Below are 72,089 nucleotides of genomic sequence, written 5' to 3'. Positions count from 1 at the left end.
TTAAGAGCAGGAATCTTAAATGAAATGCTTGCTGAGCTGAATATTGTCGGCAGTAAACCACTTGCTTCAGGTGCAGAGAACATCATGGGCCAAAATGTGTGTGTATGTGTGTAAAAGCAGGATTCGTCAAAACCACCACACGAAACAGAGATGCAAGAGAAAAGACACCCTAGAAAATAAACAAAGTGAGTTCCTAATGTAACCTCTGGCTGACTTGCATAAGTTAGAACGCTGTACTTTTAGTGCTTTATTGCTGTATTAAGCTTCTTGGCCCCGATCCAACTGTGTGTACATACACAGTGGTCAGAGCCATGCATTAATCACTCTGTCAAATAAACATCATGCTGATCAGATGGACTGATCATTCATACATGTGGAAGATCAGGGTTCTAGATTGCATGGGGAGCCCAACCTCGCCCCCGACGCAGAAGTGTAGTTTTTATAACACTAAGTGCCAGGGAAATTCACATGAAATTAGGGGTGAGGCTAAGTGCATGCTCCTTGCAGGCCAGTTCTACCTATGCGTAGAAGAGCACATGAATATGGGTTTAGAGTTTAAAAATTCTCCACCTAGGAATTTGTTTTGAATACCAGGGGGGAAACTGAAGCTGTGTGCATATTACCATTTACTCCAGTTCCAGCACACTCCCACCACCAGTGTTTGAAGCCAAGTACACAGGACGTTAGCCTCCATCAATATGTATCCTGTAGTCTCTTGGGAAATAAGAATAAGAGAAGAACCATGTAATCCAGCATTCAGTTCTCACAGTGGCCAACCAGATGCCTGTGGGAAGCAGGCAAGCAGGACATGAGCACAAGAGGGAGCTGTTCCTGGAGGAAGAACTGTGAGGGGAGAGACTTCATCAGGTAAGGTCTCCTTCCACCTGCCTTGCCCCACCCTCTGACCCTAGGAGTCCTCATAAGGGAGCTGTTCCTGGAGGAAGAACTGTGAGGGGAGAGACTCCATTAGGCAAGGCCTCCTTCCACCTGCCTTGCCCCACCCTCCGACCCTAGGAGTCCTCATAAGGGAGCTGCTCCTGGAGGAAGAACTGTGAGGGGAGAGACTCCATCAGGCAAGGCCTCCTTCCACCTGCCTTGCCCCACCCTCTGACCCTAGGAGTCCTCATAAGGGAGCTGTTCCTGGAGGAAGAACTGTGAGGGGAGAGACTCCATTAGGCAAGGCCTCCTTCCACCTGCCTTGCCCCACCCTCCGACCCTAGGAGTCCTCATAAGGGAGCTGTTCCTGGAGGAAGAACTGTGAGGGGAGAGACTCCATCAGGCAAAGCCTCCTTCCACCTGCCTTGCTCTACCCTCTGCTTCTCAGTGCGTATTGTATTGTTTTATGTACTGTGGCTTGCCATTATTTTATTGATTATAGTTTAGATATTGTTTATTGTAACTGTTGAGTGGATTTCTGTTTAATGTTTATATGCTGATATTATTATTTTATACTATTCTAATGATTGTTAACTGTTTTTTTTATGTAGGCTGCCTATTTTAAAGTTATTTTTATTATCACATTTTTGTATTGTATTAGATTGTTATAAGATGTACCATTTTTTTATTTCTTCAGCTTGTAAACCACCTTGAGTATTGTAAGATAGAAAGACGGTATACAAATTAAAAATGATGATGAAAAAATGATGATGAGCACTCTGTCCACCTGCAATTCCCCGCAATTGGTATGATGCTCCTGACAGTGGAGGGAGAACGTAGCCATTGTGACTAGTAGCTATTGATCTCCATGAATTTGTCCAATCCTCTTTCAAAGCCATCCAAGTTGGTGGCCATCACTGCCTCCTGTGGGACTGAATGTCATAATATAATTATGCACTGCATGGAGAAGCACTTTCTTTTATCCGTCCCGGATCTTCTAAGTTGCAACTTCATTGGTTCAAAATGAAGGGAGGAAAAGTTTTTTCTATCCACTTTTTCCATGCTGTGCATAATTTTGTAAGCTTCTGTCTTACTCACCTTTGCTGCAACCTTTCTCTATTGGGGAGTTTCCCCATCCCTTGATCATTGTGGTTGCATGCAGGGGCTTCATGCATTTCCCCTCAAACCAGCTTCCATCAGCTTTGAAAAAGTCAGCCATGGTTAAGCGGAAGTGGGTGCATTTCAGACCTCTGTTCAGGGGAGACTTTAGCATATGTGTCGCTGGGGTGCAAAGATCCACCCAGCGCCCCCAAGTCTGACAAGTGCCGCCACTGTGAATGACAAGCGCCACTGCTGGCATGGCACGTCTTTGGTAAATGAGCTCACAAAGTCAGAAGTCCTTTAGTGAAACAGTAGGTATACATTTCAGTAATACCTAGGTATATATGTATTTTGTTTTTCTAGCTTGATCAATATTATTTATTATTTCAAAACAGGTAGATAGATAAAGAGCTCAGGCGGCTTCAGCAGCAGGCACCTGGCACCCCCTAGAATTCAGCGCCTGGGTGCCCTGCATCCCTTGCATCCCCAGGTAAAGATGGCGCTGCCTCTGTTGCATGTGCATAGATGACAGTGTGTGCACAGGTAAAGGTAAAGGGACCCCTGACCATTAGGTCCAGTCGTGGCCGACTCTGGGGTTGCAGCACTCACCTCGCTTTATTGGCCGAGGGAGCTGGCATACAGCTTCCGGGTCATGTGGCCAGCATGACTAAGCCGCTTCTGGCGAACCAGAGCAGCACACGGAAACACAATTTACCTTCCTGCCGGAGCGATATCTATTTATCTACTTGCACTTTGACGTGCTTTCAAACTGCTAGGTTGGCAGGAGCAGGGACCGAGCAACGGGAGCTCACCCTGTTGCGGGGATTTGAACCACCAACCTTCTGATCGGCAAGTCCTAGGCTCTGTGGCTTAACCCACAACGCCACCTGCGTCCCTTGTGCACAGGTAGGTGGTGGCTTAAAGGAAGAGAAGTGTGGAGGGTTGCAGGCATGGGGCAACAAATCAGGTAGTGCACATCAGGTGAGGCCAGGGTTCAAATCCCCCACTTGTCCATGAAGCTCACCGTGTGACCATAGGCTGCTCACTGCCTCTAAGCCAAACCTACCTTGCAGGGTTGTGAGTGTTAAATAAGGGAGGGGAAAGGGTGCGATATAAATGCAAATCAATGAATTATATTTCTCATATCACCCAGAGACCTAACAGTAAACCCTGGTCTTCCTCCTGCTCACCTGTGATTTCAATCCTTTTTAATCACTAATGAGTTCAAGATACAAACCATCCAATATAGGACTTGATTCGGTGCTACAGTGTTAGCTGTCAGTGCTCAACCCAATTACCAGCAAGGCATTTTTCAAAACCAGCTGTCAGTCTTAATGAAATAAAAATTCTTACTCAGCGATATAGAAGATACCATCTGTGATTATGGTGGCTGCTCACATCTTTAAATTTTGGTATGTTTCAGTTGCCAGCTCATTACTCCTCTAGAGTTCCTCAGCACACACAGCATAGCCTAGAACAGGCCAGGCGGAAGGGGTGATTAGCAACAATTTTTATATATAAAGCGCTAAATGGTTTAGTTTGCAACAGCCCAGAATCCGCAGGGGGTGGCTCTATATAAATGCGGAGTGCTTTCCGTTCATAGCAGCCTGGAGCAAATGGAAACATAATCAGAAGCAGCTACACAGAGGGTAGCAAATAATTTAATTCATAACAGGCAGTGACGAAACCATTGCTATCAGCAACTTTTTACAATGTGCTAAGAGGCTGTACGTGACTTTAAAAAATGATTATTTGCTGGCATGTGAATACACAAACACAGCAATGCCCACTTCTCTCAGTCACATCTAATCTCAGAGAACATAGGAAGCTGCCTTAGTCCTCTGGTCAAATTATTTGTCCATCTACCCCAGTATTGTCTATCTGGATTAGCAGCCACTTTCTGATTGAGGTATTTCCCTTCCCCATGGTATCTGGTTCTTTTAACTGGAGACATCTGGGATTTAATTTGAGACCCGGGATCATCATCAGAGGTTCTACTATTTGATTCGCCTCTAAGAACAATCATATATCAGCAAGTACTAAAGACAGGACCTTTTCAATGGTGGCCCCACATTTTGGAATTCCCTTCCCTGGTGGTGTGTATAACAGCCCTTTCATTGATGGATATTAGATCATTTTAAATTCAGCTCAGCTTCTTATCGATGGCTTTATTTGGCTTCAAGCTTGAGCTGTGACTGTTTTGATTTTTAAATTGACCAATTTTGTCTTTAAAGTTTTATTTGTTTGATATATTGTATTTATTCATTGCTGTGAGTCACATTGTGAGAGTTTTACCCTAAAAGGTGGGGGGAAATAAGGCACTGTAGAAAATTAAAAAAATTAAAAGCAACCACATATTGCAAATGTAAGGTTAAAGGGTGGGAACGAGGGTCTCGGGACATTTGCATCTTGCAGGTTGTGCAACTAACAACAACCTTTTAAAAAATATAGAAAGAAATAGTATCTTCTGGAAAGAATCTCTATCTCTCCTCCCTCCCCATTTTTGACTCATTGTCAGATCATTATGCAATCTTGCCCATCTCCTTCTGCCAAATATTACTGGAAAAAGTGTCTAGCATCGAGGATGAACTTGTTTAGGAGAGTGGCAAGACTCCTGGAAAACAGAGCCATGAGCTTTGGTGCATCAAAACACAGCTTCGTTCTGCTGTGTGGTGTAATATTACATCACCGTTGTGTAACTGTTCCTTATGTACAAATACACACACACACATACAGAATACCAAAGTTAAGAAGCCACCCAGGCACTGCTGGCTCAATAAACCTCTGTTTACTTAGACATAAACAGCACACAAGGCTTGCTTAGGTGCCTAGAGAGACTGTTTCAGCTCTGATTGCTCAAAGTATGGACTGTTTGAGACCCTGAGCTTCAAGCACATATATTTAGAGGGACTGTTAAGATGATGGAGCCTCATTTCATTAAAAGCAGCCACATATGCTTTGGTCCTAAAAAGAGGAAATGCATTCCCCAAAAAGGAGGACAAAAGAGGACACTAATTTGCATAGAGGGGCTGATTTAGAATGCCTGTCATTTAAATATACAGTGGTACCTTGGGTTAAGTATACTTAATTCGTTCTGAAGGTCTGTTCTTAACCTGAAACTGTTCTTAACCTGAACCACCACTTTAGCTAATGGGGCCTCCTGCTGCTGCTGCCGTGCCGCCAGAGCACGATTTCTGTTCTCATCCTGAAGCAAAGTTCTTAACCCGAAGTACTATTTCTGGGTTAGCGGAGTCTGTAACCTGAAGCATCTGTAACCTGAAGCGTCTGTAACCTGAAGTAACCACTGTAAATTCAATAAACTCATCCTGGGGAAGCCAGTGGTATAGGTGACTTGTAAGATTACTCCATCTGCTGTCCAGATCCTACTTGTTAATAATAATAGACTCTATGTAAATACACATTAGTTTAATGTCTGTAATATAAAAACATTAAACTAATGTGTATTTACATAGTGTCTATTGGTGTCAGCAGTCATGAAATTAAAAGACACCTGCTTCTTGGGAGAAAAGCAATGACAAACCTAGACAGCATCTTAAAAAGCAGAGACATCACCTTGCCAACAAAGGTCCATATAGTTAATGTATGGAAGTGAGAGCTGGACCATAAAGAAGGCTGATCACCGAAGAATTGAATCTTTTGAATTATGGTGCTGGAGGAGACTCTTGAGAGTCCCATGGGCTGCAAGATCAAACCCATCCATTCTGAAGGAAATTAGCCCTGAGTGCTCACTGGAAGGACAGATCGGGAAGCTGAGGCTCCAATACTTTGGCCACCTCATGAGAAGAGAAGACTCCTTGGAAAAGACCCTGATGTTCGGAAAGATTGAGGGCACAAGGAGAAGGGGACGACAAAGGACGAGATGGTTGGACAGTGTTCTGGAAGCTACCAACATGAGTTTGACCAAACTGCTGGAGGCAGTGGAAGACAGGAGTGCCTGGTGTGCTCTGGTCCATGAGGTCACGAAGAGTTGGACACGACGAAACAACAACAATATAAAAACAACAACACAGAAGCCACATTGGCTCCAGAGACAGCAGCAGAAATACTCACAGCAGCCCAACTGCAAGGGCTGGCCTATGCATGAGGCAGGGTGAGGTGACTGCCTCAGGTGGCAGGATCCATGGGGCAGCAGATCCCAATGGTCTTTCTTCCCACCCATCCCCCTTGTTCCTGATGTAGATATTCCCTCACCCCTTCTTCACTGGCAGAGAGTATCTCTATTTTCCAGGGACATCCCTGATTTAAAGAAGCCGTCCCAGTTTCTGAGTTGATCCTGGAATGCACCACTTTTCCTTACGATGTCACTATTTTCACTGGAGAAATGGTGAAGGGTATGGAGTTATCCAACCCCTGAGCCATCTGAAGGCAATGCTGTATAGGGAAGGTTTTTTTAAAAAAAGTTTGATTTTTTGTTGTGTTTTTATATATATTGGAAGCTGTCCAGAGTAGCTCAGGCAACCCAGTAAGATGTGTGGGGCATGAATAGTAAAATTATCATTATGGAATGGGAACGTCCCTATTTTCATCGGATAAATGTTGGAGGGTATGCCAAGGGTCTTAGCACCCAGGCAGTTTTGTATAGGGATATGCAGTCTTTCAGATAGCCTTGGTCCAACCATGATTCTAGTCAAAAATCACCAGGAAAGGAAATGAAGCTGCCCTTGGATTCACAAAATGTTTAGGGGTATGTGCACCCCTGCATACCACCAGAAAAAAAGCATTGGTCAAAGCCATTTCAAATTCTTTAAAAATCTGAAAAGTACCGTATTTTTCCATGGATAAGACAAGTTTTTTTACCCCAAAAATTATGTTTAAGATTGGGGCTCGTCTTATACATGGATAGTGCATTTGGTGGACAGGTGAGTGGTTGTCACTGCAAGCAGGAGATTGCAAGTGGCGATTGGGTGGGTGTTAGGTTACCGTGGCAAGTGCTGCTTGCGATTGGCTCCCACTGTGGCAACTGGGAGGGCAATTTGTGGCTGCTGGCTGTGATAATACGTCATTTCGGGGACGTCTTATACAAGGGGGCGTGTTATACACAGAAAAACACGGTAATATAACTGAGTGTCATATGTGAACTTCATCTCAGAACCAGCTTGAGCACTTGGCATCTGGTGCAAAAGAGGGAAATACTCTCCCCCTCTTCTCCATCCCCACCCCAAAAGACACAGTGGAAGAGGCTGAAGGTCTGTCCTCTTGAACCTGCTGCCAAGAGCACCGGCTCCTTGCCACTTCAAGGTTAGGCCAGCCCTCCTTCTTTGGAGTTATTATGAGCGTGGAATATGAATTCTCTTGGCACAGAAAAGGGCTCCTTTTGGCAGACCTGTGAATGGCAGTGAGCTCGGTGTGGTCTTCAGGCATTCTTGTACAGCAGATAATAATAATTATACCATCTGTCATTTGAGATTGCTTTTACATGACAGATCTCTCCCTCTCTGGGCGTCAGTGGCTTGGCAAAAGACCTTGCTGAAGACATTCTTGTACACAACTGTGTTCCCACTGGAGCGACTCCTAATTTTAGCAGATGGACAGAATGTACCAGTTTGCAGTCCAATTCAATATTTTGGGATCTACCCTGTTCCCTGTTTTACTCAGAATTGTCCTGGCGGAATCCATTCTTCATTTTACTACACCTCTTCTTACTTGCTCACCTCCTCATCCTCCTCCTCCATTCCCTTTTCCACTTAGGAATGTAAGAAGCTGCCTTATAGTGAGGCAAGCCACAAGTCCATATGCTACAGCTTTGTATACAATGCAGCAGTTTAAGACGAGGGGCAGAGGAGGCTGGCACATTAGGGCAAAGGGGATGCACCTCCACCAGCCTCAGCCAGCCAGCCAGCCACCTTCCTACTTAGAACCAATCCAGAGGGGAGCAATGGACAAATCGACCCATTTTTTGTTCTCCCAGGTTCTCATTTTTCCCATCTTAAATTCACTTCTTCACATTTCTCCAGAAATTTGTGTGTGTAGTTAAAAAAGAAATCTTAGCATTTTAGTGTTAATTTCTCCTAATAATCACATTAATTAACTTATGTATTTTCACAAACAATTTTCCTTAATATAATGCCTTTTGTATGCTATTTTCACTAATATATGCACACTCTCCCCTAATATATACATTTTGGTATGCATTGCTTGGCTGCAAAATTTGGCAAAGCGTGAATTTCAAAAGGTGACTATGTTTTGTCTCGCATGTTATTTCACACAGTGCAAATACGAAAAGCTCACCTTTAAATGTGAACTGAGTTGAATTCCCACCACCATTCCTACCAGAGGACTGCACTGGCTGTCAGCTTCCTCCTTTTCTTTGGTCTCAAAGTTGTATTTGTTGCACTTAATATGGGGGACAACAAGAACAAAACTAAAATTAGTTTGCTCTGCCTGCCATTGACTGGCCACATTCCCACCATACATTAAAAGCACTGTGATACCACTTTAAGCAGTCATGGCTTCCCCCAAAGATTTATAGGAGCTGTAGTTTGTTGTGGGTGCTGAGAGCTGTTAGGAGACACCCCCTTCCCCTCACAGAGCTGCAATTCCCAGAGATTCCTGGGAAGAGGTATTGGTTGTAGCTCTGTGAAGCACCTGCAGCCCGTGGAGGGGAATAGGGACTTCCTAACAAATCTTAGCATCCTTAACAAACTGCAGCTCCCAGAATTCTTTGGGGACTTCATAGCGGAATTACAGTGCTTTAAATGTATGGGGAGAATGTGGCCTCTGGCTTCACCTACTGTTGGCCTCCCTGTCTTCTGCCCTATCAGTCTCAATGGGTTCCAGCCTCCCTGAGTCATTTCTGCTTGGTCCTTATTGGAGACTGCTTACTCTTGGTTAAATAAAACACACACTCACACACCCCAAACCACCAAGTCTGTTAGGACCATAGAATCATAGTTGTCAGAGATCTTGAGGACTATAAAGGTAAAAAGGTCAAAAGAAGCAGCAGCAGTTCAGCACTCGCTTGTGTAATATGCTCTTGAGGTTTGACACTTCCACTGACCTTTCGCAAAATCTCTCCTCCTGCAAAACGTCATATCGCAAAAATATGAAGCTTCATGTTGCTCCAGGGCTAATAATCCAATAAACCCAAATCTCCATCTTGCTTCCTGGTTGGCATCTGATTTTTCTGAACGGAAAGCAGAAGGGTTTAGAGAAAGCATGAAGCATGTGGGATCTCTTTTTAAATTTAAGTACCAAAAAAGAGAATTATTACTAAGCATTTCTTCGCTTTCAGAATTAATCAAATAACTTTGAAAATAAGCAGTAAGCATTTGACCAGGCTTCCTCAACCTCGGCCCTCCAGATGTTTTTGGTCTACAACTCCCATGATCCCTAGCTAGCAGGACCAGTGGTCAGGGATGATGGGAATTGTAGTCTCAAAACATCTGGAGGGCTGAGGTTGAGGAAGCCTGAATTTGACAATACTCATAATAGTAATATTGCACACTGTTTAATGTTCTTATTCTTAAAGTTGCACAAAAATCACTCTAAGTCAAGAGCATTGCAAATAAACAGCCTAGATTTTCTAGAGGATGTACACTACTGTGCAAAATAATAATAATAAAGGCTTTCCAGTTCTCTGTGAAACTATTTTCACTTTTGTCTACCTTCTCTTACTCCAAGAGGCACCCTCCAGGTGCATCATAGTAGGAGAAATTGCTTGAAAAACACTTTCCTACCTAGGCAAAAAATCATACAAAAATGAGAAGTGTATTCTAAAATGCTGGCAAATTTTGTGGTTACTTTTAAAGAAAAATTAACAAACTGATGCAGAAATGGGACAAAATCAGCTTAAGATGGGAAAATAAAAATAAGAACTCAGAGAAATTAAAAATTGTAGGTCTAGCAGATTTGTAGGTTACCTGTGGCCCACCAGATGTTGCTAGACTACCATTCCTACCTCCCTGGCCATTGGTCATGTTGGCTGGGACTGATGGGAGTTGGAGTCCAACAACATCTGGAGGGCCTGTCTTCACCTCTATCTAACTCTTATGTAACTAGGATTTTCTGCCAGAATGGCACATTCATACAACTTTGATTCCCATTCGATTATTATCGGAATGTGACTGTCTCCAATATTTTGCATAAAGAAGTCTGGCAGCAAGAATTGTAGAAGATAATTGAATAAAGTACGCTTACAAGGAAGTAATGCCTAGTGAGTTCAACTGCATGTAGACTGCAATCCTGGCCCCACTTACCTGGGTGAAAGCCCCATGGACTTCAATAGGGCTTCTGAGTAGATGTGGTTAGGATTGTGCTGTGGCTTCTTGGTAACCATGCTGAGGGATGCAAAGTAACTGTCTTAATTATACAAATACTTTTTTGTATAAGTCAATCAAAGCAAGACTGGATCTAGTTCTATTTGCACTTCTACTTGTCTTTTTATTGCATCTCTTATTTGGTTCCAGAATTGCTTTGCCTTCTTGCACACCCACCAAATGTGAAAAATGTGACTGCATTATAATTCTTATGATTATTACTATGGTTACATATCAGAACTTTGCAACCAAAAAACTGGACTTTGTGAGGTCACTGCCAGCCAAAATAGATAGCACTGGACCAATGATCTGATCCTACAGAAGGCGGCTCCATATATTCAGATGATTGCCACAGTCCCCATATCAACAGGAGTTATCAGGCAAGTTGATTCAAGTGCATATCAGTGGCTACTAACTTACCACTATGCCTATGTTTACCTCAGTATCTGTGTTCCAGATCCAATGTCAGAGTTTTTTCCCAGAAGATACCCAAGAGTACATAGTACCAGTACCTCTTTTTTGTTGTTAAAAAGTGTGGCACTTACTATAACAACTTCATTATGAGTGCCAGTACCTCTTTTTCTAGGAAAAAAAGTGCTGATCAGAAGCAATATGCTTCTGGAATTCCAGGTCCTGCTTCCAGGCTTCCCACAGACACCTGCTTGACCACCATGAGGATTGAATGCTGGATTAGAGGAGCCACTGGCTCGATCCAGTGTGCTCTTAATGTTATTCAACGTACCCAGGATCAGGATACATATTGGCTGGGGTTGGCATTCTACCTACTGGTGTGCGCTCTCCACATTGCACATTGCACACTATAAAAGGACCTGTGAGCCACACAACTCCACAACCCCCTGCGAATGCCCAAGCCACCATTCTTACAAGTGATATCATGGATGGTTTATGGGTAGTTGCCGTTGTACTAATTCCCCATTATCATCTGGGCTTGTTTTCCATGCCTATATTAAGCAGGAGGCAACATGTCCTTGGATCTTGTTTTTGTTGCTTGGGTTGTTCCATCAATAAATGTTTCCAGATTATGAAATTTGGTCGCATTTCAGAACTCCCCACATGAATTTACTTCTTATTGGGGTTTATACTTTCCTTACTAGTGGTCAGCCTCAAAAGGCACATTTAAAACAAAGCCCTCTGTTGTGTGTTATGCCTCTTTCTTTTCCTTGATGCTGGGGGGTGAATTGGGCCCTCAAAAACCTTGTATCTGGCCTGTGGAACTCTTCCTAGGCCAAATACCTTACCTGCCCTGATTGCACCCTCCTTGAATGTTTTGTTCCAGCTGGTATGTTTCCTTGGAACTCTAATACTGCTTCTTACTTGTCTGGGTGGAGTTTAGAGAAGGGCGTGTGCAGAAACTAGCCTATTGTGCAAAAGAAAAATCCATACTAATTGCCTCTGGCCCTGCCCAACACTGGCCTACGGCCGCCAGAATATTGCCCAGATGGGAAAGCGGCCCTCAGGTTGAAAAGGGTTCCTTAACCTTGCTTTAAGTATCTTTATGAAATGCATTGATGGCATTCATTCGTTCCTTCATTTAGAAGTCCATTAACACAAGAAAGTCACCATCATGCAAAAAGTCAGTCTTCAGCATTATGGTAGCTATACGATTGATACCAGTGTGTTTTATCTTCTTTGGCAGTTCCTAAAATGTTAAATGAAGGGAAACATTGATGTGCTTCCTTCTTTGTTCAAGCACAACTTTGACCTGGGAGTAAATCATAATCTTCTTTTGCTTTGAGATATCCAAGAAACTGAGAAAGTGGGTGGAGAACGGAGGGGTGTCTCCTTTTCTCCTAACACTAGAACTCACAGACCTCCAGTGAAGCTGAATGTTGGAGGATTCAGCACAGATTTTTAAAAATGTACTTCTTCACTCATGGTTAATCTATGGAACTCGCTCCCACAAGAAGCAGTGATGGCCACCAACTTAGATGACTTTAAAAAAGGATTGGACATATTCAGGGAGCAGAAGGCTGTCATTGACTAGTAGCTGTGATGGCCATACTCTACCTCCATGATTGGCGGTATTAATGCTTCTGAATATCAGTTGCTGGAAAGTGCAGGAGGGGAGAGGGCTCTTGTGCTCAAATCCTGCTTCTTGGCTTCTCATAGGCATCTCTTTGACCACTGTGAGAACAAGATGCTGGACTAGGTGGGTCCCTGGCCTGATTCAGGAGGCTTTTCTTATGCTCTTAAGCTTAAGAAGAGTATCTGGAAGACCAGCTCCTGGATTTAAAAATGGGACAAAAATATGAGGGAAAGAGAAAAATCCAATGCATGGTTAAACTGTGTTTAGATCCCAAGGAATCAAAGCCATCTTGAACTCAACACAGCCCTGACACTGAACCAAGGCTGCCTTGGGGATCCAGTAAGATGAAAGATGGAACATAAACTTAAACTATAAATAAAGAATAAATTTTGCTTATTGAGCACAAATAACCATGAGCTCTGTTGCATCTTGACAGGGTCTTATGACAGACAAAGGACTACTCTGATATGGCACATCAAAGGATGCAAGATCATGTCTCCTTTGAGCACAGGAAAGCATACTGTAGCTTGATATGTACTTTTTATTGTATTGTTTCAGTGTAAGTTTTGAACCCTGTTCTGGGATTGCCTGTGACTATGGAGAGCAAGTAACAATTAAAAAAAGAAACACCAATAAATGAAATGAAATGAAATATGTGCCTGAAATATGTCAGGCTGCAAGCAATGCTTTTGACCCCTGGAGACCAGAACACCTGTTTGTCCAGCTTAATTTAATCCCAGTTTGATGATATGAATCCTCTAACTGCCTTGGGGTGTGTTGGTCAGAGCAAGAATGGTCCCAGTCTCAGATGAGCAATGCAGCAAAAGCCAACAGGTGCTACAAGAAGTTGCTTAGAAAAGCAGGTCTTCTGAACTATTGCAAAGGAAATCCCTAAATCTTACAGTTCCACTGGCATCTGCAAAAGAGCACAAAACAACTTAAGGAATACAGGGCTCTGGAAAGATAGCTTGCATAAGGAAGACAGAGCAGCCTCCGAGAATGAGACTTCGCCAAGAATGTCAATGCAGACCATTTCTCATTTCTCCAATTTTTATTTTAGTTTGCTACATCTCTTCATTGGGGTGGAGGGAGAATAAAGACCTTATAAAATGCATCACATTTTTCCTATATCTTTTGCAAACTATCTCCCTTAATATAATGCATTTGTTTTCACCATTATATGCATTTTTATGCACACTTTCCCATCGTGTTCTTTTGGGTCAAAGAACTGCACCACAAAATTCAGGGAAGTGCCACTTTCAAAGGATAGCTGCATTTTGGCTTGCTTTTTGTTTCAGGAAATGCAAATTAGGTCAGAAAATGCAAACCAAATTTCTCCCCATCCCTATCTCAAAGCATACTAAAGGGCTGATTTGTGCCAAAGTTGACATGTACCATTGCAAGATAAGATTTCGATGGGATTACATAGGCCTAACAGCATGAAATCAAACCAGGCAGGCAAGGACATAGGGCTTTGGAGGCGGCAGTAATCACTTGATGAGTGGTGCTTGCAAACCCTGTTTTTGGCAAAGAGCCCCTTTTTAAAGATACAAAACTGCTTCATGGATTGGAGAAGGTTTCTTCATGACATCATTGCAAAAGAGGCAATCGCCTAGCATCACACCTGCCCCCTCACCGCAATGCATTTGCTTCAAACTTGCAAAAGTTTGTTTTCTTTTGCTGTTGTTTTCCCAGACCTGAGCTCCAGAGAAGAAAGAGATGATTGGGATTGCACTGCTGCTGGAAAATATTACAATTCTTTTCATCCATACAATGTCAATTGCACCCTCTTACACTCTACCCCACTAAATACAGCTGGGTCATTCAGGATTGCAGAGTGGCTGTGATTGAAATAGTCTTGCTGAATTCTTTACTGCCAAAAACAATCCCACAAAACAGTTAACAGGCCCTCCAAAATAAACCTGTAGTCAGGATGCCACCTTTTTGACTGAGGTAAGCAACCAAGCTTGACATGACTCATTCAGGAGAGGCTTTCCCCCTAGTTTAATCGGGTAAGGGGAGAACTAGGGAGAGATAAATTTCAAATTTTTTCCAAAAGCAAGTAAAAGACTGCCAAAGAGTCTGTAACCTTGCATGCCATTTCATGCTTTGTCAAGTGTGCAAAAAATATTTTGTGGGTATATTTCTAGAGGACAACAAGGACCAGGCAGAACAAAAAAAACACACCTCTCCCTCTCTTTAATTAATGAAGCTTTAAAAAGTGCAATGGTCCTCTACTCCTGTACTATTTGAAACAAGGTGATATTTGTTGAAATAGCACTTAATCCAATTTTGGAAGCATGCAAACATGAAAAAATGTCATTTATGAGAGGGTAGTGTTAGAAAAATAATGTATGCAAACAAGAAATATATATATATAGCAATTTAGAATCAGTCATGGATTGCATCCAGCTAAATTTTATTCAGTATAGACCCATTGAAATTAATGGATATAACTAACATAGATTAATTAATTTCAATAGATATATCGTGAGTACAACTTAATTGGATACTAGCCTATTTTTCAAATTATTTTTAATCCAACTTTGTGCAATTCACATTGCAATCCTATACAAATCTATCCAGAATTAAGTCCCATTGAGTTCAATGGGATTCACTCCTAGCTATGAGTGTATTTCACTATTGCCCTAGGATGATTATCACTTGGGGTGGGACCATAGCTCAGTGCTAGAGCATCTGCTTTGCATGCAGAAGGTTCCAGATTCACTCATTGGCAGATAGCGCTGGAAGAGAATCCTGCCTGAAATCCTGGACAGCCACTGCCAATCAGTGTCAAAAATACTGAGCAAGATGGAACAGTGGTATGACTCGGTTAAGGCAGATTCCTATATTTCTATGCAAGCTCCAAATGACTTGAGAACTGTTATTTCCCAGCATGCTTACATGAATGGGTGCTCCTTTAAAAAAAATATGACTTGGCAAAATCCCTCCTCCTTCCCTCAGAGGCCTAAACTTTGGTTCTAGAGCAGCTTGTTGGCATGGCAAACACAAGGGCAAATTTGTACACATGTCAAAAGCAAAACACCCTTCTCCCCCCCCCACTCCACCCCTGTTCTGAAAGTGTTGATTGGGTGCCAAGCTGCAGAATGAAATTAGGACTGTGTTGCCTTTTCTAAAGCAATATGTGAACCAAGACATAGCTATCCTTTGAAATTTGCACTTCTCCGAATTTTGCAACCCCACAAAATGTGGTTGGATTATTGGAGGGAAATGTGCATGGAAATGCAGGCTTTAGGGAAAATAACGTACAAACTTGAATTATTTTAGGGGAAGCGGATTATACAAATGTATATACAGTGGTACTTCGGGTTAAGTACTTAATTTGTTCTGGAGGTCCGTTCTTAACCTGAAGCTGTTCTTAACCTGAAGCACCACTTTAGCTAATGGGGCCTCCTGCTGCCACCACGCCACCAGAGCACAAATTCTGTTCTCATCCTGAAGCAAAGTTCTTAACCTGAAGCACTATTTCTGGGTTAGCGGAGTGTGTAACCTGAAGCGTATGTAACCCGAGGTACCACTGTATAGACAAAACTACACACCAAAATGCATTTATTAGGGAAGAGGTTTTAGCAATTCTTCTAACTCTATTTGAGGTTATTCTGACTAAGGTTTTTGATCCTTTACCCCCTGCTTGCTTGGTTTCCTTGATGTACTTCTGCTCCTCCTGTGCCATTTGATTAAATTATTATTCTTAGGATCCCCAGAAAATTGGGAATCTCCCATGTGGGGAGATGTAGTCATTCCCTCAACCTCCACAGACCAAGTTTGACAAGTGGGCAGCACTGCCTACTAGACAATCACCTGACACCACAATAATGTCAGGTGGCCCATTTTTGCCCACATGTTTGACACCAACAGACAAAGGCACAGTTTGCAAAGCACCAATGATCCACTGGCCAAGTTTTGCAAAGCCTGCTGCGCAGAACCCCAAAAACACTGTAGATGAAGCTCGTCTCTCCCACCACTGCATAGTGCTTTGCAAAGCCTGATAGCTGATCATCAGGTATTGGGCAAGTTGACCATGGCCGAAATTGGCCTTGCAGGCTGGAGGTTCCCCATCACTGCAATAAAGTGAAAGAACTGCTCTTCAAACTATTTTGAACTGCTAGAATAGGCGAGGTATTTGAGAGGACAGAGTCTGTGTTGGCAGCATTACCTGGTTCATATTTCAGGGGGGAAATTGAAAGCACACATTGAGGTAGGGCTGCCAATCAGCACTGGAAGGAGGTTCTTCGTAATGCAAACCATATTCTCCTCTTCCTCTTCTGAAGCTGCTCTATGACTTCACTTCTGCCCCATAGGTGACTCAGAAGGGATAGGAATCAAGAAGAGAATTTTAAGCATGCACTGGCAAAATCTGGAATTAAACAACTTGAAAAGGAACAGATCTCCTGCCCCCACAAGTCCAAAATCTAAGGCATTTTGCTGTATCTTTTCAGGAATATTACAGGCCATAAGTAAAGTTCCTGAAGAAGAGGTGTAGAGAAATGGCTCAAGGCAGAATCATACACAGAATGTATGAAGGGCCATGCTGGATCAGGCCAAAGGTCCATCTAGGTCAGCAGTCTGTTCTCACAGTGGCCAATCAGATGCCCACAAGCAGAACTTCACCACTTGTGCAACCAGGCAACTGACAGTAGAAGCAGAGCATAGCCATTATGGCTAATAGTTAGGTAGCCTAATTCACCATGAATTTGTCTAATCCTCTTTTAGAGACATCCAAGTTGCTGGCCACCATTACCTTTCGTGGGAGCAAGTTCCATAGTTTATGTGCTATGTGAAAAAGTCCTGAATCTTCCAATATTCAGCTTCGTTGGAAGGTCCTATTGGGTTCTAGTATTATGAAAGAGGGAGCAATAACCTCAGTCACATATAGCCTGAGACAACTACATACTCACTTTCTCAATTGCAGGGGGAGGCTGGAGACAATTTTGAAGGTGGCACTGTTGAGGCTTCACGGTCTCTGATGTAGGAAATAGTCATTTTTAACTAACTACATACATACATACATACATACATTCATACATGATTAGGTTTTGCAGGTATTTGGTGCAACTTTCCTAAACTGTTAAACTGCACATAACAGTGAGATTAGTGTAATCACTGTGGGCTTTGCCCTAACACTTTGGAGGTACTGTCTGTCTACAAACCAAAGCCTGAAAGCCCAGTTTCATTATTTCATTACACCTTGGGAATTTGAGGGTTACATACTGACGTGGATAAAGTCACTAAGTAACCAACAAGACTTGGCAATATAATGGCATCTTAAAGTCAGTTCAGACTGAGGTCAATGCAAGTAGGATCACCAGTGCCCTCACTCTGAAGGGCAGATTTCTACCTTGTTTTTTCCATTCCTGGTATCTAAAACTCATTGCAAATTCAGCAGTCCAAGCACTCTGCCCCACTGAGCACTCAAACAACAAGCACTCAAGAGAGCCAGTGTGGTGTAGTGGTTAAGAGCGGTAGTCTCATAATTTGGGGAACCGGGTTCGTGTCTCCGCTCCTCCACATGCAGCTGCTGGGTGACCTTGGGCCAGTCACACTTCTTTGAAGTCTCTCAGCCCCACTCACCTCACAGAGTGTTTGTTGTGGGGGAGGAAGGGAAAGGAGATTGTTAGCCGCTTTGAGACTCCTTAAGGGGAGTGAAAGGCGGGATATAAAGTCCAAACTCTTCTTCTTCTGCCCCACTGAGCTATGGCCCTTCTCCAAAAGGCAAAAAAAGGGGGGGATGAAAAACGGGGGCAGTGATTTAAGCAGAGACAACTCCCACAGAATAGTGACAAGTCAGAAGACAGGCTGCTACACAGGTCAGTCCCTCTTTAGAACGGTGCTAATATCTTCATATAAAAGGGGCAATCCACGGTTGCAATGCATATGGCAGATCTTCCTTCATTACCTAAGAACCTCTGGACTAAAACAAAAGGAGAGCCACGTGCCATGGCAGCCCTTTCCTTATAAAACTAATAATCCAAAGACAAATGGAAGTTGTTGTTTTTTAATAGGGAAACATCTGTCCAACAGCTGCATCCGTAGAGCTGATTTCTGGAGTTTATATAATTTGCAAAAGGTTAATAAAAAACAAAACGAGAAAATAATTACCCTTCATATTTATCAGCACCATCACCATCATCAGTTTGGAGAGAAGGGGGAATGAAAAAGACGCTTCTTGGCTTCTTTGAGATTTGGCCTCTCGCATCCTTTTGCACTCCAGGGAGATCAAAGAGACAGCTGAGAAAAAGCAGATGCTGCTCAGTTCTGTTTCCCTGCCTCACAAAGCTGTGCCATTTCTGTGCCCTCTTCCAATGGAAACAGGAAAGCAGCACCTATCAAAGCTCGCAGAAAGTGTAGGTGGCCCCTTTCCAGGCTTCTCCCAACATGCAAATGATCTGGCTCCTTTCAGGGCAACAGTCAGATCTCTTCATTAGCATCCATGGCAGCAAGAAAGGTTGCCAACTTAGGAAAGTGGTGCAGAGTTTCTTTTCTCTTAACACAAGGGTGGGAAACCTTTTCCAGCCAGAGGGCCACATTCCCATCTGGACATCCTTCGAGGGGCCACATTGGCAGTGCTGGATGGCACCAGTGACATGGGGAAATGTAGTAGCCAAACATAGGTTGCTAGGTAAGATTCTTGTAGTGCAAAAGCTTATTCTTGCCATGCAATCTGAAGTGCAACAGTATTTGGTTGTGCGCTTTTGTTTTGCCTTGCACGTCAACATCCCATCAGCACAACAAGTATAAAGCAAAGACTTTAGCTTAGGGTACAGTCTATTGCCTGGGGTTTCCCCCCTCCCCCCAGCTTTCCCCCTTCTGGTGTTCTCTTTTGTCTGCTTGTCTGTTATTGAATAGTGGCCAGCAGGTCTTGGGTCACAGCCACACCATATATTCAAAGTGTTCTTAAAACTCTTTGACAGTCATGCAAAATATCAAGGATCATTGGTTGCCTTACTATTTCACCATGGACATATATGCTTATGAATTAGCACATGCATGTTTTATACAGATGTGTCCTTTGTCCTGTTCTTTGGTGTCTTTCCTGGCTTTCCTATCTGCAATCCCTTTTATAAATAAATAAATAAATAAATAAATAAATAAATAAATAAACAAACAAACAAACAAATAAACAAACAGTTGTAGGAACATAAGATGTTGCCTCATACCACTGGCAGTGGCTCTTCAAAATTACAGGCAAGGGTCTTTCCTATCCCTACCTGGAGATGCCAGGAATTGAACCTGAGACCTTCCACATGCAAAGCTAATGTTCCAGCCACCAAACTGTCAGTGACTCTCCAGGGACTTTCCCAGCCATACATGGATGAGGATTGAACCTGACACCTTCTGTGTGCTGCAGTCCTTTGCCGCCTCATTTGTCCTGCCTGATTTCGTAGTCTTTGGTCCTGGAAATCTGGACCAGAGACTTTGAAGCCAAGGAATGGCCCAGTTCCTTAGCCAGAAGCAGAGCCTGTCCTCAGCTCACTTCAAACCCTTTTCCTGATGGGCACTGATGTCAAAATCAACCTGATGTAATTAAGAGCGGCCTTTCTGATTCTCTGCCTGCCAAGAGTGCTGGCCCCTGCAAAGTGCCTTTGGTGAAAGGAGGAAGAGGAACAGATGGGTCGTTACAATAATGATAGCCTCCAGTTCGGGATCTGAAACAGCAACAGAAGAAGCTGAAATCACACGGACTGGCAGTATAACCCTTAAAGTGATGCAGACTACAGCCACACTATACATTTAAAGCAGTTTCTGCTTTTAACAGGCATGGCTTCCCCCAAAGAATCTTGGGAATTTTAGTCTGTCATGGGTGCATGGATCAGGCCAAGGCCCCACCAGCATCACACAATAACCAAGCAGATCCTCGTGGGAAACCCACAAGCGGGACCCAAGCGCAAGAGCACTTTCCCCTCCTGTGGTGTCCAGTAACTAGTATTCAAAAGTGTCGCTGGTAGCTATTGATAGCCTTGTTCTCCATGAATTTGTCCAATCCTCTTTTAAAGCCATCCAAGTTGGTGGCCATCACTGCCTCTTGTGGGAGCGAGTTCCATAGTTTAGCTATGTGCTTCGTGAAGAAGTACTTTCTTTTATCTCTCCTGAATCTTCCAACATTCAGCATCATTGGTTGTCTGCAAGTTCTGGTGTAATACGGTGGGTGGGTAGACTTTTCTCTTTCCCCATGCCATGCATAATTTTATATACTTCTATCACTTCACTGCCTTTTCTCTAGACGAAGAAGTCCCAAACATGGCAACCTTTCCTCACAGGGGAGTCCTTCCATCACCTTCATCATTTTGGTTGCCCTTTTCTAACTATACAATACCCTTTCTGAGTGCTTTGTCCAGTTTTGCACCCCACAATTTAAGAAGGATGTTGACAAGCTGGAACATGTGCAGAGGAGGGCAACCAAGAAGATCAAGGGTTTGGAAACCAAGCCTTATGAGGAACGGTTGAGGGAATTGGATAATGGAATGTTGTCCACTTTGCCCCTTGCTGCACCCCCCCCCCCACAAGAGGTTCCCCCGGCTATCTGGAACAGATCTGGGGAAGATACAGGACATTCACACAAGTAGGGGGGAAGTCCTATTGCTCAAGTGGAAGTCATTCCACTCATGTTAATTTAGTTGAATCGTGTCCAAGGAAAGTGATGAGATGTTCCTGGGGTTTTTTCCTTTTAATATTATTATTATTATTATTATTATTATTATTATTATTAAAGGAATAAATTATCCCCACTTACCCTAGTGTGGGTTAAAGAAAAAGAACGCCAGCTTGAATGCTCAAAACAATGTAGGATGGATGAAGCAGAATTCTTCTCTCTGAAAGTAATGGTAAGGAACAGATGCCTTTTTCTCTGTGCCAGTGAGCCTTGGCATCCTTGGCTGTCTCTCTTTTGGACCGCACAACAGCACTCACAATTACATAAGCAAACCTAAACTAATCCTGTTGCAGAGTTTCAAAAAATGAAATAAAATAAATATTGTCCTAGTTATAACTTAACTAGTTGATGGCATCAAAATTCAGAATTGGGGTTGGTAGAGAAATGAACTTTTTAATTTTGTTGTTGTTGTTGTTGTTTAGTTGTTTAGTCGTGACCCCATGGACCACAGCACACCAGGCACTCCTGTCTTCCACTGCCTCCCGCAGTTTGGTCAAACTCATGCTGGTAGCTTTGAGAACACTAGGCTGGTAGCTTTGAGAACACTAGGCTAGGCAGACACACAAATTCTTTCTAAACCATCACTATTTTGGGGTAAGATTCAGTCATGTATTGGCAATTCAGGTTGTGCAATTAGAGTCGATCAGGTGATCTTGCACAACAAACCTGCTTCTCCCTAATGATCAAACTTTTAGCAATAAGTGATGGGGAAATGCATTGACAAGGGTGGAATTGGAATAACATTTGCTTTGGTGTAGGGATGGGCAAATCTGTTCATTTCAATTTCTCTCCATTTTTCATTTTTCCACTCTTAAGTTCAGTTCTCCACATTTCCACATCCACTTGCTTTTTCTTTTTTAAGTCCTCATGAAACTTCTTCATTATCTTGGTAAAAAAATCCTCCTAACATACACAGATTTGTGTGCACTTATGGACAATGTAACATTTTTGCAAACTGTATTTTGTCTAACATATTATTTCCTCTAACATAATGCAGTTTTGTATGCTGCTTTTGCTAACGTACACGTTTTTATAACATACAGCTTACCTTAGCAAATGCCTTTCTGCACACATTATGTGGCTGCAGAATGCCATTGCAAAATATGTAAGAGTGTGAATTGTGAAGAACGGCAGTGTTTCAATTTACATGTTGCTTCAGGAAGTGATAATTAGATAAAGTAAAGGTGAAGGGACCCCTGACCATTACGTCCAGTCGTGACCGCCTCTGGGGTTGCGGCGCTCATCTCGCTTTATTGGCTGAGGGAGCCGGCATATCATGTGGCCAGCATGACTATGCCGCTTCTGACGAACCAGAGCACCGCACGGAAACGCCGTTTTTTTACCTTCCCGCTGGAGCGGTACCTATTTATCTACTTGCACTTTGATGTGCTTTCGAACTGCTAGATTGGCAGGAGCAGGGACTGAGCAATGGGAGCTCACCCCGTCGTGGGGATTCGAACCACCGACCTTCTGATCGGCAAGTCCTAGGCTCTGTGGTGTAACCCACAGCACCACCCGCGTCCCTGATAATTAGATAGGTCACCTTTAAATATGAGGTTTTCCACTGCCCCAGTGAGATCTAACCTCCTTGTAAGCAAATGAGACTGAATCAAATAGCCAACGTTTTCTAGTCTCCCTGCAGACAAATGAGGATGAATGCTCAGTAAACAGGTCGTCTCACTCGGAAGTGCCTATTGCAGACCTGGTATAAGGGAGATTGCTAAAGGCAGAGGAGAACACTTGCCTCCATTTCCTAGGGATGGGTTAGCCGTGAGAGGTACAAGCTGGCATTCTTTTGACTGCTTGCGCTGGCATCTAGGGACCAGCTGCACAGTGGATCACAGAGCGCCCTTTCTCTCCAGGCTGGAAAGAATCCACCTTCCAAAATAAGAACACTATTAAGGGAAAGCCTGCAATTTGGAAGGAGAGAGGTTGTCACCTGCTCAGCTTCTCTGAATGTTCTATTAAAAAAAAAAACCCAGCCCTCAAAGATTTACGAACATTCTACTCCATAGCATTCTGAGCTGAAAGGCTTGTGTGTCTCCCAGGTTTAAATTAAATACAAAACTCTCCAGAACTCATTGCTACGACTGCTTTCAAAGGGAGGAGTCAAAAATGGAGTTTTGTGAAGAAGAAGAAGAAGAAGAAGAAGAAGAAGAAGAAGAAGAGGAGGAGGAGTTTGGATTTGATATCCCGCCTTTCACTCCCTTTAAGGAGTCTCAAAGTGGCTAACATTCTCCTTTCCCTTCCTCCCCCACAACAAACACTCTGTGAGGTGAGTGGGACTGAGAGACTTCAGAGAAGTGTGACTAGCCCAAGGTCACCCAGCAGCTGCATGTGGAGGAGCGGAGACGCGAATCCGGTTCCCCAGATTACGAGACTACTGCTCTTAACCACTACACCACACTGAAAGGGAATATGGTGGTAAATCTTTCCCCCATCCCACAAATGTGTAAAGTTTTGTTGATGTGTCAAGAGTGGAGTAACAATCAATTCCTCTTCCCAGGGAACTCTAGGATATAACTCCATAGACTAAAGGAATCATAGAGTTGTAGAGTTGGAAGAGACCCAAAGCGTCCTCTAGTCCAACCTTCCTAACAGCACCCTGAACAAGGATTTATTGTTTGAGGGAAGCCATGACTTTTTAAAATGGTATCATAGTGCTTTAAATGCATGGTGTTCAGGTTCCCTTAATTGGGCCTTCATCCTAATCAAACAGGGCTCTTCTTACTTTTTCATGCAACATTCCTTTTTCAAATGGCTGGTTATGGGGAAATGACTCATATTTAGATTCTCAATTTATGAATTGCTAATATTTGGCTTTGAGGATCAAATGTTTGCTGAAGGATGCTCTTTTTATAAACTTTGACCAGCCTGCCCACTGAGAGTCCTGAAGGAAGCCCTTTTCTGTCACAGTCAGGGAACACCTCCCTGCACCATCTTCCTGGGTTGCTGTTTATATTTCGGCTGCTGGCTCTTTGCAGGAGACCCCATTTCTAAACACTACATCCCTAAGAATAGGCATGCACAAACCTCTCTGTGAATTTCTCCTGGTGCTAATTTTAAAGTATGGATCACAGACCAAAGCAACGGGTGCAAAGCAAAAGCTTTGCCAGAAATTCTGCCATAGCTGAATGCCACATTCTGAAAAAAGACCACAGAAAAACCCTTCATTTATTTATTGAAATCACATATTTTATTTTTTAAAATGTTGGCAAGCTTGCCACTTGATATAAACAAGGCAATCTATAAATCTGTTAAACTGGAAGATCTGGATATAATAAGGAGTTCATGTTAGGACACTGCAGCTAGGAAATAAACAGCCAGAGAAACCTTTGCTAATCCAATGTTTTGAACTACAGTTCCAGTCAGCCCCAGCCACCTGAACTAAGATGATACATTTTTACTGGGACAGCTTTGTTTCCTGTTGGACTACATGAAATTTTCAGATGAACCGGGGCTCTTATGATCAAAACAAGTGAAAATTCATTCCTTGCTTGACCAGACAAAGCAAAGCTGGCTACAAGTGTCAAAAACAGTGTGGCTCAGTCTTATCAATGCTACAAAACAACTAGATACTTCAGGCTCCATTAATCCAAAACATCCTTGCTATGCTACATGTTTCTGTATCTCTAAGAGGAGATTGCCACAGCTCACTACCTGCCTGAATGCGTGTGTGTGTTCATTTCTTAACTACCCTCCTTGGAATTTGAATCACAAGTATATATGCCCTGTTGCCCTCCAAAAGTGAATGGATAAGAATACTGTATGTCAGGAAGGAGAAACTTATTTCAGCCTGATGGCTGGATTTCATTCTTGGCGAATTTGGTGGGGGCACAAACCAGTGGTGGGTGGGGCCAGAGGCAAAATTGGGTGGAGCAACATATGGAAATGTTCCTTTTATACTGTAGGCTCCCCTCTGTATCCTGCATCCAGCAAGCAAGGGTTGTCACTAGAATTAGAGGACATATTCCAGCATGACAAAAACTCTCAAGGAAGCCACAAAGCAGAGGCAGTGAAGAATGTGGACTGGGGAAGAGTTCTGAGGGCAAGACTGAGGGGTCTGGAGAACTGAATTCATTCCCCAGGCCTAGGGGCTGACACCCCTGATATGTAAAACAAGATGAGTTGATTTTGTTCTGTGTGACAATTCTGCAAAAGCCTTGAAACAAACCCAACAAGACAAGATATGAAACAAACAAGCTCCATGCTAAATGGTCTCATTTAATTCTCAAGAGTTTTATTTCCACAAATGTCATAAACCAAAACAGCCAGAAAACAGCCTGTTTTGCTGTAGAGATACTTTGCTGTGGTGCTAGAGAATCAGTCTGAAATCCTAAACCCATCGAGAAGACCATGCAAAGCTAAAACAAAGTCATTTACAGTAAACTTTTTTTTTACAAAGGAAATAGTAAAAAATACATCATTTTTCATAGAAAAAAAGCAAATATACAAAAAACCAACCCTGCAGGCCCTTGCAGCCTACAGAGAAGAGATCTATTCAGATGATGCATCCAAAATAGGCAATCATGAACCCAGGAATGGAAAGGCTATTCTTTGTTGTAGTTGTTCTATATCTGAATGCACCCGCTGGTATATTTTGGATAAAATAACAATGTCTGTGCGTTACATCCCCCCCCTCCTTTGTTCAAAAGACTTTTTGGAACATTAAATCAGTTTATGGGGCAGATATGGGGGTGGGATGTAATTCTGTTTATCCCTACTTAGCACCACTTTAGCACCACAGCTGACAAGCATTCCTTGAAGTCCAGGATCCCAAAGCTCACCAAGGCACTGACTTATCTAATCATCTGCATCACTATTTTTTAAAAAAGCAAAGAAACATCTATTGCTTCCTGTAAAGATTCACTCTAAATAAATAGAAAGTAAATGTTCAGATTATAATCTTTGGCAGAATGTGATATGGCATGAGATGAGACGCCAATATTCAGAGTGTCCTGCAATAAAATGTTGTGGCGTGGGACACTGTTCAAGATTTCTACTGCTCCATTCCATTTCCCCTCATCCAGGTTTTCTGACCCACCCGCTCTTAGTCAGCATTCCATGGCAAATGAGCATGACCAGCTCTCATTGCCTCTTTTCTACTTTTTTTTAACCTAAAGATATGTTGAACCTATGCAGACTTTGGGGTTCCCTCCAGATCCACTGATACTTCTGTTATATATGGATGGTGTCATTTTGGTTACATAAGTGATCACATTAGTGCTCGGAATGAACTACTTCACTGAATTAATCCAGCTATCTCTGAACTACACCAGAAAGCAGTTCCTATAATTTCCAGGTGAACCAAATGTGAATTGATTTTTTTTCCACATTGCACTGTGTGTGTGTGTGTGTGTGTGTGTGTGTGTTTTGTTGTTTTCTTCTATTTTATACCTCTCCAGAGCAGTTTTTAAAAATTCTGATGTCTAGAGAGATAGAGGAAAAGAATAGCACCTAGGACTACATGAAGGAATTATGAATTATTATAAATAGGTTAATTGAATCAGAATGGAATTTGTCCCAATTTGCAGGGAATGAACCGGAACTGGAATGAATTCCTTAAAATAAAATTTAAAAAAATTCAAGCTCTCTATGATACTCAGAGCCTGGACATTAGAGGAACTGCTATGTCCAAATTCCCAGCAGACAGACAAAAGCAAACTCTTTGGATCCCAGCTGTGGATTGGGCTGGATTTTAAAAGGCTTTAATAGGGGGGTGAGAATGATAAATGATTAAAATCCAACCCTTGAAATACCTGGGTGAATGTTACAACTCCATTCATCATGGAGACAGTTGAGATCTGCATGGGATCTAAATATATACTTACTGAATACAAGGAAACAAATCAGATCTATTAGTTCTCTAATATATATGTTGTGGTTAACCCCAACATACATAATATATATAATAATAATAATAAAATAAAGCCCCACATCTGTACAAAATCAGGGGCAAAGCAAACGCTCTGTAAGTTTCTAACAAAATAAAGATCAACTTCTAGAGATCACTGCATAATTAAGATATGACCAGCTCTGCTGAATAAAATAAATTGTAGGTAATTGTAAATAAAACAATGCTGTCTAATGTACTACCAGTCGAAATGTGCCTGGACAGGGGTTCTAGTTCCTTGATTTATTTTTAACACCCCTAACCTTCCTAACTTCCTGCAATTGTTTGGCCAGCAAACCCAGCTATTCCACATTTTTTCCCTTTGTTTAAGAGAAATTCCAAGTTTACGGAGATGGTGCTCTTTTGAAAGGCAGCTTTGTTTTTCCGACAGCTAGGTGTGTCTTTTGCACTATCCACAGAACAGTCTACCACCTGTTGTTTCAGCACTGCATTTAATGGACCTGTTGTTAACCCAAGAAAAGAATCCAAAGAGACTTGGATTCTCTCTGTGTGTGTGTCTCTTGCACCACAACACACCCAATCACACACACAAACTATCACACACATAGCAAGGCCTCCATAGTCATTCAAGCTAACATTCACCCTTAAGCGGTAGGTTCATTCCATGAAGTGCAAAACTCTTATCTTTGAGCAATATAAGCTGTGCACCAGAAAATAAGGTGTTGAACACTCCGCTCTCAAAATCTGACCCTAAATGTTTGAAAGTAATATTAATAATAATAAAACACTGAGCCTACACCAATGGGATGTGGATAGTTAAGTCAGAATGTGATTCCGGCAGCAGTCTTTGTCGTCCCTGAAAGAGTTTTGACCAAGAGGACTTCGTCGTACTGCATGCCAGGACCGACCGCCATCATGTGTGGGCTTCCCATCGCCTAGGAATAGCGCCTCCTACTCCTCCTCCCAACAGACGGGGTTCCGCTTCTTGGAAATTTATTGCTTCACGGCAAAGATTCGGAAGGCGTTTCCTTCTGTCTGTGTCTTTAAGCTGGAAATAAGAAATAAGACAAAGGGAAGGCATAAGCAGTTTTTCCATTACACGAATGGAGGGAAGCCCCCTACATCTTCTTTTGATTGTTTTAAATAGTTGGAAAATTGCATAAAGTGATAAACAGGTCTGACCCTGTCATATTGTCTTCATAGGAAGCCTCCTGGGGACCATATCTCCAGTATCTGGTCTTCTGAACAGCTTCTAAGTAGGGATATTCTGGTCTTATCTATGATGGCCAAGAAGCCATTTATCCTCCACACTTTTGTCCAGTCCTCCCCCCCCCCCCGCATCTCACAGCCAATAGGAAATTCTTTATATGGACTCCCCCACCCTGAAAAGACTGGGGGGGGAGAGTCTCAGGTGACTCTCCAATGGCTACAAGAGAGGAGATAAGATTCAAAGTAAACCCAGCAGGCCCCATCTGAAAAGCTTGGCTCTTTGGGTTGGCAATGGGGCATAGCAGTCAATGTTTCTTTGCTAATTCCTCTGTTCAAACTCATTTAAAGGCAATGGGGATTTTATTCAATATTTGAAACCCTGAAACCAATTTCAAAATTGAGATGGTGGCTGGCTGATGCAGACAAATTTGTTATTTAAACAAATTTGCTTGCTTTAGTAGGTAGGCTACTTCCTCCCATCCACATCCCCGGTGGATTTTTTAATGTTTTATATTGAAAATGACCCTTGGCTCCAAACAGTAAAAACATGGTTGGCTGACTGAGGTCCCATCCACACCATAGATTTTAAACACTGTTATACCACTTAAATAGTCCTGGCTTCCCCCAAATTACCCTGGGAACTGTAGTTTGTTAAAGGTGCTGAGAGCTGCAAGGAGATCCCTTATTCCCTTCACAGAGACACCATTCTTCCTCACCATGCTCAGAGTATTCAAAAGTTGCCTTGCTGACTCGCCCTCCCTTTTCGCTTCCATCAAAGGGAGAAAAAAGCAACAGTCTTGGAACCAGTCACAACCCTGAGAGTTTTGGTTTTTCAGAAGTCCCAGTGTGAGCTATCTTGGGATATTCCCAAAAGCCTTTTCCTCCTGAGGGAGCAACATAGTGAAGCTTACGCAGGACTGAGAAGAGCAGGGAGGGAGCTATCCAAGATGTACTTTCCCAAAAACTCCCATGGGATCTAAGGCAGGAATGATGAGGCACCATGCCTGGCTGCTTGATGTCATCTGAGATCTAGGGGGATCTAGGGGCCTCCCCACAAACTAACTCAAAGAGGTGCACTTAGCATCCTACAGGGTCAGTGTAAAAAAAAACCACCCAATTAGAGTCAGTGTTTTACTGCCTTGTTATACGCTTTCTAGAAGTGAGATTCTACTAATGGGGAGGAGGGACATCACTTGCATTCCTTTGAACAAAGATGGGGAACTTGTGGCTTTTCAGATAACATTGGACTACAACACCCATCATCCTTGACTATTGGCTGCACTGGCTTAGGCTGATGGGAGCAGAGTCCAACAACATAAGAACATATGAAGTCAGACCATTGCTCCATCCAGCTCAGTGTTGTTCAGACTGACTGGCAGCCGATTTCAAGGATTTCAGGCAGGGCGCTCACAGTTATAGCTGGAGATGGTGTGGATTGAACCAAACATCTGAGGATAACCAGGGACAGGCCATAGCTCAGTGGTAAAGGCCATGTTTTGCATGCAGAAGGTTCCAGGTTCAATCCCTGCTGTTTCCAGGTAAGTCTAGGAAAGAATCCCACTGGAAATTCTGGAGAAACACAGCCAGTATGACTATATAACACTGAGCCGGATGCTCAGAGCATGAGGCAGCTTCCTATGATTCCTATCCATGCCAAAGGACCATCACTATTGTAAAAGGAAGTATCAGAACAGGGTGATGAATCCCTCTAAATTTCTGTAGTTACTTGCTCTTACTAGTTCTCTTCTCAGACAAAGCAGAACATGGAACACCACCTTTCTTTATCCCCCTTGATCACTCTCAAGAACAATACTGTGAATCAATTCCTTACTGAATACTTTGTCGTACAGCCAATCACTGATTTATGGAATTTGTTGTCAGGAGATGTGGTGCTGCTCAGTAAATTGGATGGGGAGGAAAGGACAAACTCATAGAGGAAAAGTCTTGCCAGTGACTATCAGTCTGGATAGCTCAGTTGGTTGCATGGTACTGATAATGCCAAGAAGTTCTGTACGGAACAGCTGCATATTCCTGCAATGCATAGGGTTTGGACTAGATGGTCCTCAACGTCCAACTCTATGATCTATCAGTCTATGATCTACTTGTCATGGTTGGCCATATGGAGTCCACATGCTCATATGCTATCTCTGTCTCTCTCTGAGTAGCAATTGTGTGGAACAAATGTGAGAATTGCTATTGTTTCCTGTTTGTGGGTGTCCTGTAGGCACCTGACTGGCCACTGTCGGATGCTGGGTTAGATGGACCTGTGCTCTGATCCAGCAGGACTTTTCTTAGGTAGCAGAACAAGGAAGACAACAGAAGAACCATTTCATAAAGAGCCCAATCAGGAGAGGGGTGACTGCCTTACCTTGCAGATTGGATCCCATTCTTTGAAGAGCCACTGTAGGATTTCTTCTTCTCCACAGGCATCACGTCCACGTACCCACCAGCATTGTCTCCAATGACCCCTGCATGCACAGCAGCTTTGCAGATACTGGAATTCTGAAAGGTCATAGAACAACCACAGTTACTTACAAAGGGGCCCAGAGGCTCAGAGGCATTGCATGGAACTCAACCCATGTTGAATACTAGCTGGGACATTATTCACACAAACACAGTTCCAGGTTATCAATTTGTTATCACTTGGCCTGTGCCAGGGCTGAGGGCACAGGACATTCAACACCAGCCCCAGCACTCAGCATCCTGGTCCAAAATTAATCCTCAATTCCCTCATCGTCAACAGTGACAGCAATGTCCACCCCGGCGCCTTTCAAAAAGCAGCATTAATTTTTAAAAATAAAATAAAATACTTGCCCATGTATACCTTTATACCAGGTTACTTCCAGATTACATTAAAGTTTACCAAAATGTGAAGCCTGACTTGAGAGAATCGCAAAAACCATTGACGGATCACTGCATCTTAAAAGCTATTGGGGAAAGAGGGAAATAGCACCGAACACTGAAGCTGTAGGGAAAGCCAGTCTTTGGATTCAAGAGGATTTGTGGATAGGCAGCTACAGAGGAACAAAGAGCTAAAGCGCGCGCGCACACACACACACACACGTTGGAGATCATGGTCTCCCCTCCTTCTCTCCCACCCAAGCCATAAAAGGCAGGTTCTCTTTCATCCCTTTTAACATTTATCACTGCCTCTGTGCTGGCAGCTCTGCCCATTCCGACTGCCAGCTTGATTTGGGGGTTTCTATATATGGTCAAGGAGAGTAGAGGAACACAGCTGAAGCAGATATGCTTTGAATTTGCCTGAGTATGCAGCCACAAAGCATCTAAAACCGGGACATTAAAAAAAATATATCACCCTATCCTCAAGGAAGTCAGACAGGCCATTATTCTGCAGCTATGCACTACGGAAGCCTCCCTTTCCAATAGTTATTTCCAAAGCCTTCATTTCCGGGCTGTTCTGCCTTCCAAAATTCACCTCCGGAGTGGTCAAGGCACACCCCTTCCACCCCCTAACCCCCTGGTGTTGCCTTTCGCTTGCTCCCAGCAAGAGTTTCTTATCTTCACTACCAAGTTGCAAAACTGTTTAAAGAGGATAAGCCCCAGCACAGGAAGGAATTTCCTCCCTTCCTTAAAAAATAGTGATTATAATATAAAACGATGGCCAAGCAGCCTCGATTTCTCTATCCCTAGCCTGGAATGCATCCACACCATGCATTTGATAGTTTTCAAATGCAACTTCTTTACTTATAAATTGATGGAGAATGGGGGGGGGGGATGAGAATTTTTTGGCACAGTGCTGTGGGAGGAACAAAAACCCATATCAGCAAAATCACTTAACCAACAGAAATGGAGGCAAGAGAGAAAAGAAATCCTGATAACACTTTACTGAGCTTACTGAACAAAAGCTGCATATAAGTTCACTAGAAAAGAACAGAGAGATTTTGACTTTCTTTGTTCTGGCCTTGTACATAGCAGGGAGACATACAATCAAGCATACAGCCTGTTAATTCTAAGTTTGCATGCATTTTTTATGCAAATATGTCTCCTTTTCAATCTTATTTTGGAGGGAGGGGTTGCATTTTCTCTTTGTTGGCAATACACAATGCCATACACGCCAACTGCTGTCCGCTGTGTTGCATTTTACTATTTTTTAAGTCACTGTCAACTTTATGAGTGAATAATAGAATATAAATCTGCTCCTGTCCCCATGCCCCCCCCCCAAGTTATTAATTTCAGCAACCTGCTTGTTCAGTGGAGTGGGGAGGCTTGGTGTTGTCACTATTGTCAAACAAGCGGGAATCAGAAACCCTTGCTGCAAATCACCCAGAAATCTATCAGGAGATCCCACTCTACATTCTGTCCACCCTTGGCTGTTGTAAGCTTCTATTTCAATATGGTTTTCTTTTCTTTTTCTTCCCCTTCCCCCTTGGTCTGTTTTAGAAACAGCTGAGCACCATCCCTTGCTCTCTGCAGGGTGGCAGAACGTCGGGAAACCACTTTTATGCAGGGTTTTGATGGGCCATCTGGCTTTGATGATAAGCTTTCACTACTTTCGACTGTTTGCTTCCTCAGTTCATCCAAGCCTGGAGTGCGCCTCCGGCACATTTGTGGTCTTATTATTTTGCCACTGATTACAAGCACTCTGGCTCCTTGAGCTCTCAAGAGCGTTTCCAGAGCTACCGTGACCTCTTTCCCTGCAAACATACCTTTCCCAAGGCCTCAGTCCTGAGCCAGCTAAAATAGTATGCTGGTTTCTATGGGAAAAAAGTGAGCTTGTCTTTCTTTTTCTTTTTTTTTTCATTCAAGTCACACGGGCCAGAATTAAGTGTTCTTTATCCCCATGGAGGAAAGCACACCAAACAGGTCTCAGGGGGAGGGGGAACCAAAAAAAGCTTCAGTCTTTATGGGGCTGCAGAGGGGAAAGATGCCTCGAGTCCAAGGTCCTCTGCAAAGACTGGTTCCTACTTCCGTTTAGCCCTGTGCCATGATCAGAGTTCATTTTGGATACACATGTACTCAACCAAATGATCTAAATCAGGGGTCAGCAAGCTTTACCGGCCATGGGCCGGATCACTCCCACAGAGATCGTCCGTGAGCCAGACTGGCACAGCGTGATGCCAGAAATCACATCTGTGCATGTCCGCAGTGCCGGAAATCGCTTCTGCACATACCCAGACGCCAAAAATCGCGCCTGCGCAGAAGCAATTTTTGGTGTCTGGACATGCACAGATGCGTTTTCTGGTATCTGCATGTGCACAGACACCATTTCCGGCACCATTCAGTGAGTCCCCGTGCTGCGCTGCTTTAGCATCTGGCCCATGGGCCACACATTGCTGACCGCTAAATGATGTGTAAAGGGCAAAATTTAAGGCCCAATATGGAAATCTGCTTGGTCTCCATTTTGCAAAAAGTCACCTGCCATATAAAGAACAGGGACCAGTTCACACACGGTCTCTGCACTTGATCACTTCATGCTTCCAAGCAGAAGTAATATAGTGTAGTCAATGTGGTGCCCTCCAGTTGTTGCTGGACTACAAATCCCATCACCTTTGACCCCAGGCTGTGCTGGCTAGGGCTGTTGGGAGTTAGAGTCCAAAAGCAGTGGGAGAGTACCAAGTTAACTACTCATGTGGTTGGAATAGCAGTAGTAATAATGAGAGAGAGTTTTGTCTATGGTGCCACACAGTCTGTGGAATGGTCTCCCCTCTGAGATACAGAAGGCATCAACTCATACCCTCCAACATTTTCATTCCCCAAAATCACTGGACCTTCAACACTTTGGCCCATCCTTGCTGACTCACGCCAGAATAAGCGTCTTTTGCTCCGGTAGTCTGACATGAGGACTCACACCAGAGTACTGGACCAAAAACCGGGACATTCCAGGATGCAAACAGAAGTTGGGGTTGGTTTCTGTGATTTGGGGATGTCCCACTTAAAATGGGACAGTTAGGGGATATGTCATCAGTGATGAATTTCCAATAGTTATTGAAAACAAGTCTTCTTGCCGAGGCATTCCCTGGCCTTTGATACTTGTGTTAACAATTCTTGGTTCCGTATGTGTAGATTCTTTCCTATTTTTCTAGTTATTGTAAACCACTTTTAGTTTATTAATGAAAGGCTGTCTAAAAAATAATTCAAGTAAATTAGTACTATCATTCATTCATTCTTTATTGGGGAGAGAGAGAGAGAGAGAGAGAGAGAGAGAGAGAGAGAGAGAGAGAGAGAGAAAGGTCAACTCAACCACTTGAGTGCTAATATTTATGTGTTGGAAGTGCAATGGAAATCCCAGGGCCAACCCTCCCATTAGGCAGAATGAGGCCATGACCAAACTGTGTGCAATCATCAGTTCATCCTGTAGGCATCAAGCAATAACTATGCACACTGGCACATATTTCTTTAGCACAACCCTTCCCTGACCAGCCTTCCATCCCCTCCATCTATCTTATATCCAATTAAGTCCACTACTCATAACTGCCAAAGCCAAGGCAGTTGAGCAATCATATTTGGGTGGGAAGCCATGCTTCCATTCAATCCATTGCTGAAGATCTGGCAGAAGAGTGCTAACTTAGGATCTAAAGAGGAGTTTAAAAAGAAACCAGTTCATACAAAGAAATTGATCTTATGCTAAGGCCACACAGTGTCCAAAATGAGCTTTATCCCTTGCAGGGAAACAACTGTAAGTTTTTGTTTGGGTTTTTCTCCTTTTTTAAAATGCAGTTCAAGAAGCTCTACAGTAGGAACAAAATCAAATAATTTGGACCATTCTAGCTGTGCAGTAGTAACTTTATTCCACTGCCAACCCACACGTTGATTAAACACTGTCAGGCTCTGTTGCCAGCCAACAATTTTGGAGAGCAAAGATTTGGTCTCCAAACAAGATGGATGTTGTTCTTGAACACATCCCTAATTCAACAGGGAATAAATGTTTTTGGCTCCTTCTGCTGAGCCCTAAGAACTCCTGGTGTGTTAAGCCTCTGTGCTATAGACATGCAGAGGATGTTCTCCTTCTGGTATAGCGTATCTCATGGTTTTTCTATCTGCTCAAGAAATCATAAGAATAACAGGCCTGCTCTGTAATGTCCCTATGCCAACCTTCACCAAATGAATGGCCTCTGGGTGCTTCGAACTACAACTCCTCTCAGGCCCAGTCAGCATGACCATTGGTTCCAGCTCAATGCTGTTAGAATACAGAGGATACCACTCTTCTAACATTGACTATATTATGATTTTTGTCCAGTTACTCAAGAATCCTGAGAACTGTAGGCTTCCCAAAGTGTTGAGAATTCTCTTCTGGCAATCCTCTGGCTGCCAGTGAACTACAAATTCTGTCACTTGCCTATAAAATATGAGTCTGCCTCCACCTTACATTTATCACATGGAAAGCAGGTTTGCAGCCACGTCTTAGCTCAATGTGTTAAAACACCCTTATGTATTTATCTATTAGTAAACCGCTTTGAGGGGACATGGGTGGCACTGTGGGTTAAACCACAGAGCCTAGGACTTGCCAATCAGAAGGTTGGCGGTTTGAATCCCCACGACAGGGTGAGCTCCTGTTGCTCGGTACCAGCTCCTGCCAACCTAGCAGTTCGAAAGCACGTCAAAGTGCAAGTAGATAAATAGGTACCGCTCCGGCGGGAATGTAAACGGCATTTCTGTTTGCTGCTCTGGTTCGTCAGAAGCGGTTTAGTCATGTTGGCTACATGACTCAGAAGCTGTACGCCGGCTCCCTCAGCCAATAAAGCGAGATGAGCGTCACAACCCCAGAGTCAGTCACTACCGGACCCAATGGCCAGCGGTCCCTTTACCTTTTTTAAACCGCTTTGAGATTGTTTGGGTAATAAATGGAAGGAATAAACCTCATCCAGCTTTATCTGCCTCTCTTCAGGAAAGCCTTCAGATTTCTCAATGACACAGCCTGGCTTGCACTCTAGATACAGCACTCATAAGCAGGCTCGCTTGCACGATCAGTGGAAGGTGCCCTGTCATTCATAAAACCACAGAAGCCGAAAATGCCACAACATCTCCACTGTTTATGTACAGCCCATTTTACCAAGCAGGATGAAAAGAAGGTTACTTACATCTGCGTAAATGTTGGTGCCATACACCGGTGCCCAGTAGGATGGCTCATCTTTGCAGTAAGCTGGGCAGTAAGACCTGAAAGGCAATGCATTGAAATGAGCATCTTGCACCACAGACAGCCAATGAGTTTTTGGACTCCACCTAGGAGGTTTTTGGACTCCACCTCCTGTGAGCCACAGACAGCCTGGCCAATGGTCAGGGATGATGAGAGAGTTGTGGACCAGCAATTGCTGGAGGGCACTGTAGGAGAATAGCTGTTTCCCTACAGAGCCACCTTCACTACCCCTTATGTTACAACAGTGAGCTTTTAGGCAGGAAGCTCCAGATTCTGTCTCCCACCACCCTACAAAATTTGCCTGGCATATATGTGTGTGTGTGTGTGTGTGTGTGTGTGTGTGTGTGTGTGTATTTGAACAGCCTTGCTGGATCAAACCAAGAGTCATTGTCACCTGGTGAAGGAATTTGCTCCTGGGAGTCACCAGCTAGTGTTTTTGTAGTTACTGGGCCGGATGGGGAAGAGAAATCCCTACCACTGACTGGTGAGAGGCAACAGGGAGGCAGGATTGGCTCAGTCAGCACCTTCCAAGCTCTGTGGCTACTGACCGGCTAGCGGCTTCAGAAGATATTACCACACTGGGAGCTGCTAGTCAATCAGGAACCGAATGAAAAGCCCCTGCTACTCACTTACTTCCCAGTGAGGGAGCTGTTTCTCCTCTCTGTAGTGCTGATTGTCCCCACCAGAGAACCATCCCACCAGCTACTGCTGTTTGCTGTGGATTTTCCCAGCATTCTCTCTGCTTTCACCAGTCTTGCTTTTGACTTCCAGGTGTCTCTTGAATATTTTTTTAAGCTGACAGGCTTATACCATTGATTAAAATGTCTTATGAGCGGCTGTTCATTTTTATGATTGCATCATAGTGCTTTTAATGTTTCTGCGTTGCTGAACACCAACCTGATGTTTTGCAAGAGTGCGGCATATAAATACTTTATATGAGTAAAATAAACAAATGAATTTTCCTTTCATTGCAATGGGGACTCATGCAGGGGGAAGTCCTGGGCCACTCATACCCACCAAGTATAACTCCAGCATTTACCTTGGGCAATGAGTGGCTGGCTTCTTGAACTGGCAAAGCTCCACTACTGTAGTGTAACAATCCAGAGTCTGCACTATGGAAATGAACACAAAGTCAAGTTGTGAGGTCCATGGGATGGAAGGAAGCACTTGAGACAGACTCCCCATGCACACACCACCCATTGCATATTCAGAGGACCAGTTCCAGGGGTGAGAAGTCCTTGGGCAAAGGGTCCTCTGGTGCTGCTGCAGCAGGCTCAAGCAGAGAGAGGAAATATAGATCCTCAGTAGGAGCTCCAGAGTGGCTCAGTCATCCCCTTGAAAGCCTTGCAGTTGCTGATTGGAAAGCAGCCTCTGTTGATGTCAGGAACTGCTAGCCCAGGCATAGGCAAACTCCAGCTCTCCAGATGTTTGGGACTACAATTCCCATCATCCCTGACCACTGGTCCTGTTAGCTAGGGATGATGGGAATTGTAATCCCAAACATCTGGGGGGCTGGAGTTTGCCTATGCCTGTGCTAGCCAGTCAGTGATAAATGAAACACCCCATGCTGTCCCTGGATCACTAGTAAGGGAGGACCATTAAGCATCCTCTGGTGGACCCCTTCTGTCAACTAACCTGTCTTGGCTGCTGTGAACCAGCCGGGTCCAGCCACCTTTTACATTTCCCTTGGTGACCCCAGAGTGACGCAAACTCCAAAGGCATGGTGGGAAATTTAAAAGGGAGGCTAAATCCAGATATCTGATACTGATGAGGATCAGAAGCAAAGAAAAATTCAGGGGCCATCCAGGGAGGACAGCTGGTGCTATAATGGGTGTTAGGGTCCTGGAAGCAGCTGGAAGGCAGAGTGCTGAAAAATGCCAGCCCTGCACATCCAAGTCCCTTCTCTTCAAACAGTTTTACACAAAGGAGACATTTTTGAGAGTCTTTATCTTGGAGATCGGCTGAACTGCAAAAAGATTCCTTCATTTAAAAGGAGGGAAGGAATCCAAGGGTTTTTTCCTTTTTTTAAGTGGCCTCATTCTTCCTTGTAAGTGTCCTGTCCGGTCTGCAGTCTGTTCCTGGCAGATTATAAGTCGCATCCTAACTTTAAAAGGCTTTTGATGGCATCACTTTTGAAAGTCCCCCTTTCCGTCTCTAACTTTCTAATGCCTTTGTTCAGGCGAACAGGGGTCTGGCACACACACACACAAAAAGCTGTGTTTAGCCTGGATCAGAACTGTAACTGGATGGAAAATGGGTCTGTTTCAGGACAATGCCAGAGTTAGCTTTTGAGTGTTTGTGTGTGTTCTTTTTTTCTTGGAGCTTTCATGCTTTGCTCTTGTCATAATTATGAATATTGTTTTTACAGGCACATGAAAGAGACACACATCTTGATGGCTGGGGTGGCGGGGGAAGCCAAGAGGAAGAGATTGTTTCAGTTCAAAGTAAATTGCAGGACACATTTTGGACCAACCTAATCAAAACCGGGATTTTGAAAGCAGCTCCTTTGCTGTTTCTTGTCACAGATTGACAATGCAACTAGTATTATTATTTTCATTATTATTACACCTAGACAACAATTTTTACTTATAATGTTATTCACCATGTTTTCTGTAATTCTTTGCAACACCTCTGCAAAGTAGGTCACTCCTAATCTCATTTTAGAGATGAGTGACAGCCAGATGCCATCAGAAAATCATTATAATGGAAGAGATTGTGGCTACTTTCACAGCATTCATTTAAAGGACTATGATAGTACAGCCATGGCTTCCCCCAAAGAACTCTGGGAGCTGTAGTTTGTGAAGGGTGCTGTGAGTTAATAGAAACACCCCTGTGCTGCAATTCACAGAGGGGTTTAACTAGGGTTGCCATACGTCTGGAATTTCCCGGAGGTAGCCGGAATATGGCAATAGGAAACAGTGTCTGGGCTCAACAACCTTTGTGCCTGGATTTCCCCCTTTAAAAATATGGCAACCCTAGTTTAACAGTCGTTTCCTCTTCACAGAGAACTCTGGGGACTACAACTCTGTGAGGGAATTGTCATTCACCAAGTGGCATTCTTGAGTGGAGCTTTGAAATGGGTTCAGCAAGACCTGACAATAAGTTGATTGTTGGATCAAGAGAAGCTGTATTTTGGGTGCTGTTTTACAGAGTACCTTTGCCAAGCCCTCTGCAAGATCCCCTGTTCTGTCCCCACAAGTTCAGGTGTCAAACCTGGCCCACAAGTGGGGGGGGGGGGGAGATCAGCCTGACCTGTCTGCCAGATCCCATCCCCCACATCCTTGATGTAAACCAAAGGCCAGTTCTAGTATAATGTACAGTTCTCTAGGAAGCTTTTCCATGCCTAACAAACCCCTGAATGGCATGGTATCTTCTCAGCTATTATAGGCTCCCTATAAAGAAAACTTACCTGTGACTTTCGAAACAATGAAGGAATTAGAAGGTTTGAATTTGCTGTGAAATGCAAAAGACAGAAAACAAAAAGTATTAACTGGCTGTTTCTAACTAAAAGATACGCACTGAATAAATCAAATCTCCACACACCATTATAGGACGATCAGCATCTGTTAGATATCGGAAGTAGGCAGGATAAAAGAGTAAGCATGCATAAATTCCAGATTTTGTAACTGTTAAACAAACCCCTGCTGCTGGGCATATCACAAGTTGACCTGCAGCCACTAGCAGGAGTGTGTGTTTGTTAATGCCATGAAAATGCTCACCAGCATTTATTTATTTTTCTGAATTATACTGCAGTTAAAGGCAGAAGAGTAAACAGGCCATTTTTCTGTGATCATTTGGCCACCCCTAAAGGAGTCTGAAGTTTGAAACTTCAGGTTTCTCAGATTAATAATAGTATGTCAGGAACTCCATTTCATAGGTGGAGAAGGGACCAATCAGAAGATAATGGAAGTCACACACATAGCCATGACTCAGCATTTCCTTAAAGCGCATCACTGCTGAAGCTGGAGTTAGACTTTCACTTCTACAGATCCTGATTTACTCCCTCTCTCTTAATACTGGAACTCAAAATCCTCCTGTGAAACTGAATGACAGGACATTCTGGATGGGCAGATGAAAGTACAGTGGTACCTCAGGTTACAGACACTTTGGGTTACAGACTCCACTAACCCAGAAATAGTACCTCGGGTTAAGAACTTTGCTTCAGAATAAGAACAGAAATCGTGCAGCGGCAGCGGGAGGTTGCATTAGCTAAAGTGGTACCTCAGGTTAAGAACAGTTTCCGGTTAAGAATGGACCTCCAGAACGAATTAAGTTCTTAACCCGAGGCACCACTGTAGTTTTTTGCAGAAAACACAATGGAATTCACCCTCAATTGCTTAGATACTTTAAAGGGGAAATAAGCAAATTCACAGAAGATAAGGCTATGAGCCATTAGATCTAAGCAGAACCTCCACATTCAGTGGCAATATACCTCCAAATATTTGCCCATGGGCAACAGAATAAAGGGAAGGCTACTTCTTTTAAGCCCTACTTGCAGGTTTCCTGGAGTCATCTGGCTGGCCATTGTAAGTAAACACTATCCTGAGCTAGATCTGGCTAGATCGATCTTGTGATGTCCATATGCCCTTGACTACAGAGCCTTCCAGGCAGCTCAGTAAATGTAGAAACCAACTGGTGAGTGCAGCAGGCCCAAGTTAAAATCTGATCCCACCAAAACAATCACCCATAATACTTACTGCTCAGATTTCCCCCCATGGTAAATTACCTTGATGATTGGATGCCATTTCTTGAAGACTTCACAAAGAAATCTGCTCTGCCTTTCCTGGTGATGTCTACCAGGCCTCCTCTGTTATCCAGCACCCCAGAATGGATGGCAGCCCGACATATACTGGATGACTGCAAGGAACATTATTTTTACAGAAGACAGTTAATAGAGTTTATTTGTAAGACTCTTCCTAGCTGATAAATAGCTTGCATTTTTGGTAGCAGTCTATCATTAATCCAGAGCAGGGGTCATCAATGCAGTGCCTCTGGGTGCCACAGTGCCCTCCAGTACCCCCCTATGGCACCTGGAAAAGGCCTCAATAAATATTCTCCCCCCAAAAAATCTGCTCAGTTTCTGTTTGTTCTGGCTCAGCTTCTCCCACACTGAATACATCCCCATAAACATGCCCATGTGCCATCAGATTCCAGAACACCCTCCCTCCCTTTAGTTCTGAACAGAGGAGAGGCTGAAAGAGTTTCTCTCTATGAGTGAGTGTAGTGGTGATTGATGAAGATGCTTTTTTCAATGATTGCATCAATTTGTGGCAATCTTTTTCTGCTCTTTTAGATCTGAAAGCCATTTTTGTTGTGTCATGTCCCTATGGCAGCAATCTTGTAACAGATGCCCACAGCGCTGTCTCAAAATCCTGAATTGGTCTAGAGGCATTTGCCATTCATAGCCTACAAGCCACAATTAATATGGAGCATAGCTGACAACACTGATTTTCAAAATACTAACACACACACACACGGATTGGAACGAGTACAAGGGAAACCTGGACTTCAAAGGGTGGAATGTAAAAATTGTTGATTTTTATTTGCTGATCACTAAATGAATGCTACTGTTTCTGTGCTTTGGTTTTATTATTGATCTTTTAATTTTAGTTTTTCTTATTACAATAATAGTCTTTAAATTGTACATTGCCCTGGAAGTTTTTGTTGAAGGGTATGGCTCATATATTTCTTATATAAAATGTTTGCCATTATTAGAGACAGAGCCAAGAGGAATGTGACTAATCAGGAGTAAGCTAGAGCAGTATCTGTCTAGATAGAGCCAGGGTAAGGCCTAGCTAGTGATGCATGATGTCTAGCAGAATTTCGAGCTCCAACAGAATCCGGAGCTTCTTCATTCTGCAGACATCCCAGTTTTGGAGGCCAGACATCATGCATTTACTTATTTTTTACAGGTAAGAACTAATTAAACACTGTATGATGGGAGTGGCTCTATTGTACTGAAAGCCACCTACACAGAACACAAGGCTGTGATTTTGTGCTTGGCTTTTATCCAGGGTGAGTATGCCTGGTGGTTCTATCATCACGCAGGTCACTAAGGCACATCATTATCCTCCATTTCTTGGGACTTGCAAATATCTCTCTGTTTATTACTTTATTACGTACGCTTTCATAGGTGAAGGTTCCGAACACTTTTGCGTTATTGTTCAAGCAGCCAGCAGGACACAGGTATCTAGCAAAAAATAAATAAATGAGTATAGTTAGCCGTGTAATAGTCTTCAAGCCTTTTGGAACTATCTGTAGACCCAGCCTGAAACAGAGAACCCACTTTTTATTTTTATCATACATTCTGACTTGCCCATTCTTCTCTCTCTCTCTCTTGTTCCTCCTCCCTCCCTTCATTTTTCCTCCTTCTTTGAACCCCAAACAAATAAAAACTTCCCCTGAAATGAGGTGATGTTGTGGGTGCAATGCATGTAAGGAATGGATATGCACCTGTTACCAGCTTTGATTTCTGGGTCTTGATTAGGGATAGAGGCGGAACCCACAAAACTAGGATTCCAAGAGGATCATGGCTTGGATCAGACTGCAAGCTCACTCTGTCTTTAGAACTTTTAGATATATACAGCTGATGGACAAAGTTCCATGGAGGTAGACAAATGGGGAAGACCACCAAGTCAGATAATCAAATCTGTCCCCTGTCCCCGCAAAACAACAACACCACCAAAGTGGCCTTTGCAAGCTTCATCAACATACAGTGGACAGGGGCTGTGTACACACCAGGGTGGATAAAAATCAATGATTTTTTATTTTTAAAAAATAAAAATTTGGATTATATTTAAATCAGATTTTTTTAAAAAATCGGATTTTTAAAATAAAATGCTTTTGGAGGAAAAATCTTTCTAAAGATAATTTTCTATTTAAGTTACATTATAGTCCAAAGTCTATTCATCAGGAATTAAGGATTTGTTTTAAGTTTTCATGTGTGCTGAAACTCAGTCTAAGTTGTTGTTTTTTTAATCATTTAACCATATCAGTTAACAAACATGGATACATATGCTATAATGTTATTGTTTTAGTTAAATAAATTGTTTAAATTGTTATTAAGGAAATGATTATTTTTCTCCTTCCAATAAAGTACAGCAGAAAAGTTGTTCAAACATAAATAATAATTTCATAAATTACCTGTCTTTGTATTTCTACTAATATAACCAAATCAGAAAATTTTGATATAACTGTAAAAACTACTTTGAAAATTAATTATTCCAAAAATGAAACCTTCATTTGGTTGTAAATATTAAGATTACACCAGCAAGAATGAGTCTTTCTGTAAAAAAAATGATTTAAATCAAGTCTTACTGACTAGTGATTTAAATCAAGTTTTACTGACTAGTGATTTAAATGGACACACAGCAAGGTCTACCTCAATGAGTTTTTATTTTTGGAACAAAACTAGTTTTTCAAGAAGCACTTTTCAGGGGCAAAAAAAAAATAATGCAATAGATCTAGACTGAGTGTGGGCTATGTTGCAAAAGCAAGTACTCAGACTCCACTGATTTGCAAATAAAATGTTGTGCAGCTTTACTAACCTCATTTGAACTACCCACGTTTTTAAGGAGAAACAATAACCAAAAAAAGCAATGCATAAAAACTGAACAGCATCCCCACTCTACATTTTCAAACAACCCTCTCTTTAATACCAATGTTTGGTTTGGATTTGGTGTGCTTCTCTCCCCAGTCCGCCCCCCCCAACACAAAAAAACCCCAAAGTGATAAACTGTACTGTACTTAAACTAAAACCATCACACGCAGACTTGGTGGGTGGAGGCAATTGATGGTCCAGCTGAGATAAGTAAACATTGCTGGAGCGAGGGTGCTGAAAGGTCAGTGCCAACATTAGCCAAACAGTGTCGGCCACTTTGGGAACTGCGGGTTACACATCGCAGGCACTTGCACAAAATCAACTGCGGCCCCTTAATCTTGGCTGAATTTGGCTGCGTCATTTGCATGAATGGGCCCTGAAAGGCTGGCTTCATAGACAAGGGGCTTCTACACAGCCACTGGATCCGTGTCACAACAAACAGAGCACAGCCCATCTTTTGCTTTGAAAATATAGTGCGACTTTGCCAAGGGTGAGGCCTCTGCTTTCCCAGCAAGGTGGGGAAAGGAAAGAGAGGAAGGGGATGATTACCTGTTACATGTCGATCCTTTGCATTTATCCCTCATTTTGGTGTCACACTTGATCACTTGTGCTGGAGGGGGGAAGAGAAAATATAGAACCATCAGCAGGGCAAGTACTGTAACAGATATCCACATGGTCACACTTGTGCAGATGAAGCCTTCAAGCCGTTGCTAGACTACAACTCCCATCATCCATGACCATTGGCTATGCTGGTGATGGGTGTTGGAGTCCAACAAGATCTGCAGGGCCACAACTTCCCCAGTCTTGGTCTAGAAGCTTTAAGGGGGTTCTCTCTTTAAAAAGCTACAGGTGACCAAAAATTCCCTTGCAGGAGCATCTTGAAACTTAGGAGAGGGAGACAGTAATGCTCTCTTACTCATGTAAGACACAGCGGTTGGCTTTTCTTTCACAGGTTTTGTGGCTTTGGGCTTCCACACAGGTTTGCTGTCCGACACCTGGGGCGTCTCCACTTCGTTGGTCTCCTCGGTCTCGGGTTTTTGGACGTAACCGTCATCTTTTTTCACCCCAGCAGATTGAAAGAAAAAGCATCTTGTTAATATTTAAGGTCAGTGGGGCAGGTGGTGGAGGTGACTGCTCCCTTTAATTTACTTAGGGGGGTTGGCTGCATTGCCCAGAAGTTCACTTCTGCTTGAAAGCTTAAAATGCAAAGCAAACAGAAGGGAAAAGTGGGTCCTTCTCTTCTAAAGGTCACATCCACACCACCACAGCACTACAGATCCCAAGATTCTTTGGGGGAAAGCCATGTGTTTTATATTTACAATGTGGCTTTGACTGGAGTATGAAGTAACAAACAAGATCTGTACAAATATAAGAATTACTATCTGATTAGCCCAGGCATAGGGAACTTCACACCTGGGGGCAGGCATCAAATGGAGACCTCTATGCCTCTCTGTCCAGCCCATGAGATGTCCTCAAGGCATGCCCATTTATCTTCTAAGGCCACAATCTCTATTGGCCCCGCTTTACACCCTCTGGGAGTATTTTTGCCTGGCCGGCAATGTGCCCTGGATCTCTGTTTGTGACTCATGCTTTCCTAGATGGGGACTAGAGAAGGGTATGTGAGTTGGGTGTAGAAACCAACCCACTGCACATCAGTAACCTTGACATTCATTGTGTTGCCACTGGCAAAGTTCTATTCAAAGTAGACCCACTGAAATTGATGAGCCTGAGTTGGTTGCGTCCAATCATTTCAGTGTGTCTACTCTGAGTAGGACTAACACTGATACAGCCCATCTAGTCCAGCATCCTCTTCTCACAGTGGCTCACCAGATGCCTGTGAGAAACCTGAGCACAAGCACAGAGCTCTGCCCCTCCTCATCCATGGCTCTCAGCGAATGGAATTCAGAAACATTTCTTGAAGCTAACCCATCAACAGCAAGCAGCTGGACAGAAAACTGAGCAAGCACACAGATCCCCCTCCCTTTGGTCACAGCCTTAAGGGGGAAATACAGTCCTACATTTGTATCTATGCATATGCATTAAAGTAAAAGGTAAAGGTACCTTTACCCGACTCTAGGGTTGTGCGCCCACCTCACTTAAGAGGCCGGGGGCCAGCGCTGTCCGGAGACACTTCCAGGTCACGTGGCCAGCGTGACGAAGCTGCTCTGGTGAGCCGGCACCAGCGCAGCACACGGAAACGCCGTTTACCTTCCCGCTATAAAGCGGTACCTATTTATCTACTTGCACTTAGGGGTGCTTTCGAACTGCTAGGTGGGCAGGAGCTGGGACCGAAAGACGGGAGCTCACCCCGCCGCGGGGATTTGAACTGCCGACCACGCGATCGGCAAGCCCTAGGCGCTGAGGTTTTACCCACAGCGCCACCCACGTCCCGCATATGCCGATTCTCTTGACATCTTGCAAACCGCTTAACCACGTACCTTTGTAACAGAGATTATTCTGGCACCTTCCTCCATAGCTAGGCGGGCATTCAGAACACGGCCTGCCGTTTTTATAAGGTGCTTCTCCGATCCAGTTGCCTCTGAAAAGTGAGCACACATTTTGAAAGTTCCTTAATTCCTCCTCTCTCAAGTGTCCTCTGTTCCACACTTTAACATATGCAGTTGCTTCACTGGACTGTTCCAGGCCAGTTGCCTGGATCTTTACCCTCCTGAGGCCTCTAAGCACTGTGGAGCTACGGAAGAACTGAATGTCCTTACTGTACTTACTCATTGATAGATTACTGTAAATATGGGGAAAGATTACTCCTTTCCACAAATGTATAGTTGAGCAGCACTCTAGCAATAACTTGGCAGAGTTCAGAAGTGAAGCTGCCTTTTTATATACCTCACAACCAGCCAGTCACTGACGGGCTTTTGCCACTGGCTCCCCCTCGCTAGTTCCACAAAGCTGTTAGTCAAGGCTGCCTCCATTTCTTTCCTCACAGGACATTCAGGTGGCTGGAGGAACTTAGCACGGATGTTCAGGTCTTCCCCACTCAGGAACATGTTCCATTCCCCGTCCTGGAGAGCTTCCGAAGAGTCTTCCAAGAGATCCAAAATACTAGCTGTGATGTGTGAGCCAGACAAATTGCCAGTGTCTGGGAACATCAGACTCACACAATGTTTCCTTCATGCTAACCCACTCATCCTTACTGGGCAAAAATCACTCAGCACCAAATTTGTCTTCAGGAGAGGTGAGAGACCTACGTTTGAGCCACGCCTGTCCAGAAACACACTTCTCAAAACATTCAAAGGATCAGGAGCTGCCATTTTGATACAAACAAGCCCACAAGATTCGGATTAAGGATGCCTCTGTTCTACCTCCACTGTCAGGGGTATTATGCTTCTGGGTGCCAGTTGGTGGGAATCACAGGTGAGCAGAGTGCTGTTGTGCTCATGTTTGTCTTGCAGGCTTCCCATAGGCATTTGACCAGCCACTGTGATGCTGGAGTAGGCAGGCTATTGGTCTAATCCAGCAGACTCCTCTTATATTCTTAAGTGATGGAAGCACTGGTGGGGTCCAAAACTGATTACATTTCCTCAACCCAGCCTGGTGTTCAACATTGGTCTTTACACTATGGGGATGTCTCCAGTGTTCTCCAGTGTTTGCAAGCATGAGGGCTCTTGCTCCAGCAGACAGGTGACTTTAAATATTGTGCAACAGAGAAATTGAATGTAACAGTTGCTCTAGCAATGGATTGTGCAATCTGTTGTGCAACAACGTTACCAGCAATCTGATTATCTGCTTGCACAACAATGTTCTGCTGGTGCAACACATTTGGCCAGCAGATAAGTATACCACTAAGTGACTTTAACTTAGCGTTACATTGGATACAATCCCCTGTCTTTTATGTCACCAGCAGTGCCACTGTCCCTAACTGACCCATTGGGCTTTGGCATCACTCATAACTAGAAAGACAGTTGGAAATAGCTTGCCCAGTTGCTGCCAACTGAGACAAAATATGCACAAAACTGCAATTACTTCAACTTGCATCCCTTATAGGGACAGGTGAATCAGTGCCTATCAAATTCTCATCTTTCCAGCCTTTAGTTCAGCTCTCCATATATCCACATCTGTTTGTGGTTTGTTTGAAAACAAAAGTCCTCATGAAAATTCATCACCCCCTCATAATGTACACATTTTGGCACCTAATCAATTGCATTTTTACATATTATTTTCACTAATATATGCAGTCTTTATCCTCCTTTTGTGCATATTACTTGGCTAGAGAATTGCATTGCAACATTCAGAAAAGTATGAATTTCAAAGGATCGCTGTGCTTCAGTTCACATGTTGTTTCAGAAAACCCAAATTTGTTAGATTCCCCTTTAAAGGAGAACAGAAAGGAATCTATAGCCCCATTCCCAATTCCTTACTTAGGAGAGTAGTTGCAGACCAGGTAGACAGCATTCTCCCAGATTTGGCCCCACACGTCCATCCTTTTGCAGACATTCACAGCACAGCCAACCTTATTTGTCGTTGCCCAGACCACCTGCAAATGGGCACAAGGGCACAAATGATGTCAACACTTGCCACACGAGATCAGTCCCCTAGCATTTTCACATCTGCCCACATCTGGCAGACTTGCAACAAGAAGCAGCAAGTTCCAACAGAAGCCCCGTCCCGCTTCCCTTACCTGTGTGTAGTGGGTGCACATCGGTCCTGAACATCTCTCTGGACACCAGGGATTACATTCATGGGGATAGGGATAGGTATAATCTTTCACTTCATCGTACCAAGACTGGACATGGAAAGCTGGAGAGCGATACCTAAGGAAAAGAAAGATATATTCCAGTTCTGGTGAAAGATTCGGCGCAGATAAAAGGCAGCGCCTATTCCTGCAGCAAGGGATGCAGGTGGCGCTGTGGTCTAAACCACTGAGCCTCTTGGGCTTGCCAATCAGAAAGTTGGCGGTTCGAATCCCTGCGACAGGGTGAGCTCCTGTTGCTCGGTCCCAACTCCTGCCCACCTAGCAGTTCAAAAGCATGCCAAAAGTGCAAGTAGATAAATAGGTACTGCTCCAGCGGGAAAGTAAACGGCGTTTCCGTGCGCTGCTCTGGTTTCACCAAAAGTGGCTTAGTCATGCTGGCCACATGACCTGGAAAAACTGTCTGTGGATAAACGCCAGCTCGCTCAGCCTGTAAAGCGAGATGAGTGCCACAACCCCAGAGTAGTTTGCGACTGGACCTAACTGTCAGGGGTCCCTTACTTTTTATTCCTGCAGCACCTAGTTAAACTATGGCACTCACTCCCACAGGAAGCAGTGGTGGCCTCCAACTTGGAAGGCTTTCAAAGAGGAGATGACAAATTTGTGGAGAAGGCAATCAATGGTTACCAGCCATGATGGCTATGCTCAGCCTCCACAGTCAGAGGCACTCATGCGTTTGAATACTAGTTGCTGCATGTTGCATGAGTGGTCTTGTGTTCAGGTCCTGCTTGCTGGTTTCCCACAGGCATCTGGGTAGCTACCATTAGAATAGGATGCTAGACAAGATGGGCCATTGGCCTGGTCCTACAGGCTCTTCTTGTGTTCTTAATTTGACAGAGAATACCATTGCCTCTCTTGAGTATTTATGGCAGAGTACCTTTCCCGCACTGCCAAGAATCCACAACAGAAGAAAAGCCCAGCTGGATCAGACCAGGGCCAGTCTAGCCTAGCCTCCTGTTTCCCATCTTGCAAGAGATGCACCAAGAATTTCTCCACAAGGCTTTTTTATACGCCACTTTGCTGGGAAAAGAAGTGGAGATGAGCCCTGGACTGACTCCAGAATGGTATAAGTGTGGGCAGGTTGGGACTGGTGACTTTTAGCAACTGAGCAGAATGGAATTTCGCCCCCTAAAAAATGGGATTCAAAGTGAGTTGCATTATAAAGTTCTGAGCATGAAATCTCCCACGCTGTTTCTTTTTAGGAGCCCTCTCATTCTCTGGGGACATTAGTGAAATCTCTTCAGAAACTCAGGGACTCTCTCTGTTCACCAGGCTGCAGGTGTAGCAAAATAAATAGCAACTTCACCATTAGGCTGTGTGGGAAGTGGAAGATATAAACCCTGAATTGAAAGTAGGGAGTGGAGCTTGGCCCACTCTCCAGTTGGCAGCCAGTTCTTCAAATAGGAGCTGGCAAAAACATTCAGCTGCATCAACAAGCATGATTTCTTACCCTGCCCAGTGCAGTGTTAGGATGAAGCCTTCAACTGGGATTATGGAAAGTACGCTCCCTCTTAGTCCACGTTATGTGCTCACAATCAGGGAATGAACCCAAAGTGGGGAGTACAAAGCCTAGCAGGACATGGGATGACACTAAGGATTAAGGAGCTTAGCCATTTGGACGTTGTGTTCCGTCACCAAATATGGATTTCTGTAGGTTACAAAAGATTCTGCCCTGGCTTCTGTCTTGCTACTGACTTTCTGCTTCTTTTTGGACCATTTCCCTGTGTGCAACACATCACCAGCACTCTTCCTAATGGAGAAAATTCATGCAGCACAGAGTAAATTTTTTTATAAAAAACACACACACCCAAACACATGGGAAATGTGTGTGCGAACAATAGCTCTGCAATCCTGAAGTATGAATGGTCTGGGCATTTAGACCAGGATATATATCAGACATTTAAATGCTGCTCCTTGTTGCATGGTTGAGCCACCGCCACAGACCAGGAGGGGGGCATCTAAAAGCTGCACATAGGCAATGGGAAACTAAACAAGTTTCCATTGATGAGTGAAGCTCAACACATGCAGAGGCTCTATTGATAGGAAGAGTGTGTGGAGAGAAGACCTTTATTTAGAATAAACCTTCCTATGGCATTTCCCCCTGCCTAAAGGTAAAGGTAAAGGGACCCCTGACTATTAGGTCCAGTCGTGGCCGAATCTGGGGTTGCGGCGCTCATCTTGCTTTATTGGCCGAGGGAGCCGGTGTACAGCTTCCGGGTCATGTGGCCATCATGACTAAGCCGCTTCTGGCGAACCAGAGCAGCACACGGAAACGCTGTTTACCTTCCCGCTGGAGCGGTACCTATTTATCTACTTGCACGTTGACGTGCTTTCGAACTGCCTACACACTTGTAAATTTGCCATATGGGCGTGGTCTAAAGGCTTCTATACTACAACCACTTAACTACGTACTAGTAAATCACATTGAATTCAATGGGGCTTGCTCATGAGTAGATATGTGTAGAACTGTGCCTTGCTTGGCTTGGTAGCCATCTTAGATTCATTCATTATCTCTGTTCATAGTTAAATTCTTATCCCACCCTTTCTCCCAAAGGAGCTCAGGGCAGCAAACAGACACCATAAGACAATTAACACATCTTACCTGCCCCAGTGAACAGCCAGATTTTGACCAATAGACCTAAGGAGGGTGGCAGGCCCATGATCCCAAATGCATTCATGGGCCCAGGACTCGGCCGATCTCTCCAGCTCATCGTCCCATCTCTATGTGGAAGAAAGACAGAAAGGCATTAGAGGAGGCAAAATGAAGATGGTGGCATTTTCCAACCAAGCCTCAGAATTAAACCCAAACAAGCAACATATCAAGTGTGTCTCAGTACGGAATGTTGCAGAGCATCCTTGCATTCCAGGAAAAGGAGAAGTGCTTATACCGTGATGTTATTTCCATATTGGGCATCCTGTCCAGTTTGTGGGGAAAGGTTGCTTTAACTGTTTAGAGGTCATGCAGGAAGACTAGCACTTGCAGCCTGAACACCAGAAAGATTGGGAAAGAACTGGAACCAGTGGAGGCTGGTCCTTTGGCGTGAATGGGGCACTGACCCACCAACCTCAGTCCACCCTCAGTTTGCATCCACCTGCCCAGCCGTCTTACTTAACAACCAGTCCAGAGGCGGTACTGCCTGTTAGCTTCCCCCTCTTCTGTCTCAGAACTCAGCAGGAAGCAGGTTGGAACAAAACTGGAATCAGTTGGCTCTGCCAATCACTGGCTCTGATCCTGCCCATCATTGGCTCTTTGTGAAATTGACTTACAGAAATGCATTGCATTAGGGAGGAATTGCTGGACTAAAAAAAAATAATGCATCCCATAATTTCTTTTTCTTTTTTAATGGAAATAAATTGTAATTGTGGAGAAATAATGAAATAGTTATGGGCATCATGTGGTGACTACAATGGAAATTATGGGAAGGTTGGTGCCTTTTCCCCCCAGGGGAACTGACTTTGATGATAACACGGGGATGATGAGGAAACCAGTGCACTGCTAAAGCTCCCATCATCCCTGACTGCTGGTCATGCTGGCTGGGAGCCCTACAACAACCAGAGCATCACAGGCTCCCCAATCCTGTGCTATAAGCATCATCATCATCATCATGCTTGTGCTAGAGTGCTAATTGGGACATAGCACTGAGTTCAGCTTTACTGGGACTGTTTTCTTCTTTAAAAGAAAAGAGGTGTTTCACATGCATATAAAATTGGCAGTGCAGCATCAAATCATTGGTTCAACATAAATGTAAACCAAGCCCATGCCAAGACAAGGTAAAAGTACCTGGCTTTCTGGCAACCCTGCGTTGTGTTTGGGTCATTTAAGTACATCCCATGCTTAGATCGTGTAACTTTTCTGAGCCAAAGCATGGTGAGGAGTTGGGGAGGGGGATTTGTTAAACTCGAGCCAAGAACACATGTTCTTGCAACGCACTTCAAATTAGCACCAGCTCTAGTTGGAAGCATTTGCTATGGGCGTGCAGAAAATAAAATCATTTGCGATTGCTAATCCCCTCTCCGGAGGAGCTCCTGGACTGGAAACAAAAAGCACCAAGGACTCACTGGCTTGTGTGTTGCTTGCACTGAAACACAAAGGACTTCAAAGCTCCGTTTGTATTCCAGAGGTGAACGCTGATGATTTCCAAGTCCTATTAGGTAAATATGACTCGATGAAAGGCGGATTATGAGCCAGCCCCAGGAGAGTCGTTTAGAGTTGGCCTTTCTGCTTGGTCTGTGAGACTCTTTTATAGGCTTCATGGCCCCCAGGAAAAAGGGGGGGCGGGGAACACATGAGACAAGCACACCGAGCGAAAGCAAAACATGAAGCTGTAACCATGCTGGATGAGTAAATAGACATTAGCCTGAAGAGTCTGCTGCTGCTGCTGCTGCTGCTGCAATGCTGAGCTGCAAGGAACCCAAAAGCCAAGGAAAATATGTCTCAGCTGCGTGTTTACTTTCAGAGAAGCAGCAGGGCCATTTCTGCCCTCATAAGCATTGGAACCGCCTGCTGTCTGCCCAGCCGTAACTGAAGCTGTGATTCTAAATAGATTTGCAGCTGGAGACTGCACACGACGGGGACACAGTGTCTTTCGCGCACCTGGCCACCAAATTATGGAGAGCAAGAGATCACACCCAATTTAACATCCTGAGGATCTTAGCTTTCATTGCAAAGATTATAAGTGTGTGTGTGTGTGTGTGTGTAGGTGTGTGTGTGTGTGTGTGCAAGACTCTAGAAGAGCCATGCCAAGTGCCTGAAAGGTACTCCAGGGATGGGTAACATGTGGCCCTCCAGATGTTTTTGGACCATGTTTCCCATCAGGTTCCATGAAACACTTGAATTGCTTCTGCCACAATAAATCGTGCCCACTCACCCATCAGCTGACATCGGCTGATGTGTGGGAAGACAGCGTATTTATTAATCCTGCATCAGCCACAGCACCTGCTTCCAGCAGGGAATAGGATCCTGCAGCCCAGACAGCAGGATTTAATCTCAGAAGTTAAAGCCCTTTGCTTTAAGTGGGGAGATGGGTGAAGTGCAGAGACTGCCTTGAGGGGGGCAACCCCACTCATCTCTCAAATTTAGCCCACAAAGCAGATCTTTTGGAGGATCTGAGCCTCCATGGAGCAAACAAAATCTTTCCAACTCCTGCACACCGGCCTTCTTTGTTGTAGTATCACAGAATTTGGCTTCCTAATTAGGGTAGTCCTTTACACATCAACACCACCCCCAAAAAGAGAAAACCCATTACAGTACTTTTAAAAAAGAATAAAGAAGGTGCCAAATTGCATAATATTGGCATACGCTAATTTATACATTTAGATGCAAATGAAATAAATCCCTCAATTCCTATTTTATTTTTCATTTTTATATGCTTTTATGTTGCTGTTTGCTGGTTTTAGGTTGTACTTTTGTTTTAATGATATTGTTTCTTTGTTTCACATTGTATGCCACTTATTATAAAAAGATTAAGTGGCTTATAAGTGCTTTAAAATAAATTAAATGAATTAGTTATTTAAATAAATACGGGAGACTTTGCAACATAGCAAGGAAGACTGTGGCCAGTGTGCTTGCTCTTGTTGGCAGCTGGCAAGGTGCTTCAAATTATTGGTGGGCAACATCAAGACTCACCTGCTCTCCCCTCTGAAGTGTTGTTTACCTTAAACCACCTTACATCACCAAACCTTTATTAGGCATTACAAATATAGGCCATCATAAAACATCCATATATAAAATCTTAAAATATACACCTTAAACCAGGCATGAAGCAGACAGGACATTCAAACAGAGGACTCTCCTCCTGCCAACAGAGGACACCTTCAAAGAGAGAACTGCTCTCTATAAGGTAGGGTACATGGACACTTATTCACATTCTGACTCATTAGTCTGTGGAAAACTGGACCCATGTCAAACGCATTCCAAAGCCTTAGGATTTCCACATAAATGTGTTAAGGGGTGTGTGTGTGTGTGTCTGTGTGTAATAGAATTTCTTGGAAAGGATTTATACATTCCTCTTTTACTGACAAAACCTGGATGACAAATAGTAAAAGACTTGGAAAGCTGCTGGGCTAAAAATATTTGTTTTCCTGTTTTCGCCACATCTAATTTTTAAGGTGATATTTTTGAAGAAAATAACAGTGCTTCCTTTTCTCCCCGGAAGGTGAGAAACTTACCTCTGGTTCTTATGAGGGAAACATGAGAAATGGTGACCCTGCCACCTAAATTGCCTCTGGGAGGGAGAGGAGGGTGAGTGAGGAGCAATGCACCTTGGGTGTATATAGCAGCCTTATATGTGTATCAAAGGGCTTTGGCTCAGTGGTAGAGCACCTGCTTCGCATGTGGAAGGTCCCTGGTTTGATCCTCAGCATCTCCAGGCAGGGCTGGGAAAGACTCCAGCATGAAACCCTAGAAGCGTCTGCCAGTCAGTACAGATGAAAGCAGCTTTCTGTGTTCTGTGCATCATCACTTTCAATAACAGACATTCAAACAAGCCGATTGAGATACATTCCATTCTTCCAGAATATGTCATTTCTGAATCAGGAACTCCCATCTTGATGGGCCCAAGACCACCCAGTGAACTTCATGGTTGAGTAGGAATTTGAACCGAGGCCTCCTTATCTGAAGTCCAGCACAACACACTGGCCCTCTGCGTTATTCAGGGACCCTCTGGGGAGGGAATTGGGCTCAACAGGTCCATATTCACAGCCCATCTAGCTTTACTTTCTCCTCCAGAATTCATTGGGAGGCATTTAGCACCAAGTGTAGACCCACCCTCCTCATCAGCATAGCTCCACCCTGAGTTTCACAGCTTGGCCAGGCGAGGCCATGACAGAGCCCTGGCAAAAGAGCCTTCTTTTTTTTCTAGCAAGAGAGGTTGAGCGAATAACCAGACTATGCAGAGGGTAGCCCTGGGTTGACCTGACCTACTAACAGTTCCTTTCCAGCTGCAATGACTCAAGAAGCTGCAATCTGAGCTGAATTTGCTTCAGGAAACCACTTGAAGAAGAAACTCCTTGTTACTGGAATTTGTTAACAGGCATATGGCCTAAATGAGACCCAAAATAGGTTAGTCTCCAGGGCCAGGCTGAAGAATGGAGATACCGTCAATACAGGGATGGCACCCAAAATGTGATGCTTCCCTCCCATCCTAAGTCAAGGTGTCTGTTATGAAACTGGGCCACAGCTTGAGGGCCACACTCCCTTCTGAGCAACCTTCTGGGAACCACATGCTATAGATGGCCAGGACCAGAGACAAAAGTGGACGGAGCAACACATAAAAATGTTACTTCTCTTCAGTGGGCCAGTTTCTCCACATTCACACATCACACTCTTATCTTCCATGCTTTTTCCTTTCTTTTTTAAGAACACAGGAAAAGTCTGTATTTAACATACAGTGGTACCTTGGGTTACATACGCTTCAGGTTACATACACTTCAGGTTACAGGAAACACTTTGGGTACCAGAAAGTGGTACAACTAGATATAGGAAAAGGAAGAGGTTCCTGTTGGCATGCTCCACTTAGTTCATTTCTTCCTGTTGAGTGTGGCTTGGGAGATAAGTGATTAAAGCCCCTTCATGAGTGAATTTCCTTGTTCAGTTAAATTACTGGTGACCTTTCATTCCCCACTCTTTTATATAGCAAAATAAGGATGATTGTTAATCCCTCAGCCACACTCAACAAGAAGCAATACAAGTTTCATTTAACATCCGAAAGCCCTTTTGCTGAATAACTCTGGGCGGCTGAAAACTCTGAACAGTACTTACCTGTGAGTCTCAGCATTATAAAAGAAAATTGGCCACAGAAAAGGGCAACACTAGATAATATAGCACTATATTAAATTATACACGGAGGCATCATTTTTATTTCATCTCCAGCTGCTTGTGGAAAAGCAATTCCTTAGCAGTGCTAAAGAGCAAAGTTATAGGAATCAACCATGGTGTGTTTATTCACCCTCAGTAGTGGCAGCCAGTGACATAGAGCAAAGATGGGAAAATACACCTCAACATGACAGCAGGAAGCTTTTACTACACATTACAAAGGGAATATTGATGCAGGCTTACCAGTTTTGGTGGCTGTCACCCAAGCAGGCAAGCCTATATGAAGTCTCCCTTGTAATAAAACCTTCCTGTGCCCTGCTTCCATGTAATTGTGTATTACCGTATCTTTGGTCATCCTAATGTAATGATTGGGATCTTGAAGTCTGTGTATCACCAAAGCTGTAGCTAAGGAAAATACATGGTCTTTACTTACAAGCTGTGCAAGAAGAAGGCTTCTGTTTGTGGTGCATGTTTCCTAAAAATTCATGTCCAGAACTTGGGGAAGTAATCACAAATGGCACACAAAGGAGCAGGAGTGGGAGGGAAATTCTGAGGCAGAGCTAAGCCTCACTTATCGTTTTGAACTCACCATGTATTCCATGTTGGATGCTGAAGGGTAGACTTGACCTCTCAGTTTATTGTGAAGCATTAGAATTTCTTCTTTGTCCGATCGAGAAATGGCTCTCTTGGTCCTTGAGTGGGGCTGCTCCTCCTGGTATTTACTGAGGATGCTTTCCAAATCGGTAGCATTGGGCAAGAAAAAGCAATGGATTCCATGGACTAGGAAGAGTAGCCCAAATGGTACGACAGTCCAAGTCGGAGTGGGACTTCTGGCCATGTTCTGCTCAGTGGAATTGGGATGAGAGAAGAAACACTCCTCAAAGGGATCTCTTCTGGTCTGTGCAACAGATCTTGAAAGTAAAGAGGGAAAGTGAAGAAAGTTTAGTTATTCCCAGCCTGACACTGAGCAAGCTCTTGGGCTTCTCTGTCTAGCCTTCATGACACTACCCAAGCCACACCCCTCACCATCCCTATTTCACACACCCTTTTATGTTTCTGGCTGGCTGAAACATGCCCTTGAACTCTGGTGTTTCTTGCTCGCTTGGATGGAGGGTGTGAGAGTGTGAAGAAATTAGGACTACTGTCCTGGAGAAAAGGTAAAATTCACATCCACTGCTCTATCCACTTTTGGCTCTGAACCTGCCCACCCACCATTGACATGTCTCCCTCAGAAGGGTATGTGGCTTGAAAAAGTTTCCTTAACCTAATGAATAATTAGTTGTAATGAAGGGAAAATGTAACAGATAAAAGTATGTTATATAATGCAGCAGGAAAGGGTGGGGATGGAAACATCAAGGAGGAAGGGTGGGAAATAAAGTTATAAATTATTTTAAATTTGTATTAAATTAGAAGTTAAATTGTTAACATCTTTGAAACTCAATAAAAAATAATTGGAAAAAAGAAAAGAAAAAGTTTCTCTACCCCAACTTATAAAATGGGGTCCTTCACGCTGTCATGTCTTTCTCCATTAAATGAAACAGAAAGCTTACATTTTTCTGTTGTTGTTGTTGTTGTTGTTGTTGTTGTTGTTGTTGTTGTTGTTGCAATAAGATTTAGCTGCCCATTCTGACATTAGCTGCATGGAATGGGGGCCTCAGCAGAGCAGGTCATTTATGTGTTTTTTTTTGGGGGGGGGGTAATGGCAGAATTCTCATTCAACATGAGAGGAATCCATTACTTGGTTCATTCCCACGTCAGTGCCTCTCCTCTCAGACAGGGCTGACCCAAGACATTTTGATGTCTGAGGTGAAGGAGTAGATGGCACCTTCCCATGACATATTCAGGAGCCAACTGTGCTAGCGACTGGCTCTAACTTCCAGACTGATGACAGCATCCTTTACTGTAACTGAGGGCAGCAAGCTAGTTTAGGTGAAAGGCAGGCTGCATGGTGCACAGACTCTGTCCTCTGAGATTTTACTACCCCTTGCACCAAGCATCTGCTACCAGAGGTGGATGCTTCACTCTGCCTAACAGTAGGGCCAGCATTCTCCTAAACCAGTGGTTCTCAACCAGATGTTCTCAACCTGTGGGTCCCCAGATGTTGTTGGACTACAACTCCCATCATCCCTGAGCTCTGGCCTTGATAGCTAGGGGTGATGGGAGTTGTAGTTCAACAAATCTGGGGGCCCACAGGTTGAGAAAGGCTGTCCTAGACATTGGTAGTATTGTCTACACTGACTGGCAGTGAGTTTTGGGGTTTCAGATAGGGATCACTCCCAGTTCTACCTGGAGATGCCAGGGATTGAACCTGGAACCTTCTGCATGTAAAGTAGATGCCCTTACAATCTATACCCTGTATAAGCTCTTCAATAGCCCCAATCCCTGTTGATTTCCAGGCCAGCCCAGACAGGAGAAGTGGTCCTGGCCAAGTATTGTTATGGAAGCAGAATCCCATCTTAATGGAAAAGGACATCAGACATTCCCAAAGAGCCGGGTTGAAGAGGTCAGCCATGAGCTATGAGCTGTTTCTGCCTGGCAGAAAAACAGACGCAGAACCCTCTGCCAGCTCCCAAAATCTGTCACCAGCAATATCAGAGCAAATGAAAGATCTGTTTTGCAAAGGAAGCATCAGGATTTTCTCCTATTTACTCTATTACTTATATGTCACTTTGCTGGGGAAAGACATGTACAAGGGTGCTGGACTGGCTCTAGAATGGTATCAGTGAGGTCTGGGGATGGAGTTGGGCAAAAAAGATATTTAGCTGCAACAATGTAAGATGAGCCCTGATGGATCTGAGATGTTGAACATTTTTAACAGTGACTTAGAGAGCACAGGAAACATAGGCATCTGCCTTAGTTTTGAACCTGGAACAGTCTGCATGCAAAGCAACTTCTCTACCACTGAGCTGCAGCCCACACTGCATACAAAGACCTTGTGACATTCCTTCTTCAGGCAGCTGGAATGGAAAGAGTTGGCCATTGGAAAGCAAGCCAGATGCCTACACTAAGGGCTCATCCAGACTCCTTTTGTGCCATGTTTCTAAGCACCAATCCGGGCTTTCATGCTCCATGTCTGAGTGGTTTTTCTTTTCTTTCTTTCTTTCTTTTTGTTCCAGTGAGTTCCCCAGAAAATCTGTGTTTTACTGCTGAATCAGAGCAATCAGGTTTTCTGTGGATTGCCGTTTGCTCCAATTCAGCGATAAAATGCGGGTTTCCCCAGGGAAAGGGCCAGGACACAAAAGGATGCCTGGATGTGCCCTAAGTCAGTGGTAACAATGACAGAGAATGGCTTTGATACAGCAAATACGTGTGTCTTGCATAGTCAGATTCGCTCATAGTGAGATGCTACCCATATATTTAACACATGAACAAACACTTTACAGCTAGGCTTTTTACCCAAAGCCATGATGCCATCTTGCACAGATGTACTTTCCCTGCTAAAATTTCCAACTTTCCAGGCTCCTGATAAAATATTTTCATTGCCATGCCTGATGTTTAAGCACGCATGTTTATTCAGCTATGCTTTGATTACATGGTTCTTTTTGTTTGTTTATGCACTGTGTTCTTATAACACACTATATGATATATTGTGAAATATATCATCATATACATATATCATATCATCATATATGTACATATAATCATATATAATAACTGAAGTTGGGACGAATGGAACTGTCAATTTCAGTTTCTCTTTGTTTCTCACTCTTCCGGTCTTAAATTCAGTTCACATTTCCACAGCAAGCTGCATTTTTAAAAGCCAACAACCTAGGGGCTGCCACTCCTGCTTGCTCTGCCTGCCAACCCCCAAAACCTGTTTGCCCTCCCTCTGCATCTGACCAACCCTACCTTTACACCTCACTTACCCCCTCACCTCTCCCCACACAGCTCACCCCAAACCCCACCCCCATTTAAAGAAGATGGGAGGCACTCCAGGCAGCTACTTGCTAAACCACTGTGTCAAGCACCTCCTTCCCTTCATTAAACTTGTTTCACAGAGTGGGGGGAGCAGTTCCCAGCCTCTCCGTGACCACATGAACTGCAGAGTGTGACTTTTGTGTATATAAGGAGAAAAACCCTCATGGAAATTTGTCAGCATCGTAGTGTGATTCTCCCCCCACCCCCAATATGTTTGGGGTGCATTTTTCCCCAAACGGAAGCATTTTGGCCTCTGATTTTCACAAACCTATGCATTGTACACACATTTTCCCCAAATATATGCATTTTTGTACACATTGTCTGGTGGGAGAACCACGTCGCAAAACTCATAGAAGTGCAACATTCCAAGTAAAGGTGTTTGTCATAAAAACATTAAACATTAAAATCCAAGCATCTGGAGCCTGACACTTCTGTATAGTTGAGGGAAACTTTAGCAAGAAACATTTCTTTTTAGGCAATTCTAGCTGAAGAAAGAGAGGGAGAGAGGGAGAGGGAGATTGAGATTTTCTTCCCCTGCAGAGGAAATCTCTTTGAAACAAGCTCCCTTTAGAGGGGCCCCTGCCTTCTAAGCTCTGTGCATCTAAAGCATCTTCTCCACCATTCATTCTCTCCCCATCCCACAGTCACTGATAAACCTAAGCCACCCCCTCTCCTTTCTCAAACTATGTGCCTGTTAGCTTCCTGGCTGATGAGTTCACTTTTTTTCAGGGCAAATATTGCCTTAACCTCATTCTCTTTCCAGCATTATTTGGTCCTGTCCTCGTCGCCCAACTGACACACACACCCTCCTGCAAAACCCCACTCAAGCAAGAGGCTGTCTTGGTGTGGCTAACCTCAAGCTGTTACTTTTGTAGACAGTCTGACCCACTTCAGGGGAACAATTCCTACTTTCAGAGGCTTCTCTGAGGGGGTTATAAATAGATTCTCTTCTGTAAAGCGTCCACAATGTGGCCTTTTAGCCTGGCCCATTGCTCAAGGCGGACAGCTTTTTAGGCAAGGAAGCAGACGGTTACCATAAGCCGCGTCCGTCCGTCCGTCCCCACCCCCACCCCATCAGACCTCGCAGGCCGTCTTGACTCTCTTTCCCAAACAGGGCCAGGCTTTGCTCGCTTGCTCTCTCTCCAGTAAAGTTACAGAGGGAGCAATGTGCCAATCTGATGTAATGTTTGTTGGCGCTCTCTCTCTCTCTCTCTCACACACACACACAGACACACAAGAGGCAGCAAACTAGCTGCTTTATGTAGGCACACTGAGGATGGAGAGCCTGCAGGATCGGACACCTCAGCCAATTTTCTTTAAATCCTTCCAGCAGCTAGACCTTACCATGTTAACAGACAGGGTATTGTCCTTGCAATCATCCACACCATACATTTGAAACACATTTAAAACCACTTTAAACAGTCATGGCTTCCCCCACCCATCAAAAAATTATATGTTTATTAAGGGTGCTGAGAGCTGTTAGGAGACTCCTATTCCCATCCCAGAGCTGCAGTTCCCAGATTAACAATCAATCTTTCTTCACAGGGAACTCTGGGAACTGCAGCTCTGGGAAAAGAATAGGAAGCTCTGAACAGCAAACTACAGTTCCCATAATTATTTGGGGGAAGTCATGACTGTTTAAAGTACAGTGGTACCTCAGGTTAAGTACTTAATTAGTTCCGGAGGTCTGTACTTAACCTGAAACTGTTCTTAACCCGAAGCACCACTTTAGCTAATGGGGCCTCCCGCTGCCTCCGCACCGCCGGAGCACGATTTCTGTTCTCATCCTGAAGCAAAGTTCTTAATCTGAAGCACTATTTCTGGGTTAGCAGAGTCTGTAACCTGAAGCGTATGTAACCTGAAGGGTATGTAACCCGAGGTACCACTGTAGATCCATATTTGTATAAATATATGGTGTGATGTGACCACTGTCTCTTTGTTCCCAGAGGTATTATTCGTCTCTTAATGGAAAATACCAGATAATAATGGATCGTACAAGCAACACCTGACTCAATGGAGGCCACCAATTTAGTTTCCCACAATGCTCTGGAGCAGCGCTGATTTAAAAGGGAATTGTGGGGGATTTAAAGGGCAGCAGCCCAGCATGCATCTGTGTGCCTGTTGGAACCAGATAAGCCTGACGGAGGCCCAACAATATAGGAGAGTGACCGCCCAAAACCATTTTGCCAAGCACAGCTTCAAAGCTTGAGCTTGCTCCAAGTGACGTGGTTTACCCTTTGGGGAGAGTGTGAACCCATCTAGAACAGGTAGGGAGCAACCTCCCAGTTTAGATAAACCATCCATCTAGTGGGAGGAATGCCTCTGTGGTAGAGCAACTAGTTTGCTTGCAGTTAGGAGTGGGAATGTTCCCCATTTGAAACCTTGGATAGCTGCTGTCAGCCAGTGCACACAATGCTGACAGCTTCCTGTGCTCCTTTACACCCACCAAAAATCCTTTCCTGCCATCTATCAGATTTAGAGACCCACTGCAGTTAATTTGGGGGGACAGGTGTCAAAGTCCAGTGGCCGAGCACACATTTTGTATTCTTGAGGTTGCAGGAGATGCCTTATACCAGGTCAGACTATTTGCCCATCCAGTTCAGTATTGTCTTCTCTGCCAGCAGCTCTCTGGGGTCTTAGAAATAATTCTACTCTATCACCTGGCTAAATTATCCCCTTCAAATTGTAGATTCCAGGGGTTGAAGCTGTGGCTTTCTGCATTCAAAGCTGGTGCTCTGCTATTGAGTTTGGTTTCTCCCACACCCTCAAAAATGGTATCCAGTTCACTTATAAGAAAAGCAGCAAACTTGCACCCCTGCAGATGTTCGGGTCTCCAACAACATCTGGGGGACTTTAGGTCCCAGAGTTAAGAACTCTCAGCAGAGCTGCTGGGAACCATCTCACTGTCTAAGACCTAGGATAGCTGTTTTAGAGCGAGCAGCTCTCCACGTGATGACAACCACCACGTGGACCAATTTAAAGCAGCCTCCAGATGGCAACCATCATGTGTCAGAACCAACTCTCAGAGGGATTATGAAAAGAATACGCTGAGACAATCCTCTCTCCTCTTGAGAGTGCTGAGTGACTTGCAGTGTCTTGTGTGAGTAATTTACAAGAAGCAGAAAGTGCTTCTCTAAAAGGAGGAGCCGGTTCAAGACTGATAAAAATCTGTGGAAGAAGAGAGGTAAACACTGGCCAAAAAGACTGGCCAAAATGTCCACAAGTTCTCTTTCCCCTCTCAAGTCATCCAGTATCCTGTCACTGACAGTGGCCAGAACCAGGAATTTCAGCAATGACATGATTTAAAATGAAATAATGAAATTATGCGCCAAGCAAGCATTGACTCGTCGGCCAGTCTCACATTCCTTGACATTCTCCAGAATCCAAAGGCTCAGAGGATCAACCTAAGGTTGTGGAAGGGAATCTGGTTTAAGAAGTGAGATCCCGAACTTCCTCTGCTGAGCCTAGATCAGTCATAGGCAAACTCGGCCCTCCAGATGTTTTGGGACTACAATTCCCATCATCCCTAGCTAACAGGACCAGTGGTCAGGGATGATGGGAACTGTAGTCCCAAAACATCTGGAGGGCAAAGTTTGCCTATGCCTGGCCTAGATCCTGCTTCTGATCAATTCTCCCTAATCTAGCTCTAACTTCAGTCCCTGACCAGCTTTTAACTCCCCAAAAGAGCAGTGGCATGAACAAAATCAATATCCCTCTGCTCCAGCACTATTGTTCAGAGGCAGTATTGGTCTGAACACCTGTTGCCAGAGACAGCAACAGCAAGAGATGGCTATTGCATTCATGCCCTGCTAGAGGTTTCCCAAAGACATCTAATTGGCCACAGTGGTAAGCAAGATGCTGGACTGGATAGGCCAACAGGGCACCTTTTATATTGCTTGCTGGATCCGACCACAACCTTCTCTCAAGTCCAGCACTCCGCTTCCAGAAAGGAACAGGGAGACCTGAGTTTGAATCCCTCTCACTCCATGACCTGTGTTGGTCCCTATCTCTTAGGCTAACCTTCCTCACAAGGTTATTGCAGATGTGTGTGTGCTGTTTGGCCTCTCTTTTGCAGAAGAGTTCAATTTGACAGTCCTGAACTTACTTGAAACTGCAGTTCTGAATTTTGTACCCCTTTGAATTTTGCAATGCAGTTTCCACATTTTTTTTTTAAAAAATGCATGTTTTATAGTTCAAATGCATTTCAGGCAAGTGTTTTATGGGGAAACTGCACTGGAAAACATTGGAAAATGTGCATTTGAAGGAAATGCATGCAAACAATGTGTCCAATTTAAATGCAATCTTTTCATGCATTCTTTCAAAGAAATCTGCAAAAACCGGATTGAAGAGATCAAGGTAGGACGCCAGGAGAAATGAAATGGGGTGAGCTTAGGCTGACCCATCCACCCCAGCTTGGTGGACCCTATCAATGCTGCCCAGAGCAACCTGGAGGAAAAGCATCATAAACCTAGCCAATGCTATCCAGCACTGCATGGGTGACACTCCATTTGCCCAGTGGGATTTCCTGTTCCCCTTCTCTTCATGCACACAAACCCACACCCCAAAAAATCTCCTTCAAAAGGTTCTCCAACCATCTGGAGAAAATTTTGAGGGTGTATGGTGCTGGGACTGTGGGGGAGAAATTAGATGGGGGGGATCCCATTGTGCCAGTGGAAGTCTGCCATGCAAGCCGAAAGGCAACACTGGATGCAGCCCCATATAAATACGTTCAGAGAGAAAAGTCCTGCTGTGTTACACACAATCCAGATGTGGGGACAGGCAAACACTTTAATTACTCTCCCCTCCTTATCCCATCCTGACCTCGAAGGGAACTGTCTGCTCTTTATGCAGCTTAAGCTAACAGCACTGTCTAGCGTTGGGCTCCAGCTGGGAGCTTGGCCGCTGCTCTTCTGTCTTGTGATAAAGGGGAGCAGAAGCAGAGTTCTCTCCCAGCTTATGATTTCCAAGGTGCCCCTGTGCAGGGAAGCAGAGGAATGACCCGCTATTCACTTTGGAAGACTCGAGATCATTAAGCCACAGCAGGATCCCCTGTCTCTCTCTCTCAATCAATCAATTACGTAGCACAATGGCTAAGCTGCTCATCCCCCACCCTGAATCTAAGCCATGCCTTTCACTGCCGCATTGGGTCAGGTGCCTGGTGGGTCAGGAAGAGGTTCCCCATTCCTTGCGCTACAGTGGGGGGGGGGGTAAGGGAGAAACCTGATAGACCAGACTTCTCATCAGGTGGTGGGTCCATGGACACCACATTCCTCCAAGATTTGCTGTGCTTCCTTTCTTGGATAAATTCATTCCCAAGGGGTGCCTCCTTCCAAGATGCCCAACAGCTTGGATGCCTTTAAAGGAGGATCAGGCCAATTCATGGAGGATAAGGCTATCAGTGGCTGGGTTCTGCTGCCACTATTGGAGGCAGTATGGCTCTGAATACCAGTCACTGGGAATCACATGCAGGGAGAACACTGATACCACTCGTGACCTGCCTGTGATATTCCCAGTTGGCCATTTTGAGAACAGGATGCTGGACTCGATGGGTTATTGGCCTGACCCAGCAGGGCTCTTCTTACATTTCTAAGGAGTCTGCATTGGTCTGTCTAGCTCAGTAATTTCCTCACTGACCAACAATGGTGCAACCTGTATTTGGCAGTATGTGGTTGAATCCCACCTAAGAATGGTGACAGCCTGGCAGCATCAGTGGGGTCATGGTCCAGGGTTTCTGCAGGAGGGCCCCTGTCTCCAGCGTCCAGTCAGCATGAAACGGGAGCCTTTTGAGCCAAAGCTAAGTATTTGAGAACACTGAGAACAGAAGGTGCTTCCATTTCAAAAGAATGGTGTGCCGCTTCTGTTCCAAACAAGGGAACTTCATGGAAAACATGTAACTCCAAGAGAAGATGTTGGATTGCTCCAGGTCATTTGCCAATGTATGTGTACAGAAAATAGTAGCTCTAGCTGAACAACAACACATGGAGGTTCTGCACTGATTTTTGCAAAGCACCCCTAATTATTAATATTGTATAATGACAATATTGTTGTAGAATCTTAGAAAGCTGCATAATCTTGGAAGGGTGTGAGGGGACTTGACGGTGACTGTCACGAAGGTATCCTGTGCTTCTGAATTGGCCACTGCACTCCTGGGAACCATGCTTAAATCGGAAACAAAAGCCGAGCAGGAGCAGCGTTCGCTGTTGTTGCTGGCACCCATCTGTCTCAGGAGACAATGGAGTGCAAGAAAGCAAAAGTAGCAGAGTCAGCAAAGAAGGATGGCCCCAAAGGCTAAATACAAAGGTTCTTCCCCTGGGATAAAAGAAAAGCGACATACAAACCAGCTGAGATAGCAAGCAGGGGATCACCAGAAGGATCTTAATAATTGGGTAGGGTATGCCTGGAAGAGGCCCTTTCTCTGGTATACCTGGGCTCCCAATTATTTAGGGCTTTCTATAACACCACTGACCCCTCAAATCAAACTCTCGTGGGCTCACAGCATTTGAGATGCCTTCCAAAAAGAAAATTGCCCAAACAAAACTGTGTTTGTGTTGGAAGTTTTTGGTATGCGCCTGAAGTTCTTTTGAAAGGATCTTGCTGCCATCTAGGCAGCTGAATAAACTTTGCTTTTGTTTTAAGCAAGAGGGTGGGAGTGGGGAGGAGGAAGGAGGAAACTGTAGGAGCATGGCCTCCTTTTCAATCCGTAGGGCTTAGGCTACGGATGCCGCGTCAACATCTGGGATGGATCAGAAAGCCATGAGTCGGCAGAAAAAATGCCTCCTGGTGCAGACCCAGGAGAAGCCTCATGTGGAAAAAGAATCAGGAGGGATGGAACAAAAGGGAAACCTTTGCTATGATCAGTTGAAGTGATATTTGATCTGGGAACAAAAGCAGAGTCACCCCACACCCCTGGCTTGAGGCAGGATTGGCCAATAAAAGAAGCCCCTGTTCTGCCACACTTATTGCACAGAGTCCCATCAGCTACAGATTCCCAAGAGCAAACTGCCTTCTTAGAAAATAAGGCCTGGTGGATCTGTGCATGAGCACAGCATTCAACAGGTGAAACTATCAGATGGATGCTTGGCCAAGTGCTAAGCTCAGAGCATCGTTCTGGGTTTTTGCAAAGAGATTTCAATCTATGCTGTACATAGAACCCTGAGAACTGGGATTTGGAGAAAGGACTATAGCTCAGTGGTAGAGCACTTGCTTTGCATGCAGAAGGTCCCAGGTTTAATCATCAATGGCATCTCCAGGTAGGGTCAGGAGAGACTCTCGTCTGAAACCTGGGAAAGCCACTGCCAGTCAGTGTAGGCAATACTGAGCTAGGTGGACCAGTCACCTAACTTGGTATAAGGCAGCTTCTTGTGTCCCTGTGTCTGTATTTTATTGGGGAGGGAATGTAGATGTTTTGCCTGCTCTTTGAGGAGAGGGTTTCTCTGCATTGTCAGTTTGTCTTCTGTGAAATGGGTACATTGACAGATTCTGAAATGTGCCCCCAATCTCCCTCCAGAAAGGTTGGGGACCCCTGTCTTCATATTACAGATCTGTTTAAAAACTTGATAGGTATTTGAACTGTGCAGCTCAGTAAACAGATAATGGTTAATTCTCAACCGGGAGATGGGATTAATCCTTCCAGCAGCCACAGCAGCCCATGCTGAACTCACATTCTCAACACACAGATTTGTCCCATGTTGGAATCAGCCCATAGGATCTAATAATCCATTTTAAAATTATAGCCCACTTAGCTTATAGGCCATAGAAGCCTATTCATTCTACCCCGGCCCAAATAGTCAACCCTTCTGATTCTTAAGAGTACATAGCAACCCACTGAAGAGCTGACTAGTTAAGGATATTGTTTTTTTCCTTTTTGCATTTAGCAATTCTTACACCATTAACCAAAACGAACAACATGTTCTCTAGTTGTTCTTCGGCATCAGCTATGTTCCCGCAAAAATATATTTTAACCAACGATAGCTGCAATCCTGTACATGTTGTTCCAGGAGTAAGCAAGCCCCACCAAACAGAGTAGGATTTAGGCTTGTGTAAACATGCATAGCCCTGGATTAGTACAGAGCAGTCCTATGCATGTCTACTCAGAAGTACCGTTTAATGGAACTTACTCTCAGGTAAGTATTTACAGGATAGCAGCCTAAGTCGTGCGAATCTGCTAAAGACTGCCATCCGCCATGGGTTCCTAATAGAAAGAGCATGATGGAAAATGAGGAGTTTCAGAAGGGCTGAATAGATGGGAGATGTTAGGATGTGCCAGCTTTAGAATGAATGATGCTGCTTTAATATAACTTGTAAGCAGCTTGCTATTTCACACAAGTAGCAGTTTGTTTAAGGCAGGCAGTGCAGAACCTGTTGGACTTTACCCTTCATCAGCCCCAGCCCAGAAGATTCATAGCTCAGTGGAAAAGCTTCTGCCATGCATGCAGAAGGTCTCAGGTTCCATCCCCCAATGGCATCTCCAGGTAGGGCTGGGAGAGACCTCCTGCCTGAAACCCTGGAGAGCTGCTGCCAGTCCGTGTAGACACTATTGAGTTAGATGGACCAACGATCTGACTCAGTGCAAGACTATGTTGTATGATCCTATCATAAAGGGAGCTGGAATCCAACAACATCTGTGCAGTCACAGGTTCTCTCAATCCCTGATTTTTTTAAACTCATCCAACATCTAGACAGGTAAATAGATTATTGCTGAGAACCAGTGTGGTGTATTAGGACCTGGGAGATCAAAGTTCAAATCCTGTCAGCCAGGAATATTGGTCCAGTCACTGTTTCTCCGCCTAACCCACCTCAGAGGGGTGTTGTGAGGAAGAAATGGGAGAGGGGAAGAACTATGTCTACTATCTTAACTCCTGGGAGGAAAGATGGGGTTTAAATGTCAGAATAAATAAATAAAACTATCCAATATTTTCCAACAATTATTCAAATTACTACATCTTGGGTTTATTGGTACTCAAGTCAGGAGTTTTTAAATGAGCTAATGTGGGAGGAAGAGAAAGTAGGTTGTATGCAATGCTGTCCCTACTCAGAGTAGACCCATTGAAGTTAATGGGCATGACTAATTTTAGGTGTATTGATTGCAGCAAGCCTACAATCAAGCACAATGTAAATTCTTTACATCTTCACTGAAGCATTTACTAGCAGGTAACGCATGGAACAAAGGTTATCCATGCATAAGATGAGGAGAGGTGAAGATTGCACCAGATGCTCTGCTGTGTTCCATAAAACATTGAGCAAAAATGATCTGGTTCAGGAGACAGACATACCAAGGACTCAGCCCTTGTGAGGAAGCAAGTATATAGCCTAGCAGACACAATGTTGGCTTTTGGACTGGGTTCAAGTCATAAGTGGACAAATATGAGCCTGTCAGTCACACTCTTTCAGTTTGCATAGAGCTGGCATGGATGGATGTGGATGCATGTGAGTTCCATTTAATAAATAAACTCAGGCACCTTTTCATTTAAAAAAATACACACAGCTATAAAACAAAGTGGAAATACAACTAAATTTCAGCTCAATCTAATAATAATAATTGCACTTGTATGCCACTTTCTTTAAAAATAAATAAATTCTCAAAGGATGTATCTAGAGCCAGTATGGTGCAGTGGTTAGAGCATTTGACTTAGACCTGGGAGACCAGGGTTCAAATCTCCATTTAGTCATGAAGCTGAACCTCACAGGGTTGTTGTGGGGATTAAGTGAGGAGGGGAAGAACCATGTATACCTCCTTGAGCTCCTTGGAAGAAAAGGTGGGACATAAATGCAAATTTTAAAAAACCAAGTCCTCTTTGGAGTAGACCCATTGAAATTAATGGACCCAAGTTATTGGTGTCCATTCATTTCAATGGGACTAGCTCTAACTTAAGTTGGATGCAATCCAAACAGCAGGCTGAAAATGCAAGCAAATGAAAGCATTACACACAAAAAGAAGACACAAAAATAAAAGCACAGTGCCAAAATGGACAAAACTACCCCATCCCTCTGAGGAAGAAGATGAGGGGAAGGAGTCCGGATTCACTGGCTATAAATCTCCAGAGCCCCTGAGACTGATCAGGCTTAGAATTTTCACTTAAAATGCTACGCCCTCTGGATTCTCTAGGGGCAAGAACACCGATTGTAAATAAATAAAAATGCTTTTTTTTAAGAAAGAAAATCGGCACTCACCTTAGCAAAATATGAAGGAGGAGGGGGAAAGAGACCCTCTTTGTTATATTTACTCCTCTGGAACCTGCGGGTGGCGAAGTCTCTTTTTTCAAGTATTAGGAGAGGCGGAAAGACGAGAAGCGGGAAGAAGAGTGCGTACTCCTTCTCTCTCCCAGGACCTCAGAGCAACTGTGGCAGAGCAATGTCTGGTCTCTTGCTTTATACCATCCTGTCTTTCCTCCTCCTCCTTCTCCCCCTCCCCCCTTACTTCCCACCCCTTATGACAAAGATACGAGTGAATCATTTCTCTTTCCCTGGAAGATGCGCTTCCTTAGCAGCATCTGAGCCTCTGCAGGAGAGAAGGGGCTTTGCACTGAAGGGGAAGTTCAACAGATTTGACTGAAACTCCCTCCACCAAAAAAACCGCCTCACCTCTTTTCCCATCCCCGCAGTCTTCCCTTGAACAGAACCTAACGTGTGAAGTTAAAAGGAGACGGTTAGGGCAGCTGAATAATTGCTGCCAGATTTTTTTCACTGCAATCCTTTCTCCAAAAGTGTTGCACTTGCCCCAACAAACAGCGCCAGGGAGAAGCGTAGACAGGAGCAATCCATTTTGGTAACCAGAGTGAAATGGGCAAGCTGGCTAGACGTCTCCTCCTGCCTGAGAAAGTGGATTGGCGAGATAAGGGGGCGAGGGAGGGACCTTAGACCGGGAGCGAGCGAGCGAGCTTCGGACTTGTGGTGTTTACTTTGAGCGTGTTTTACTAGAATCCCCAGATCCATCCATCAGGCGGACCCAGGCGCAAAAGCGCTCGGATTCCAGGAATTTGTTTTAAGCAGCAAAACTGGATGTGGGAACTCACTGTTCTGAGTTCTCCAGCAATTTTATTTTTATTTTAATCTACTTCTGGCTAGTCCAAACTATCTTCATTCCGGCAGGGAAGAAATTGGGGGACACAAATCCCTGCTGAAACGCATCCTGAGATCTGCCGGTAGACCCCCGATCTGCCTGCCCCTGCCTTCACTTTCAGAGGAAGGCACGGACTGACCTCTTTGGCCGGAGTGGCTGCAGCATTGGCCGCGCGCCTCCTCCCTACAAATGCGCATGGCGTTTCTGCAGGCGCTGCTTCCCTCCGGCTCTGAGATGCTGCTATGGCTGCCCTCAGCTCCGAAACGCGGTTTCCCAAGCAGGCTGACTGGCGGCGCTGCTGAGAGTCTCCTTTCCGAAGCTGCGAGAGGTTGACGGGGTGAAGGAGCATAGGAACATGAGACGCTGCCTTATACTAAACTAGACCATTGGTCCAGCTAGCTCAGATGTTAAGTGCACTGGCTGGCAGCAGCTCTCTTTCAGAGGAGACTTTCTCAGCTCTCTCTGCATTGAGATGCTATGGGGGATTGAACCAGGGACCTTCTGCATGCGACAGAGATGCTCTGTCACTGAGCTGTGGCCATTCCCATACCTCTTGCCTTTGCAACCTCACTGGTGTACTTAGCTGAGATGTAATGAGCTATTCCATCTGCAGTCAAGGTCACTTCCAGACAATCTGTTCATTGAGAATTTGCTCCCATTGGCTTAGGACATTTCCAGCCTGTCACTGTTTTTTTAGATGTGATGCAATCAGTTCAGTTTATGCAATTACAGTTGATTGGGAGGTCTTGCACAGTAAACTGCAGGAAGTGAAGTGATGGGGAAATGCATTGCAAAGCATGAATACAAAAACACAAGAAGAGCCTGCTGGATTGGGCCACCTCTGGGAAGCCCACATCAGGAC

General features: G+C 44.1%; 1 protein-coding gene across 1 annotated transcript; it reads right to left on the bottom strand.

Annotated features, from left to right (window-relative positions):
• Positions 1-25,179: 25,179 nt before the first annotated feature.
• On the bottom strand, positions 25,180-70,524 carry CRISPLD2 (cysteine rich secretory protein LCCL domain containing 2). Its single transcript, XM_081870257.1, has 15 exons — positions 70,339-70,524; positions 56,840-57,161; positions 51,040-51,158; positions 48,366-48,498; positions 48,106-48,221; positions 46,168-46,268; positions 44,646-44,783; positions 44,279-44,339; positions 42,253-42,319; positions 40,856-40,986; positions 39,539-39,582; positions 37,169-37,241; positions 36,074-36,149; positions 30,403-30,536; positions 25,180-27,873 (listed from the first exon to the last, which is right to left on the bottom strand). The coding sequence occupies exons 2-15, from the start codon at positions 57,086-57,088 to the stop codon at positions 27,819-27,821; spliced, it is 1,497 nt and encodes a 498-aa protein (XP_081726383.1). The 5' UTR covers positions 57,089-57,161; positions 70,339-70,524; the 3' UTR covers positions 25,180-27,818.
• Positions 70,525-72,089: the final 1,565 nt, after the last annotated feature.

This window comes from Podarcis erhardii (assembly GCF_964252035.2).
Source record: "Podarcis erhardii genome assembly, chromosome: 7".
Taxonomy (NCBI): Eukaryota; Metazoa; Chordata; class Lepidosauria; order Squamata; family Lacertidae; genus Podarcis; species Podarcis erhardii.
Note: the sequence above shows the minus strand (reverse complement) of the source record. Positions and strands in the feature narration are given on the sequence as shown.

Bases quoted from the DNA above. Each gene is read 5' to 3' on its own strand.
- CRISPLD2 (XM_081870257.1), bottom strand. From the start codon at position 57,088: ATGGCCAGAAGTCCCACTCCGACTTGGACTGTCGTACCATTTGGGCTA. The intron at 30,537-36,073 runs GTAAGTAACCTT...ATGACCTTTCAG, and splicing joins GCACCAACATTTACGCAGAT to AATTCCAGTATCTGCAAAGC. The intron at 27,874-30,402 runs GTAAGGCAGTCA...TCTTATTTCCAG, and splicing joins AATGGGATCCAATCTGCAAG to CTTAAAGACACAGACAGAAG.